This window comes from Paramormyrops kingsleyae, chromosome 13, assembly GCF_048594095.1.
Source record: "Paramormyrops kingsleyae isolate MSU_618 chromosome 13, PKINGS_0.4, whole genome shotgun sequence".
Taxonomy (NCBI): Eukaryota; Metazoa; Chordata; class Actinopteri; order Osteoglossiformes; family Mormyridae; genus Paramormyrops; species Paramormyrops kingsleyae.
Genome location: NC_132809.1, coordinates 12,927,484 through 12,999,572, shown reverse-complemented (window position 1 = coordinate 12,999,572; position 72,089 = coordinate 12,927,484). Strand labels below are relative to the sequence as shown.

Below are 72,089 nucleotides of genomic sequence, written 5' to 3'. Positions count from 1 at the left end.
TGGAGGGGGGGGGGGGGATGTTTTGTAAAATTTGGTGTTGAGGCTCCTGGTTCCCCATCCTCTCATTGCTTCTCCGTAACCCCCCTGTAAATATGATTCTACATGCACTGGAAATAGGAAACAGCTCCATTATAGGCAGTTCTAATTAGGAACCACCTGTCAATCCTCCGCCAATCCCCCCCCCCCCCCGCATGACTGAGTCCCTTTCCTGTAGAGCATTCCCCTCCCCCTGTGTCACGCAAACGTATGAGGTTGGGGCCTAAGGAGACAGCGAGTGTCTCTTTAAAATGGCTCAGAGTCTTTGTAGGCGCTGCAGCCAGGATGAAGCGTCCATCTCGCCCTTAAAATATCACCTGTCATAAGGTGAGTTAATGGATGAGGCCACTTAATCGAAATAGTTGCATGTGAGCTCAGATTCACTTTTAATGTCCAATTTTCGTCAGCGCCCCCATTCGTAATCCCCATTTCAGCAAATCACTGTGGTTTTTATCCCTCAGTTACAGCGCATTAAGCACTGGGATACAAGAGATACGGCTTTTTACTTAAGTGGCTGGGCAGCTTAGGCAGATTGATGGGCCGAGAGGCCGGACTGACACAGGGGCCTCTGAGGCGGTGAGGGCCCGACGTGGGTGGGTGGGGGGGCTCATTCTGCTGGGAACCAGCCAAGCTCAGGTGAAGCACGCAGTGAGTGACCACCCACCTGCTGCATAGCTTCTCCCCACCGCGCACCTCGAACACTTTTATAACATAATCACCTCAGACCCACAATCGTCGCTGAGACTTTCCCGTCAATGTTTGCGTGATTCTCTCAGGCCCCCTGCTGGCTGAATGGTGAAGTACATCTCACTGCTCGCTCTGCTTTAGCAATTAGCATTCAGGATTCTTGCTCTCTCCCTCATGCCGCCCTGATTTGAGACTATCTCGCGCCGCACAATTTCCCACTCCTAACTGGTGGATCAACCTCAAGGACACTGGCGGTGCCACTATCACATGCAATTATGTATTTTCCATTGTCTTTTTGAAGCACCCACGGGGTGAATCTCAGTTCGATGATGCTGACAGTCTGCTGTAATCAGTTTTGCCGTTTGAGCATTCCCGGCGAACACCGCAAAGGGGACAGTTTTAGATGACGGCCTGTCACCTTGTCACTGGGGCCTACCGCCTCAACGTTAGCCCTGCTGGCCGATGCCAGGAAAACGGCAGTGGCCCGCAGATCTGACATTAAAATAAACTTTTGGGTGAGGGCCGGCCGTGAAGGTGGACTGCGGCGAGGAGGCCTGCAGCCATTAGAGCCGCCACGGCGATTAGCATGTGAAATGAGGACCCGGAAAAAGTGAGGTAGCAGGAAGCAAAGGCATGTTGCGAGGCCACACTGAGGGATTCTGGGAGCCGTGTCGACGTACACAGTTGTCAGTGCGCATTATACACCCACTAATAATGCAGGAGACTCTTGCCAGGGCTGAAGCATCGTCCACCAAAACAATGGTGCGTGAGGTAGACGCCCCAAAACGACGCTGAATCGCTTGCCTTGAAGCCTCACTCTCTTGGTGCTCCGAATCCAGGACCTATAAATCTCAACACCCAAACCTGTCCTGACAGGAGCTGATGTGTTGACGGCATACTGATGAGACTCCCCGCCCCCCCCCCCCCAGCCACAGACCAGACACTAGAGCCGTTATCCACATTGTTAAAGGCCCTGTCTGCTCTCTCCACAATCCGGAAGAGCCGCCATGGATTGTTTACTGCTGGGGTCTTGGGGAGACTGAATCAGGATGGTGACTGGTGCACGGACGGCAATCACAAACACAATTACTCCATATCTCCCCCCACCATGGTAAAATTTTATATTGCTGTACAGTTCTCAGCCCACAACAACCGGGTTAACAAAAATCATCCAAGCCCCACGATGTATCAGCAAAATTTTGTGAGCGGACCGACCTAAAATCACATAACTCTGCAGGCTACGATGTGGCAAATTACATGTCGTGTCCCCTCCTCATCATCTAACAGCTTATCGGGTACAGGCCCACAATGCATCTGTAGCCTGTCACAGGAGGTGCAGAGCATGAGCCATGGAACATTCTGGATTGGGATGTCAGCCCATCGCACACACACTCACACACTATTGGACAAGTTAGAGACAACAATTCGCATTGGTAGGTGTTTTTAAACTGCTGGAGGAAACCCATGAAGACCAGTGAGAAGGTGCGATCTCCACAAACAGAGAGCGGAGGTGGGAATCAAACCAAAGTACGAGCAAAAAAAGTATATTATATATAGAGGTATATGTAGCATTTTTGTTATTGCTAAAAAAAAACCCACCTACCTAGTCATAAGCACATATGCTGTTCTCGCTATGAAACACCTGGTTATCCTACTATGGGTGATCTTGATATGCTAGAAGCAACTGTGATGTCACTAGTGCCATGGAATATTTTTCATACCAGGATTATTTTTAATCATCACACATCCTTTTCACAAGTGTTGAAACAACATTTCTGTCATCCATGATGACTTGACCTGAGATGGAAAGGTTTAAAGGATAGAACACTGCTTGATTCTTTTTTTTAACTGACGACAGTCTGGAGAGAGATAGCTGTCATGCAGTAGGTGCAGCCTAAAAATATCTTCCTTGCCTTTTTCTCCAAATGCAGGAGTTATTTTTGTGTTTCTCTTCTTCTATGTATCTTTTGTATTGGGGGCCTCAAAGGTGCCACAGCGGCATTGTGGGTAGGGCTGATGCCTCGCATTCAGAGTCGGGGGTTTGAAATGTGTTTTCCTTCAGTGTATGTGTAGTTTGCGTGTTCTCCCTGTATCACATGAGGTTTTTGGGGACGAACATCACCACAGTTAACATCATATTTTTAAATAAGAAGGGAGGTTGCCGGTCTGGTAGAATGGCATGGTTCATAACAACCTCAAGCTCAACACTATCGAGATGGCGGAGATGGTAGTGGACTTCCATAAATATCTCCTGCCTGTCTTACCTCCAAAATCAATGAGTCATTTAAATTTCCGCCAGCCTCCATTACCATCACTTTCACCTTGAGGTGAGACACTAACCTCTCCTCCATCATTAAGAAAGCCTAGCAGAGATTGTTATTCCAATGGCGACTCAACATCTCACAGCGCATGCTGAAGATCCTCTACTCGATCATCTGACCACCTCAGTTCCCGCCTGGCTCCCCTCCTCTTCCTTCGTCTCCAGGACCAGGCTGCAGCATGTGGTCCACTGCGCAGGGAGAACCAACCCACCCCAGCAGTCATATCTTCACCAACTCCTCCTCCTCAACAAAGTCACCTGTGCATTCCCCCTCCTCCCACTCAGAACCATTACCCATCACACGAGTCCACTTCTATCCTGTGTTATTTTTGTCTTTTTTGCACATCAATATTGTACTTATTGTGTTGCACTACATTGGATTTCATTACTTTTTGCACTGTGTTGTATAATAATTTGTCTGACAATTATTCTTGTATGTGCCTGTTCTGTGTGTTCAATACTATATTCATCTATATTGCTATATCTACAGAGTTAATGTCCTGCATCAAACCAAAACCAATTGCTGTATATTCCACATTCAGGCAGCAAAGAGTTCTGAGTTCTGAGTTAGTCTTGGCTAACATCACACTCCGCCACACCATTACAGCCGCATTTCCATCACAAGTGGACTCCTCTGCGATTTTAGTTCAGCTGAGGGAACTTCACCCAGTGAGAGGATCCAGACACAGATAATGAGGCCGTATGACGAGTATCCAGCCTGCGACTGCAGTCGAATGACCTGGCGACACCGAGACACTGGCACGGTCTGCTTTGGCCTCGAATCGGGAATTATCCTGCAGCCGATACTCTCTGACCTGCACCTCATAAACACACATAGACGCAGTATGTTTGCTTTAAAGTGCGATGGGCTATAAAGCAGGCAGTCCCAGCATAACATAACAGCATTACATTTTGCATAGCAGGGTCCGTGACTTCCAAGCCGCTCCCCCCCCCCCCCCCAGCTTCCACCTCACCCCTCCCTTTAGTGAAGAGAAGCGGCTGGCTGCAAACGGGCCCGGTCCCCACATTGGCAGGCAGCAGACCTTCCAACAGATTCACTCTGCTGCTACCTTTCATTCCACCCTGATCAGCACCAATAATACCCTTCAGTCAATTAAATCGCTAATAAGGAGGACGAGAGGAAACCAGTCGTGAAGGCGAGGTGTCGAGTCATCAGGGGAGGTGGAATGGGAGGGGGGGGGGGGCTGTAGCGCGGAGCCCAAGCTACGTCCCTCTGCGTGCCGTGGGTGAGATTTAGACACCGTCACACAGACGTGCTTGCGTGTGATTTATAGAAGATCTTTATATAAAACGGCTCCTTCCAAATGCGGCCCATCTATCAGCCAGGGACAACTTTTAAAGTTTTATGAGCATGTATTTTAAAAAGTGAATTATCCAGGTGTGATGGGTCTCCGGTGCCAGTGTGGGGGCTGCAGGGGGGGCGTGAGAGCTGTAGCTGCTGAGTGCTCATCAAACCCAGCCATGCAAGCCCCCCCCCACCTCGGGCTCCCCAGCCACTCCCTGGTTTGAATCCCTGGTTTCTTTCAGCTCTTAAGGCATGACTTGGGACCTCAGTGGTCAAACTTTTCTGCCACTAAAAGCATCTGTCAGGCAGCCTTGAAAGACCACCAGGCCTTCAACAGCTGGGAAGACTGTAAGCTAAGCAGGCACTCCGGCACCATTTTAAAGCCAGATGTTAAATAAATGTTTGATAAATTAGCCTCCTTAACTTAGTTGCCAGGTGACAGAGGAATTCACAGAAAGCTGTAACTGTGAAGACCTTTGTCAGAGATTTTCCTTTACTTCTCATGAATCCTGATCTTAGAAACTCACCACAGAGATTGGTTTCTGTTCTAAATGAGCTGTAAGGGTATTATTGTCAAATCCTGCTCCAAGATCCAGTCCACTAGTTACATGATGCAGATGAAATCGCTACCCATAGCCACACCCACCTCCAAATGAGTGTTTAATCACGCACATCTGTTTTTATGCCCAGTCTTGCCCATTTTGCCTTGCCTCCTAGTTTTGGTGGTATGCTCTCTTTGCTTGATTTCTGAATCTGTGTCTGATTGTGTGGTTTGGTTTGTAGTGATGGAAACAAATGATTTGAGAAAAAAAAAAAATCAATCTGTCAAATCGTTTTAAACCTCACACCATAGTGACATCTGGTGGCCCATATGGTGCCCAACAAGGGTATGTTTTGCAGGCAAAGTAAATCAAGACATTCATTATGGTACCATTATGATGCAGTGTCTTGGAGAAACATGCAATAAACATAATGCCTGAAATCTCAAATAAATGTTCAATAAATTATTTGTCTGATTACTTGAGTGAAACCGGTCTAAATTTGGTTCGAAAGATTTTTCTTATAAAATTATGATTTGTTGTGAGAGGCTCGGTGAATGATCAAACATTTTTACTAAGAAAGATGATCTGGGAACAGAGTAACAAGGTAGTTAACAATGTAGTTAAACTAGGCAGGTCTGGAGTCAAAACAGGAAGTAGTCCAGTGCCAGAAAGCAGGTTCATCCCTATGATATGACACTTGGGAGATTAAGGCAAGACTCCACAAAAAGCAGAAGCCCTAGCTTTTAAAAAAGCTTTTAAAGGTTCTCCACATTGTGGCAAATGAGGTCACGTCAGGTAGCACCTGATCACAGAGCAGGGAAAAATGAGAGGTATAATTTTGTATCTTTCACTGAGCTATATTTTGGGTCAAAATGTTCTCAGATCATAATCTTCCACTTCATTTCTTCTATGCCATATTGCAGCAAAACATCTGAGACATTTCAAACAGCATGAAGTAATGAAGTCCCATTTGCCACGGTCACATGACTTAGTCATGTTTGATACAGACTTCGGAAAAATGGTTCAGAATATGCTTCAAATAAATCGAAGCAGTATTGAAACAGTAGTCTAAGGGTGACCATTGGTTTTGTCCAGTTATTTGGATTGGTTAGATGATATCTGGTTCTGCCTTTTTGTTCGTTCTCTGGTTTCTGGTTTAGTTTTGCTCCTTGGAACTTGTCTGCTGATTGGCTGACCTTGTTTAGTTCCTCAGCTCTGTCTTTTGTGATCCCCGTGGTAACCGCCTCAGTTACATACCTTACAGTGAGGTGCCCAAGTACTGTCAGCGCTGAGTACTTGGAAGCCTGCCAGATGAAGAGGAAAGCAATGGTGGGCAGAAAACCTGGTCACACGGGTGTGTGTCATTTGGGGGTGTATCTGACATCGAGTACCATTCTCAGAACTCACATATTAAATTTTGATATTCTTTAACAAATCCTGTCCTAACAATTATCCTTCATTGAGCTGTTAGTCAAACAACATTCCATTTAGGGGAAAAATTATTGCTCACAATTTTGACAAACAAAAATGAAAAAAATAATAAACTAAATTAATTAATTAAAAAACAATGGCCCATTCAGTTTGCTAGCTCATTCACACATGGTCAGATAGAGAAAGAATATTTGGTAAAGCTTTATGCCTTTATAATACATTCATATAACATTCATAAGCAGCATGTAAGTACAGTGGTACCTCGGTTCTCAAACTTAATCCGTTCCGGACTCTGGATCGAATCTTAAAAATTTCGAGTTCTGATCGAATTTTCCCATAAGAAATAGTGGAAAACCAATTAATTGGTTCCCGGCCCCCCAAGATTTCACCTATATATGTTTTTTTTTTTTTTTAAGCATTTAAACACAAAATGAACTGGATAAAACAAGAAGAGCATTTTTTTCTTAATGGCTTCCAAAACGATAAAGATCTTATCCCAACATTACCCCTGTCCTGCCCCGATCGTCCGCTCCTACAGTGTGCCACGCCCCCTCGTTAACCTCGTGTGGGATCCCCATGTGATCAGCTGTTTCTGGTTGTTCTCATTAGTCCTCTGTATAAAGTCCGCGTTTCAGGTTGTTTCCCCAGTCTGGTCATTGGGTGCGTTCGACTTGCTTACAGCGCTGGCTTAAAGCAACGCATTCTGATCCTGACGCAATGCATTACGGTTAGATGCATTGCGACCTCTCACCCGGCTGCACAAACTGGAACCGCCTCCGTGACGACACACCTTTGCCCTTATTGGCTGAAGAGTTTAGTTGCACGATTGACGTTTGTATCCCAGGCAGTTCCGATGCGTAATCTGCTATTTCTCCCGAATATCACGTAAAGCAGTGGGAACTGGTTTTCAGTTAATTTACTTGGTAAAATAAAGTTTAAATAAATTACATAAATGCTGTAATAGTACTCGTAAGTTAGTGGTTTATTTATTGTTAGTTAGTGTAATGTTGCGCTGCTTTATTTGATTAATCGTCCAGTCTGTGAAGAAGGCATTCAAGTAAGAATTGTATTGTAGTATGACTCATTTTCTGGTGGGTACAATTTATATTAGGTCGACTTCTGATATTCAGATCGAGTTCTAGGTTAAACTGGTTTGTTCGAGTTCTAGTTCGAGAACCGAGGTACCACTGTATACCTAAACATCCTAACTTACATTAATAGCTTTTATATCGATTAATATCAAATACTACGATTATAATGTTTTATCATATGATGTTTATTATTAATGTATATTAAAACTGTCAAGGTTATGGTGTTAAGGCCACTTACAGGAATATTTATGACATCCCATTCTAAATCCATAGGCATCAATATGGAGTTTGTCCCCGTTTTGCAGCTAAAACAGCTGCCACTCTTCTGGGAAGACTTTCCACAAGATTTTGGAGCGTGTTTGTGAGAATTTCTGATCATTCATCCAGAAAAGCATTTGTGAGGTCAGGCACTGATGTTGGACGTGAAGGGACTGGAACTAAGAGAAGGGAGATGGTTCAAACCCAACTTCAGCACGTCTGTGGGTCCTTCAGCAAGCCCCACAACCCCCAGCTTCCTGGGCACCACAGCAGGTGGCTGATTTTAAATCTAAATATCTTTGTTCCATTCTTGATATTCATTGACCAAAACAAATTAAGCTGAACGCACACATTCCCTTAAATCTGATTTGGATCATGATGTTCTTTTAATGAACAGCTCAGTCAATGCAAATTAATTAAGATTTCAATCGGAACCAAAGCCAGCAAGCACACAGTAAGATGCCAGGCCTAAACTGAGAAGCGAAACATTACCCAGACGTATCTGGAGGGTCATAATGCATTTACACACCAAATAATCGCCATATTGTAATTCATCAGCTTGAAATTTCATCCAGTGATTCCCATTCTGCTTACATTCGAAGAAAAGATCCTGGAAAGTATAGTCATAGGAAGCTAATGATCATGTTTAATTCATAACGTCAACCGGTCTATGAAGCAAAACATATTTTCAGTTTTGAACATAAAGCAATAAAGAAAAACATTAACAAATTTATGTTCCGCAATTTAAATCAAGCTAAACTGTGGTTTCCCAATGTACGGGGGCCCAGAAGTATCATAAAAACAGGTGTTGATGTCTGAAAAAGCCATAACCTTTCTAACCCTAACCTTAGCTTCAGCTGGGTAACCTTAATTTGGGGACTTAGGAGGACACAGTAGGCTGATGGAAAGTATGAAATATGCTATTAAGTGTAGCTAGGAAGACACCCACAAACCAGTGCATTCTAGGGCATTCAAACACATCAGTATTCCGTTTCTCTGTTATGGTGCTCAAGATAGTTCAGGCATTTAGACAAGGATGGTCGCTCGTACTTACACCTCTGGGCGGTATTAAAACAACAAGAACAGCCAAGACTGAAACTCATTAAATTCCACATCAGCAGAGCCAAGTCAATGTGGAAATGACTTGCATCTAATACAAATGAATTCCTACTAACTTTGGGAACCCAGTGTCCCAAAAAACCACAATGCTGAAGATGGCATGACTGTGCGGGTATTAAAAAGCCTCTGGTAACGAAGCCGAATCAATGATTTAGCGACTCTTGGGAGCTCTAGATGCTAAACACACACACTATATGAACAAAAGTATTGGGGCACATGGCCATCACACCTACCGGAATGTTTATGACAACCCACTTTAAATCCATAGGCATCAATGACATGTTATTCTAAATCCATAGGCATCAGTGTGGAGCTGGTCCCCCCTTTTGCAGCTAAAACAGCTTCCACTCTTCTGGGAAGGCTTTACGCAAGACTTTGGAGGGTGTCTGTGGGAATTTCAGTTCATTCACACAGAAAAGCATTTGTGAGGTCAAGTACTGATGTTGGACTTGAAGGCGTGGCTCACAATCTCCACTCTAGTTCATCCCAAAGGTGTTCAGTGAGGTTGAGGTCAGGGCTCTGTGTTGGCCAGTCAAGTTCTTCCACACCAAACTCACTCAACCATGTCTTTATAGACCTTGCTTTGTGCACTGGGGCACCATCATGCTAGGACAGAAAAAGGCCTTCCCAAACTGTTCCCACAAAAGTTGGAAGCATAGAATTGTCCAAAATGTCTTGGCATTTCACTGAAACTATGGGGCCTAGCCCAGTTCCTGAGAAACAACCCCATACCATTATCGCTCCTCCACCAAATATTACAGTTGGCACAATGCAGTCAGGATGGGAAGAAATTTCTTATCGTAAAGATGGCATCCTATGACAGCACCACACTTCAATTCACTTAGATCTTCAGAATGACCCATTCTTTCACAAATGTTTGTAAACATGGCCAGGTGCTTGTTTTATACACTTATGGCAATGGGTCTGACTGAAACACCTGAATTCAATAATTAAGAGGTGCATCCCATTACTTCTGTCCACGTAGTGTATGACAGCACTCTCTGACTCATCACCCAGCAGTTTTCCTGTGACACATTTCACATCTCCTCCTCTCAAGTTTCCTCCCTCTCCTGCTGTCATGAGATCCTCGCATTGACGTGACCCTAAAATCAGCATGTGCCTTTAAGACGATTTTAAATACCACGGATCCCCAGGATCCAAACTGCAGTATTGTGTTTCTCAGATACCTTTCTTGTGGTAATGGGGGAATGACACAGCAGATGTTCCATTACTGTGCTGTGAAAAAGTGGCGAGATTGAGACAGCACCGCTTTCTCTTTTGAGGGGGACGCGGCGACGCCGGCTCCCTTTAGGACGGCGGGTTCTCGCTGTGATTCCTCATTCACGGCAGATTTCATAATTTACACCTGACTCCTGCTGCTGCCAAGGCGCTAAATCAAAACATTACAGTATGTAAATGTAAAAAGTTTACGCACAGTAACCGTCAGCGGGATTTATGCACCAGGCTGATGAGAAAGGTGATGATATGAGAAAAGCTGATGGTCATACAACTATGAAAAGTAAGATAGTGGTGTAGTGGTGGCTTTTCCTTTGACTAATACGCATTTAGGGAGGTAGGGGGGTAAATTCATTATTGCAGTGGTGGGTGTACGTCAAATACCTAAGCATACCCATCCATCCCTACCCCAGCTAGCAGGGAACGCTCCCAGAATGCTGTGTGAAGGTCTTCTCAAAGTTGACAGGGAACGTTCTTATTGTAAAGTTAATGGAACGTTGTTTCCATGTTTTACATTTTAACAAAGGTTCTGTCAACATCAGCACGATAACATCATTACCTGAACATCCTTTCAACGCAATTAATGTTGAAAATTGTTTTTAAATAAAACATTACTTCCTAAAAGTGCTATGCAGCAAATGTGCCATACAGCCTCGAACCCACGATCTTTGGGGTGTAAAGCCCCAGTATCACTCGCTGCTCTACCATGCCTTTCATTTGGTGAAATGTTATTAGTCTTAGATGTAGCCGTAGGTTTGAGTAGCAGTATAATATTCAGGGACACTTTAAATGTTTCAACAGCTTAATCACGACGGCTGGTAATACATTCTAGAATGAAAAAATCGCTGGTGAGGACACCTCTGCACAGATGTCTGTCCTACATGATACAGAACTGTCAAAGGACCCTCACACACAGGTTGTAACATGTGTCAAAGGACCCTCACACACAGGTTGTAACATGTGTCAAGTCAAAGGACCCTCACACACAGGTTGTAACATGTGTCAAAGGACCCTCACACACACACACACACACACACACAGGTTATAACATGTGTAACCAAACAAAATAACTTGTTTAACAATGGTTAAACTTTTGGCATGTTTACTTTTTTGATTGCATTCACAAATCTGGTGCTCGCATCTGGTCCCCAGAAAGTAATATAAACCTAATCCACACACACACACGACTACCATCCCCTCGCACGCAGATACAGTCCCCACCCCCCCAAGCATTTGGAGGGGCATACCTGCTCTGTCTCTTTAGAAACCCCCTGCTCTTCTTTGGTCGGGCCGATATCTTATTTGCGGTCTATGGAGATTTGACCACCCGGTGCGTACTGAATGACAGACTCCCGGTACATCAGCCCTCCTTAGCCAGTCTACTTATTTTCTTCCTTTGCCGATTGTTTTCTGCTATAACACGCACCACGTATCCTTATACGTCCCGTGCTGTTAGCGCTGGTTTTCCTTTCGCATTTATGAGCGCTACAGTACAGAAAACAAAAAAGCAAGCTAATAAATGAAGAATTCATGAGGAAACTACAATGTGTAAAATTATGCAGAATGTTTCTTATACAGAATGTTTCACGCCTGGGTTTTTGTTGTCCTGTTGTGTCAGGCTTTTATCTCTGACTGAGACACACTTGTACCTAACTCGGTTCTGTCTCACTGGTTCTGAAAAATAATGGATTCCCATCTTGAACTCTCAGCAGGGCCAGAGAAGAGCATAATCTTTGGAGAACTTGTAGGCGCATCCGCCGTTCAGACGCGCTGGCTGGGCGTCGGGCTCGGCAATGAGGAGCGCGCGGCGTGCAGGTGTGAATCGCGCAGGTTTAAGTGGCGCAGCTCCCGCGGGGTCAAGCGCCGGCGGCCGCTCGGTCCCACGCAGACACTGATAATCGCAATCGCTTTGCTCACTGCGGTCATGTCGTGAAGTAAAAACTGTGAATTTTCGATGGCATGCTCTGCTGAGTGCTAGGAAAGCACAGGTGGGGGCGTGGGGGGGGGCAATCTGCTGCAGACATGCCTATTCCTCCAACTAAACAACACTCCTCGCCGCCCACGTGAAGGGGGCGGAGCCCACACCTATTTAACACACAAACTGCTCATATAAGAATCTTTAAATTCAGCACTAGATGGCAGTGTGTTTATGTAATTACAAACCTCGCGTTACAGACACACCCACTGACAGACACATACATACACACCTGCATGATCCTTCCCCTACCTGAACATAGTGAAGAGCCCCCCTCCCCCCATTAAAAACTCCATTAACTCTATAAATCCAATATCAATTCACAAATAGGACGTAAGAATAAGACGCTTTAAAATACAAACGTTTGGGAACTAAGTATACAGCACATTTACAAGCCAAATGCATTTTTTTGGAGTATTTATTTCTCTAAAAGGATTCTTGTTCAGCCTAAGGTCGCCAGACTTTCCCTGTGTTTCACGGGACAACAGTGACACCTAGGGGCACAACGATTTACAACATCGTTCAAGCCATAATGCGAGAAATGCACGAGCTGCCAAAGCACAGCTTCCAGCCAGATACCCAAACGTCCGTGACGGTCCTGTTATTGCTGGGAAACCCTACCATTCGCCACCCCAACAGCTGCACCGTGTTTTTCTGAAATATACTATTTCATCGTCTTGGTATTGACCACTTAAAGATCCTCAATTCGGCGCATTTTTAAAAAGTCATTACTATAATTATCAGCCCATTGTTCGCTCTGCAAAAGACAAAACATTGTAATTATGCAGAGCAAGTGTAATTTAGTATAATAACTGGCTAGTAAAATGGCGCCTTTTCCAGCGAATCATGTGCTAATCAAAATTTGGAATATTAAGGACAGCACTAATAGGCATGATAAGCTGGTAATGAATTGATGGCATGAATGAGGAATTTCAAGGCTGAGATTGGCATAGACTGGAAAATGCACTCCTACTCATTAAGGGCCCTGTACTCACTACTGTCCTGTGCTTGTCATTGACATGAGATTGACGGCCATCTTGCCCCATGTCAAAATGTCAGCTGCAATTACCTACAATTACCAAGCAATACACTAATCCTGAGCTGGGGGAAGGTTGCTCAGCATTAAAGTACTTGAATTAGAGAAGAAAATCTGTTTGTGGGTGCATGTAGGAGGTTTTAAGTTATGCATTATAACTATACCAATAAAAATCATTTTAAGTACTAAAATAACCTGACTATATAAGGTAAAACCATTGTTAAAATGCCTTAATTCCCACAGAAAGGGACCACATGTCTTGGTTGGGAAATGAATGGAAAATATCTAAAATGTCTATAATGAGTTTTTCTGTGTTTCTCTTAATAATTTCTTTTTTACAATTTGTCTGCATTAATGGAGCCTCAAAAAACTCAAATATAATATTCCAATAATCTCCACTAACGCAATAAAAAGGAGCCAAAGACAAGCACAGGGTATTATACTGTTGTTTTTTTTCTCTAGCTATGTGCTACTGTAGCGTAGTTTTATAGACCAAATTAATCTTGAAGGAGTAAAAACAGACGGTGCGTTCACGGTGGGATTCTGCAATCTCCCGGAGACAAACTGGGACAAGTTTACCCTTTAAAAAGAGCACTGTGCTGCAAACCAAAACAGGCAATTGGGTTTGGGGGTTTGGGGGGGGGGGGGGGGGGGGGGGGGTGCTGACATGACACCCAGGATACATTGCAAGTTTGAAACAACACAGGGATTGTTTTTTTTGGACTGTTATACTACACATTTTCAGCTGAACTACTGTCAGAGAGAATTGCTGTAGTTTCCTTGACTGCAGATTACATCGCTGCGCACTTTGAAAAAGATTACAGAAATATGACTGTAATAGATGAATAAAATGCTTGCATTGCACTGAAAAAACTGTCAGGAGCTTATCAAACAATCACCATTCGCACATATGTAGAATGCAGTGCCAGCTAATCCCAAATAGAACCGATGGGTAACACAGTAGTTTATGCTACAACTAGGTACCTGCCATTGTGATTACAACCACAGGGCAAATATGATCCTATCTATTATGATGGCCATATTTCATATTGCCAGCAATCAGAAGCTCGCTGGTTCGAATCCTGTGAATGCCAGGAGTGATTCTACTCCATTGGGCCCTTGAGCAAGGCCCTTAACCTGCATTTGCTTCATCCTGGGTATGATCTACATCCAGCCCTATAAGGAGGTTCTCCAACTTACAGGGAATAACTTGGGGGTTGGTGGTAGGATTGGCACTCCAGCCACTGCAAAACTCATACTGGTCCATTCGGACTGGTGTGGTGCTGAGGCATCATCCACTGCACAGCTGCATTCAGGTTCTAATCCCTGAGATGGCTTGTCATGTGGTGCATGTGGCAAGGTGCTGTAATCAGCGAGCACCCCCTAACCTCTCTATTATGATGGAATAGGGTTTGCTGTTTGCTGTAACAGTTAACACTCTGAAATTTTGTTAATGCACAAGAAAGGACCTGATAAATTTTGGAGACTGAGACTAACCCAAACCCTAACCAGGCATGCAGATCATTTCAGGGCCCTACGAAGGATAGCCGCCCTACAGATCATCCATCCAACAAGCTCATTGTTTAACACTGGAGTCGCTTTGATCCTGAATCTTGCCAATCATCAGCTTACTTCACGGTTCATTGGAATTTTGTGACAGACCAGCATCAGGCCTGTGAGCCATTCATACTATCTGGTTTTTTGTTTGCCACGAACGTAAAACTAACATTGTGTAAAATGCCCCACAAAAATGTCGTTCTCCATTGCAACTCGAAACCAAGGTCTTAAAAATGAACTTTTAATACTGTTTACTATTTTAAAATAATTTCATTACAATACATATGAATTAATATTCATCTTGTATTTAACATAGAATACTTCAGCTAGTAGACTTAATAGCCTGACAGTGACAATGGCTAAAACATCAAAAGAATATTATTTGAGATTAAGATTATTTTTTTCACATTTCATCCTGTCCCTGTGGGATTTATAGATACAGATTTGCTTACTGATTATACCTACACTATATAATGAAAATGCGATATTGCCATTTATATGATCTTCTTATTGGTTTAAGACCACTTGGGATCACACCTGACTTCTTATATATAAGAGGTTTTAAAGCTTTCAAGGAGTTCGACTATAACAGGGGGCCTTTAGACAAAGCAGACTAGTAAAAAAAAGGTAACCTTGACACAAATGGGTATGCTATCACAACAGAGCCTGCGTTACACCCAAAGGTCATCATTTTAAATGACACTTGAATTGTGTTTTACATTTCCAATTGGATTTCCATTGATCCTGCCAAAATCCTAGTGAATCACACCGCAAGTGTGAATGGCAAAAGTCGGTAAACGACATTCCCTTACTGGCTGAAATGTAATAATGCCGGATGTGTGTGGAATGCATGGCAGTCATTCAATTAATCAAGTTCTATACATCATATTCAATTTCCATAACAACAAAATGTACCTTTAGCAACTGCTGGCCTGAAAACTATACATTTTGTGCCTCACAGTGGTGAGGAAGCGCTATGATATAAACATGTTAAAAGTCGTTAAAATTCTGCTGTGCAGAATGGGCTCCCATTTGTTTTGTTAACGCGCACTCCTCATATAAGATGATCTTTAATTTCCTTTAGTGCCTAATAAAGGAAATAAGCTTTTTGTATAGTGGATATTATCTTGGCAGCACAGGAGTATGCAAGGAGAACAAGGTGAAAGAGGATGAGTCAGTGTGGAGCACTGTAGCCTGCAGGACTCGGGGTTCTGACTCTCCGTGGGCTTTACGCTTCATCAGCATGTCAGTTGGATTTCCTCATGATACTCTGGTTTCCTCCTGTTGTCCAGCAGTTGGTGACTTTAGACAGGCATCCCAGCCAGTGTCCCCCACTCTCTGCTTCCTGGAATATTCACCACGCTCATCGCAACCCTGTCCTTGATAAACAGCGGGAAGATAGATGAGGAATAAGAGTCAAGTGCATTAAAACAGACTTTCATAGCATGAGGAAAAGCTATCTAAAATTGGTTTTAAGGGATACACTAGAAATGCTTTAGGTCCAGTGCATTCTTGTCCTTGGTCATGCATTCCAGGTCTGGGTTTAGGGAACATCACATTTGTCAAGGCAAATGTATGATTTTAATGCAAGGCACATTTTCACCTATGGCTTGTGCATTTATTATAATGGTGAGGAGCTGGAGCACCCATTCAGATAACAAGAAAAACAAGAATGGCTGCCAGTCTCCAAAAGAATGCAGGAAGTGCCAAGATTAAATTACTCATGGTTGCCCTAGAGATTGTCGTGCATTTGATTAAAGATTGATTAGACTCCACCGAAGCTCAAAATTCCCTTGAAGCTAAATAAGACACAGAGAAAAGAAGTGGAATGCGTGGGCTCCCTTACACAGGCAGTGCGATGTGATCAGAAACTGCCTTTGGAAGCAGCCAGTCGTGCCAGTGGTCGTTCATCGTTATGGTAGTGGGAATGACATAGAAACTTATGAAGCGGCCACACATACCTGCGCTCGATACATAAACACTCCCTTCACTTACGAGGTCATTGTGAAACTGAAACTTGGCTCAACATAATCAAGTCTATTGTGTCCAATTGTGTCTATGTGTGTAAGTCCCCCTCCCCCGACAAATGCCTCCCCAAATACCCACAAACACAGCATCAACATCTGGGGACTGACTCTAACTGTTATGCCAGGAACAATTCCTAAACCCACTTAAAAAAAAGCCAAAATTTTACCACTTTTAGTGTCTTGAAAAAGTAGCCAGCAAATTTTTTTTATTGCTCGTTATCTGGGGACACCCCTGCAAAACTGAAACAAAGGAAGACTCCCATGCTCCACCGCGGTAATACTACAGAGTGCCGGGATATCATGGTAAATGTGAACACCTCATGTGTGAAAAATGAACATGAAGCTGGTTTTCCGGAACACTGGAAAGACAGTGTCGAAGCCGGGAAAACTGGATCAGGGCAACGTGACGGGAGCCACCTTGTCAGACTAAACGATCAGAGACCAGAGTATTGTCTGCAAATCTTCCATTAAACACAAATATTTGCACCTGCTGGCTTTGATAACATTATATTACAGCAATGCGAGGGGCTAAGGCAGCATTTAGGTCTGACACTCACTCTGTTATTCGTTATGGCCTGGGGACTAACTTACATGCACCCAAAAGAGTTAGGAATGTTTATTACTGCAGCTCTATGTGTGTGTGACAAGCTGCAGGTAACATCTGTATCAGGTAAGTATTTTTTGCACTTTCATCCTTATGCAAATATCAAGCAGCCAATAGGAGAATAGTAGAGCGCAGAAGGAAACGGGAATGGAAAATCCTCATTGGTGGACTTGTACCATCTCGCCTGCCAGCCGACACCTTCTTTTAGAGTTGTTGAGGCGCGAGCGGGTTTACTGAGCTGAACTTCAGCAACGCTGCCTAGACAACCCCCCAGCTGGAGGAGCAGCAGCAGCAGGGGGAGCAGCTTGACCCATAGTCACCTGTACGTCTCCAGGCTGTGCCCCCCCCTTCCCATCCACGTCTCAGCAGATCGGACTCAAGCCGAAGCTCTGGTAAGCAGCCACGAATGACGCCTCTCTGCTCTACACCTGTCACGCGACCCCCACCCCCTAATCTTAACCCCTTACCCTGGGGGTGCAGCTGTGGGGGGGGGGGGGACCCTCCTGTGCATCTTACCGTAGGAATGCTCAGGATTAGACGAGTTGAGGGTGCGAGGGTTACGAACTGGAACGTAGACATGACAACTGCTGAAGGTTAGGGGAAGGGGGGAGTGTGTCTGATTTTTATTTAATTTTTTTGTGCGCCGCTTCTTCCCAGAAAACTCGTCTTTGGATCGAAAGTGACTTCTCTTTCTCAGATTCAGATGAGGGAACAAGTGCAGCGATGCATCTTTTTGACACAGAAAGATCATTTTCATTACTATTAATTATGGCAGCCCTGCTCGATATGATATCATAGTGGCGTTCTGCCGGACGTGTCCCCACAACAATCCTCAAAACAGATCAACTGATTTTAAATCATGTCTTACAACGCTCGCATTTCTGAAAATGAGAGCATTCAAACAGAAGCTTTGTATAACTGTGCTTGTGAAGCCTGTATTAGTGCAGATTTCCTTGTACGTAAAGTAACATGTCGATATAACATACGATGAACTTTTTCTGTTGCATCTGCATCAGTCTTATTTTCTATTGGTTACTTTGAGGATTACTTTTTATTTTACCTTCTTGTGATGGGCAGCTCACGCACCTGCTCTCTGTCACCGACCAGCATGACATTCAGCTCACCATGCATCCACTACAACAATGGCTCTGATTACAGAACTGAAAGTATAGCTGCCACTTCTTCTGTTGGTCCTCATCGCAGACCGGCTTAGTTGGTTTGTACTCAGACTCATTTTCCCCCACGATGGGTTTGCCAAGGCGTGGGTGAAACCCTCGTTCCTTCATGTCCCCTGGCCAGCATACAGCGGAGGTGAAAACAGTAGGTAAATAAAGACTGACAAGCACTGATTAGTAACTCAGAATTAGTGGGAATGTCTGGCTGTCGCCGTGGGAGAGCCCGGCTGGGATATGTGACAGTTACAACATGGCGTCTTCTCTGTCACTCGCTTACACAGCTGAACTGGTGCAAAGGATATGGGTTCTGATGAAGCAATGAGGAAGGCATGAGTAGGCCCTGCACTTTTATGGCTCTTGTGAAACAACGTAAAGGTGGTTTATGAGGGCCATTTGCTGGCCACACCATGAGTACACATTCTGTCTCACTGCTGTTGAGGTAGTAAACAACCTTGCTGCTTTGCATATTGCTTATGAAATGTGTGCGTCATGTGACCATTTGCCTGCCACCCCTGGTCATGGTTATGTTATTCATGTTTTCATATCAATGCACCATGGGCTTCACATGTGTGTATGATTGCATGCAAACAGGTGGTAGTTGGTAGTCGGTGTTGGAAGCTGTCTGTCATTGCAGTGTCGCCTGTTGCGCAGTGTATGGGCCGTTTGTGTTCTCTCTACATGACAGTACAGGTTACATGTGTTCCCTGTGTAATAGTGAAAGCCATATGTGTTCTCTGTATCTAGCTGTACGTCTCACGTGTTGTTTGTATGTAACACTACAGGTTATACGCATAGTACAGTTCAGACATGTTCTCAGTATCTCAGAGGAAAAGCCAGTGTTCTTTATAGCTCATTGTATAGGTCAGGGCTATGCAACTCATGGTCCTCAAGATCCGAGCCCTGCTGATTTTCCAGCCTTCATTTTCATGTGAGCCAGGTGTGAAGCTTCTGTGGCCAATCAGAATCAGTAATTATTAAACAAACTACCTGAGAGAACTGAAAACAATGACTGGATTTGGAATCAAGATCCAGAATTGAATAGCTCTTGTATTGGTCACATGTGTTCTCTGTATGGCTTCTGTGGCCTCTCTGTATCTCACAGTGCAGGTCACTCGTGTTCCCCGTACCTCACAGTGCAGGACATTCGTGTTCTCCGTACCTCACAGTAAAGGTAATTTGTGTTCTCCGTACCTCACAGTGTAGGTCACTCATGTTCTCCATACCTCACAGTGTAGGTCACTCGTGTTCTCCGTACCTCACACTGTAGGTCACTCGTGTTCGCCGTACCTCACAGTGTAGGTCACTCATGTTCTCCATACCTCACAGTGTAGGTCACTCGTGTTCTCCGTACCTCACACTGTAGGTCACTCGTGTTCTCCGTACCTCACAGTAAAGGTCACATGTGTTCTCCGTACATCGCAGTGCAGGTCACTCGTGTTCTCCGTACCTCACAGTAAAGGTCATAATGATCTTTATAGTTCATTGTATAGGTCATATGTGTTTTCTGCATGTAACAGTACAGGTCACTTGTGTTCTCTGTACCTCACAATACATGTCAAATATATTCTCTATATCTCACACTACTGGTCAAACATGGTCTCTCTACCTCACAATACATGTGAAATGTATTCATAATATCTCGTGCTACTGGTCAAACATGTTCTCTCTACCTCACAATACATGTGAAATAAATTATTTATATCTCGCAATACTGGTCAAACATGTTCTCCGCACCTCACAGTACAGGTCACACATGTTCTCTGTACCACAAAACACAGGACATGTGTGTTCTCTGTATCTCACAGTACAGGCTTTATGAGTACACTTTAACTCCTGCTTGCTTTACCTATCATTTATAACTCTGGAAGCATTAAATAACTAAATGTTACATTGTACGAATGACCCAGACTGACCATCACTGACCACCATGGTCATGAATGCGGTCATATTCATGGCCTTTACCAGTTCAAATGAAGAAAGATGGATGGACAGGACAACAGCTTTCAAACTCATTTCAGAAGAAGAGTTATTTTTTTGTTGACATTCTTCATTAGACAAGGAACTAAAACATGACACATCTGGCAGTTACCCAAATGTATTGCTTAATCTTGAGGCATACAGCTATGCAAACCTGGTCACGACCATTGACAAAATATACAAGTCATGTTTGGGTGAAAAATGATATATTTACAAAAAAAAAAAAAAAAAAAAAAAACTGAATCACTAGAGTCAAAGGAGCACAGAAGTCTATTGTGCCTCCCCACCTACAAAGAGTCTCAGTCATCAAAACACAGAGTATCATAACCACCGTTCTGCACACTTCCTTCTGCTGCAGATTTCAGATAATTTTTTGTGCATTTGCATATCACATGCAAATTATGTTGATGCGTAGGTAGCCTTTTATGAACAGGTCTTAACTAAACTTTTCACCAAGACCTCCCAAATTGTCCTAACCTTCTCTTTAAACTCCATTGAAAGAGACAAAAACAGACTGTTAGCAGTAGATGTGTAGATGTATATTTAAAAAGGAACAAGTAGGGAAATTAAGTGTTCAGCAGTTTTCTGGCTTAAAGCCAGTTGGCTGGAGCAAAAAGCTTCAGCAGATATTTTGAATATCTCTTTAAATTGCACACAGAGTTTTCTGTTTTCCCTCAAGCTTTTGGTGTTTCCCCTGCACACAGAAAACTTCCGTAAAATTGGAATAAACTCACATGAACTGCCTTGAGGTGATTACGCGGGGACACCACATATGAGGATGCGGAAATAATGGGATGCAACCTGGATCCACGCTAACGTGGGTGTTTGACAAGGTGTGACACTTAGCTTGGGGCGAAAACACGTTGGCTGTCCCTTGGAAATTCATAAAAAGCAAATATGATGAGTGTCAAGGAAAATAACGAAACACCAGTTCAGGTAACTGGTTATGGTTTCGTCATAGAGAATCTGACTGCCCATAGTAAATATCTGTACTGTAATGAAATCTGACTTGAATACATACGTTGGCCTGATTGCATCTGAAAAACATCAGCCTTAGGAACCCCCAGCAGGCTGACATGGCTAGGGGGCGCCCTAAGTGGGCCATTTCAGCTATTTTTTGGAGCCGAAAATAGAGGGAATTAAAAACGTTGGAACGTCAATAATGTGCCAATAAAACCACGAGATGCAAGCGGTAAAACTTACTGATCCCGGGGGGCTGATGGAAAAAAAATCACCGATCGGGAGAAGGGCACATCGATCACCCAGTTTTAAGGAGTTTAACTCCTTTGCTAAGGATAATCTTGAATTGTTGCCAACTCGATCACGCATCACGTGAGGAATCTTACGGCAAATCTGAATTATTCCATTTTAAACCTAAAATTAGCCACATAAAAAGCGTTGGGGTAGTTTGCAAACCCCATAGGCTATTTACAGGATAATAGACCTGTGACATACATGTAAATGTGTGTGCAGACTTGTGTCGAATTGACAACCTCACGCCAGCCAGCTGACCAAAGTTGGGAGCCCCAAGGGCGTAACTTTGGCTGGAACATTGGGGGGGTCGAGGTCTCCACCCATTACAGGGGAAACATGACCCCCCTAACCCCCCTGGATATTATGCCCATGGGCAGCCCTGCAGCGTGATGGTTAGTATCAGACACTGCAGATGTAACGTAAGTCTTGGATCTTTGCGCCGCTTCTTTCTTCTGTTAGGCTACTTGGTGCCAGTTCGCTTGGCAGTGAAACAACCGGTGGACTCGAATGTTAAAAGAAAGTTATTCTGAAAACTGCCACTAAAATGCAAATAACAGGCATGTTACTATAATATAAATTGCCTACCTTTTCCTACTGGTGAAATCTGCCCCATCCACCCCATTCACAAGTAATTAATGATCAACATCATATCTGACCTTCTATTCAACAAGAAGCATCAATGTCCAAAAAACATACGAAGAGTTTATCCTGTTTATCCGCCTGCAAATTTATGCGCGTGAGTAGGAGCCCACGGCCAATCGCAGATGCTGTTTTAATTTGTTTTACGCGCTGCCGGTTGAGAGACCTCCACCGATTGGATCCCGCTCTGGTTTCTGTTTTAGCCAGGATCGATTTGGCAGGAGGTCTCGTCCAGACTTCTGTCTGTGCCCGCCCCAACCCGCCGGCGATGGTGCGTCAGAACAGCTGCCTGATGAGCGTGCCCTCGGCCAGCGCAGAGAGCCAGCTGCCAGCCTCCTGGAGCCCCCATTACAGCTGCACCGACGGTACGGACCGGTACCCACCGTCACCATTCTTACTGTCATTGGATTTTCAACCTATGACCTTCTGGTGATGCCCAGTACCCTAGTAATGCCCAGTACCCTAGATCAGTATTACCAGTATAGGTTTCACGGTTAATAGGGCACTTGTGCTTGGGGAGCTAAGTGGACAGATTAGAATTGCTCTTGTCCCCCCCCCCACCAGCATCCACCATGGTTCCCGGCTACATGGGTCGCTTGTGGATGCAGGACACGCAGCCCCAGTTCTGGTCCAAGTTCCAGGTGTGGGAATGGCTCCAGCAGACACTGGACATGCACCAGATCGACGCCAGCAGCATCCCCTTCCAGAACTTTGACATGGATGGGAGGCAGCTGTGCAGCTTGAGCTTCCAGGATTTCACCCGGGCTGCTGGGACAGTGGGACCCCTGCTGTACCAGAGCCTCACGGACCTCAAGTGGGGCAGCACTGCAGGTCTGTCTGAGCGCAGCCCCATCGCCTCTGCTCAGGGCAGGTCTGCTTAATGAGACATTTAAACAGATTCCAGCAAGTTTATTCTGTTACAGAAATTAGGTTCCAGACTCTTTCATATGCTTTAGCTTATGTTAAATAAAACGTAGCATGACAAAAATATTCCTACAATCTCAGACAACAATATGATAAGATGACAGCAGGCTTGCAATCACTTCCATGTACATCAGCTCTGCAGGAATTGGACAGGTTCTCCTGCTTTTCCATTTTCCATTCCTTTTCCCCCTCAAGAATACCTGAGCGCAACTGAAAGTTAAGCCCTTCTTGTCGGCAGTTTATAAAAAAAACTTGACCAGCAGGGGGCATGAAACCAAGCATTACTGTGATATCACCACCTTAAACCATGTTATACAGACAGGAGTGAAAGAGGTGATGTTGAGCTGTCAGCTAGCGTGAAATGCTGCAAAAGCATGTGGCTTTAGCAATTACAATTTAGCAAATAGGTTTCATTGTAAAATACATCGCAAAGCCTACATTCAAGAGTGAAATAATTTAAGATTCAGAAATAAAACCTACCTGCCTAGTAATTTAGTTATTGACTCTAAATATACGATATTTAGTTCAGTTGAATAAAAGTGAATCTACCTTAGGTCAGTGTGCATACTTAGAGTAGTAGAATAGGAAGGTGCTTGGAATAGATTTTACAATAATGTAATCTAGATACCAGAGTAATCAGTGGAATAGCAATTAATCAATTATTAATTAATTGCTGTAAGGGGTATTAAGTAATTAAATTGACCTTTATTATTGGTGCAATAGTTTGCAATTTACATTCAGGCATCTGGGATTCTAATTAAATTTGTATTTTCTGAACTTTTCACAGGTCAGTATGGGACAGAGATGTTTACACCGCTGGACATTAAAACAGAAGTGGAAGGTAGGTATGCTTAAAGCCTCACTCACACCGCTGTGTCGTCCATACCCACTTATTCAATTCAGCTCAGTGTATTTTTATATAGCGCCTTTCACAACAGTCGCCCCAAGGCACATTACATTGGTCTTTTGTGATACAATAAAATACAAATACAGGGAAACGGAAAGGCAAAGAAATAAAAGAAAGCCAGATGACAATAGAGGAGAGGAATCAAAAACTCCTAAGTAGGAAGCAAATAAACCTCTGGGGCTGCAAGGTCAGCGGGCTGCCCAACCCCCCCCCCCCGGGCATGCTAACATTAAAGGAAAAAGGAAAGATTTACCTCCTGCGTGGGCACGGTGAGCCAGTCACAAGGAGCAGGGCCGTGGCAGGGCACATATTTGGGGTAATTTAGAGATGCCAGTTTCCCTGACTGCTGCAGCCCTGCCCACCACTCTCCTCACATTTGTGTTAAATGTCATTTAATCTTTGTTAGCATGATAAAAAAAAAATTCCCGAAAGTTATAGCAATCCAAAGCTCATTGTTATATCATATTTATTTTGTAAAATAAATTGTTTTTTATTATTCTTATAGAATTCTCCTGCTCCATGCTGCCATTCAAAGATGACAGCTATTTCTACAACAGTTTGCCTACAGGTACCAGGAAGTGTGATCCCAAAAAAAATGGCCGGAGAGTGGGGTGCAAATACTTAACCAGTCCGGGTGATTTTCATTCTAATTCTGGATCTTTATTTGTCTTTTTTTCAGATCTCCTCGACGGCAAGCCTTCATTTCCCACATCCGGTGCCAGTAGCTCCCCTAATCCGTCTGGTCCAGGTGAGAAGCTAATCGAAAGCACAGCCCTGCGCTGGCAGCCGTGCCCCGGCGACCTTCGGGACCTACCATCTTGTGAATAAACAGTGCGTTTCAACTCTTTCTTTTTCTACTGTATTTTTAGATTCAAAGAAGCAACACAGTCGGCCCCCCACTACACAAGTCAAAAGACACAGTGAGTCAGCATTTGCACTGAAATCCCTGCACTGGACACATACTGTACCAGTCAAAAGTTTGGATACATCCACCAACAGGAAGGTTTATTTGTACTATTCTCTACATTTTAGAATAATTCTAAAGATATCAAAGCTACAAAATAACATATATGGAATTATGCACTGACCAAAGCGATGTTAAACAAAAGCATTTATTTATTGATGGGGAGTGGAGCAGCTCTCTGGGTTGGGATTCAGAAGGTTGCAAGTTCAAATCCCTGGGTCGGCAGAGTGATCCCACCATTAGGCCATTGAGCAAGGCCCTTAACCCCAATTGCTCCAGGGACTGGCTGACCTTACTGTCTCATCTACAGCAGTTCCATGAGGTGGCCTCCTGGGATGCTCTTCCAGCTGTCCTGAAGGAGGTCCCACATATATATGCTGAGCTCTCATTGGCTGTTTTCCTTTACTCTCTGGTCAAACTCCTCCAAAACCATTTGTACTGTGTTTAGATCAGGTGGCCAGATCATGTGATGTGACACTATCACTCTCCTTTGTAGGCGGCGTGGCGTGTCCAAACTTTTACTGGTACTGTAAGTCTTCATGTAAATGTGGTCATGCTTAAAGCTGAAAAGTAATTTTACAGTTTTGGGTTTAGCTCTAATAATCGCTCATTAGTATGCCTTTATATCCTATAACTTCGGCCAGTTCATTGAGAAACATTCCTGCCATCTTCCGTTTCGCCTGAGAATGAACTGTGGCCGGGGAGAGTAACTGCTGAGTCGCTTGTCCCTCTCCCCGCCTCCTGTGGAGCAGACCCCCGTGGCACGCACCTTTGGGAGTTCATCCGCGACATCCTCCTGAACCCTGACCGCAACCCGGGACTGATTAAGTGGGAGGACCGGGCCGAGGGCGTCTTCCGCTTCCTCAAGTCAGAGGCGGTGGCCCAGCTGTGGGGGAAGAAGAAGAACAACAGCAGCATGACCTATGAGAAGCTGAGCCGCGCCATGAGGTACCGCCAGCTTACTGCAGGGCCAGCGCCGGCGATCCACACACACCAGAAGGGGGCGTGGCGGTTAAAGAAGTGCCCTAAACACTGAATGTTTACCTTCCATAGGAAGGGAAATCCAGCACAATCAACAAAGTTCTTAATAATGTAAAACAGCTTGAATTAATACACAATTATATAATACTACAAAGGATCATTAGTGACCATTCAATAATGATTTGTATACTTCTATACTTACTTGCTACTTTTGCGTGTTCTACAAATGCATGATGAATGCTTTATAAAGGTGCACTTAACATAAATTGTTACCATACTGACAGATCTGATCACAGACTAATTACCTGCACATATTTTCCTTCATTAGCCATTCATTAGCTATGTGGCTCTTGCCCCTCCCAACCTGTCCACCCTTAGATACTACTACAAGCGAGAAATACTGGAGCGAGTGGATGGCCGTAGGCTGGTCTACAAGTTTGGCAGAAACGCCAGGGGCTGGAAGGAGTCGGACAAGTGAGAGGAGAATCCCCACAGCTTTGCAGAACCACCCGGAGAAGACGAGCTATTTATCATGGGCCGGACAAAATTCCATGCTCTTTTTTTTAACTTCAGTTTTCGTATAAACCTTTGTTTTGCTTGTATCACTGTTTTTTTGTTTTTTGTTTTGAAAAGAAGGACTGCTCCTTTTACGTCTGCAAGGTATTTTTCTGTTTCCTCTTTTCCTGAGTGACTTTTTCCACAAGGAACGGAAGGCTCATATGGCAATCACGGAGAAGTTGGAAAGGGACACGTCGATTCTTCCAACTCAATGCCAGCTGACAATGTACATTTTTTAGCCTATCAATGTAGCACTTTTAAAAGGCCAAGACCATTCCTTCACAATCAGAAGTGTAATGCATTGTAATACAAAACACAAGACTACCCAGACTTAAAATTTAAAAAAGCCCCAAATCATGTGTATACATACATATCAAAGTTACATGTGCATTTAGCATATATTTCTTCCAGTAATAGCCTAAATAACCTAGATATTCTGGGTAAACGTGAACAGGAAATTATGGAATAAAGATGGCCACAGAAAAGATTAGAGATATCAGGGCCAAGGCATGAAATAAGGTTGCTTTAATGTGAAACAGCGTCTCCATGTTCACCTACGTGACTGTATCTTAAGGTGTAACGGCAGGACACAGAAATGTGTGACGTTCTTACCCGTGTCTGTTTACATTCAGTCCAAAATCTCAGACGAGTCCAGGCTGTTCCCCGGCCTCAGGTGACACCCTCTCGACAACCTCACAAGAACTCCAGTTACCCGTTAAAAAGTGTCAGAGTGTTCATCAGCGACGAAAGGACACCCCGAATAGAGAATTACCAAGAGAATTATTGTATATAAGTTAGTAACAAAGCCCAAAATGAAGCTAAGGAGAGGTTGCAGAAATAGGTCAAATGAGGACAACGTCCAGCGAGAAAACAACTGAGGATGACAGCGATGTCACCAGAGATACGTGACACCTTTATCTGTATGCTGTCATTTAAGATTATTTTTGAATTATGCAGAGAAGAATGACCTCTGTAACTGAAATACCCCTTTCGTGAAATAAAACATTTATATTTGAAACACTCCTGAAGCTGTTTTTTATAACATCAGAACCAAAGATAGTGGTGAAAGAAAAAAGGTTGTTGGTCTCAAGGCAGTTGGAATGAAGCTGGACTGCAGCACATACAAGGCACTGATTTATGTACTTTGTACATTCTGTCACTTAACTAACTTCCTGCTGTCACAGGAAGTTCTGAGAAGGGTTTAGCCTAGTAAACCTGAGCATGGTACTTCAATTTCAATTCAGTTTTATTGTAGAGCACATTTTCACAATATTACATTGTCCCTGCCCAAAGCCCCCAGTGAGTAAGCCAGAGGTGACAGTGGCAAGGAAAAACTCCTTAGAACGAAGAAACCTTGGGAGGAACCAGACTCAAAGGGGGAGCCCGTCCTCCGGGGGCCGGCAGAGGAAGCCCTAACCCTAACCAGACCCAAAGGATGAGCCCATCTTCCAGGGGGCAGCAGAGGAAGTCAAATGAATAAGATGGCAAAATGCTATTTTATATAGTCCTAATTTTAAGATTCGAGTCTAAATGTGGAGGGCAGGCAGGTGCTGGTGCTGCTTCTGATGGCAGGATGAACAGTGGTACAGAGGCAGGGCAGGCAGGAGAGACTTCAGAGGCAGAAGGGCGAGCGGGCCGGCAGTGGGGATGTCACAAGCAGCAGGGCAGGCAGGAGAGACGTCAGAGGCAGTGGGGATGTCACAAGCAGCATGGCAGGCAGGAGAGACGTCAGAGGCAGTGGGGATGTCACAAGCAGCAGGGCAGGCAGGAGAGACGTCAGAGGCAGAAGGGCGAGCGGGCCGACAGTGGGGATGCCACAAGCAGCAGGGCAGGCAGGAGAGACGTCAGAGGCAGTGGGGATGTCACAAGCAGCATGGCAGGCAGGAGAGACGTCAGAGGCAGTGGGGATGTCACAAGCAGCAGGGCAGGCAGGAGAGACGTCAGAGGCAGTGGGGATGTCACAAGCAGCATGGCAGGCAGGAGAGACGTCAGAGGCAGTGGGGATGTCACAAGCAGCAGGGCAGGCAGGAGAGACGTCAGAGGCAGTGGGGATGTCACAAGCAGCAGGGCAGGCAGGAGAGACGTCAGAGGCAGTGGGGATGCCACAAGCAGCAGGGCAGGCAGGAGAGACGTCAGAGGCAGTGGGGATGTCAGAAGCAGCAGGGCAGGCAGGAGAGACGTCAGAGGCAGTGGGGATGCCACAAGCAGCAGGGCAGGCAGGAGAGACGTCAGAGGCAGTGGGGATGCCACAAGCAGCAGGGCAGGCAGGAGAGACGTCAGAGGCAGTGGGGATGTCACAAGCAGCAGGGCAGGCAGGAGAGACGTCAGAGGCAGAAGGGCGAGCGGGCCGACAGTGGGGATGTCACAAGCAGCAGGGCAGGCAGGAGAGACGTCAGAGGCAGTGGGGATGTCACAAGCAGCATGGCAGGCAGGAGAGACGTCAGAGGCAGTGGGGATGTTACAAGCAGCAGGGCAGGCAGGGGAGACGTCAGAGGCAGTGGGGATGTCACAAGCAGCAGGGCAGGCAGGAGAGACGTCACAGGCAGTGGGGATGCCACAAGCAGCAGGGCAGGCAGGAGAGACGTCAGAGGCAGTGGGGATGCCACAAGCAGCAGGGCAGGCAGGAGAGACGTCAGAGGCAGTGGGGATGCCACAAGCAGCAGGGCAGGCAGGAGAGACGTCAGAGGCAGTGGGGATGCCACAAGCAGCAGGGCAGGCAGGAGAGACGTCAGAGGCAGTGGGGATGTCAGAAGCAGCAGTGCAGGCAGGAGAGACGTCAGAGGCAGTGGGGATGCCACAAGCAGCAGGGCAGGCAGGAGAGACGTCAGAGGCAGTGGGGATGTCACAAGCAGCAGGGCAGGCAGGAGAGTCGTCAGAGGCAGTGGGGATGTCAGAAGCAGAAGGGCAGGCAGGAGAGACGTCAGAGGCAGTGGGGATGTCACAAGCAGCAGGGCAGGCAGGAGAGACGTCAGAGGCAGTGGGGATGTCACAAGCAGCAGGGCAGGCAGGAGAGACGTCAGAGGCAGTGGGGATGCCACAAGCAGCAGGGCAGGCAGGAGAGACGTCAGAGGCAGTGGGGATGTCACAAGCAGCAGGGCAGGCAGGATATCCTGAACCTTTTGGGACTCCAGGCAGCACAGCCCAGGGGGGTAGGGGGACTTGCTAAAGTAGGGGAGACTAGAGGCAGTGCAAACAGTTAGTTGAGCACAATATGTAAGCTCCGGCAGATATGGCTATGGCTGCATAAGTAGGCGGGAGAAGCAAGTGGGCGAGGGCAGAACTTTGGGCTTAACATTGGGGGGGGGGGTCCAGGGGGTTGTGTTGGCTGGTTTTGATTTTCGGGGGGTTACAACCCCATCCCATCCATAATTTACACCCATGTACAGTCCCTGAACATCAGCACCTCAACAGGAGCTAAGCCTCTGTGTCTGTGTCTGTGACTGTTACTGGTTCAAGCCTGGCCTCGGCATATCTGCAGGTCCTTGAGCGAGGCCCTTAACCCCCAGCTCCCTCTCTGGGCACTCCTATGGGTCGCTGCCCTTCACACCCAGAGAGCAAGGTGGGGGAGGTTTAAAGATAATTTCCCCACAGGAATCAGTAAAGTATATTTTATTATTAATTCCACAAGGGAGTGTGAAGCTAGACTGACAGGCTGACAGTTCAGCTCATTCAAAGCCAGCTCTACACCTCACACTATAGGTCTGACTGGGAGTGAGCAGTTAGCTAGAACTAGAACTAGAGTCCCTATAAGCTAAACTAAACAGGTGTGTTTTTATTCTAGACTTGAATATTGAGAGTGAGCCTGAATCTCCCACATCGGGTGGGAGACCATTCCACAGCTGAGGAGCTCTATAAGAGAAAGCTCTGCAGCCTGCCGTAGCTCTTTCTACTCTAGGTACTAATGGATATCCTGCTCCTTGAGACTGAAGCAGACAAAGACTTAAACTTGAGCTGTATAAATGTATGCATATATATATATATATATATATATATATATATATATATATAAAAAAAATCTGACATTTGCTCAGAATTAGAGATTATCATCAGAATGACTATATATTCCTCCAGACACTAGTTGGCAGTATTCACATGATTAAAGTTTGATTTCTCAGTAGGTTTTTCACTGAAGTCCATGTCCATGGACCATAGACCGGATTAGTCTCCATTTTTTATTTTTGCTTGGACCTTAATCTATTTACTTTTATTTATTGTTTTTTTGGGGGGGGGGGATGCTCCTGTCAGCCTCAGATAAATTAAAAAGTCACCAGTCACTACACTTGTCTCGAAATGTCAGACAGCTTATTGCCCCCCCCCCCACCTCAGACACCTCAGAGCACGGTGTCCCTCTCTGGTTCATTCTCACGCCGGCGGATCACAGGCAAATGCGCTGCCTCCCTATACCATTCACACTTTTATCAACAGGACAGTGATTGTTGCAGGGCTTGTTATCGGTCCTAACGGCCGGCCCATTTGCTCATTAATGTCAGCCTTATCGACTCTCAGCCAGCTGTCACACCTGCCATTGTGTCACCACAACCTCAGAGAGGGATTATACATCCAGCTCTGATTGGATAAGAAGGTATGTAAAAGAGGTGGTTCCTCTACATGCATATGAATATACGATATACATTAATGCATACAGATGAGGTCTCAGGTTTCCGCTAAAGATCCAAATTACTACGAATAGGCATTGGCATCATGTTTTTAATGTAGTTGTTGGGAAGATCATATTGTAGAGCTCATGGTTTGATACCAGCTGTCCATTTCTCGCAGAAGAATATTGAGGAAACACCTACAGCTCTCTCCTGGCTGGCTCAGATGTAACCTTGTGTTGATTGCTGTGGCTACCATGTTGTGATAAATTTTATACTAAGTAGGAGAGCTGCTTTCCATTATATGACTTCATTTGAAGGTACAGGGATAGAAACAGCTTTGTCTGTATGTAAAGGGCGGGAGCTGGACAGTGAATGAAGAAGGCGCAATGTCTGTGGCTAAACATGAATGCTTCTTAAACGTTATCTTTCTACAAATGCCACCCATTAATCATAAAATCTCACTGGTGAGCTGTGGCTGATTATTTCTAATAAAAACAGACATAAATGTTATTCTCAATAAGAATTAAGGGATATGATTGTATTTTGCATAAATTAAAGGAAGGTGGTGCAGTGGTTACTGCTGTTACCTTTTACCTGTCGGTCCTGGGTTCGAGACTCCTTGGCTGTAGGTATGTGAAGTTTGCATGTTCTCCCCATGTTGTTGTGGGCTGCGCTCTGGTTTCCCCCCACAATACAAAAACTTGCTGAAGTGCAGTTACCAAATTGCCCATTGCAGTATGAGTGTGCCCTGTCATGCGTTGTGCCCATAGCTTCTGGAATAGAATCCAGACCCCCTCTGACCCTGAATGGGACAAGTGGGCACAGAAGATGGATGAAGGACAGAGATTGGCAGCAAACCACTTTGAACAGAACAGCACAAACCAGAAAGGTATAAAAGAATTAAATGGATGAAAGACCCACAGAGTCACTACAAGGTGCTCTAACTGCCTCCCATGAGATTTACAGCCGTAAATGTGACAAAATGTGAAAGGGTTCAGTAAAAGGGTTAAACAACAAAATTATTTACATTTATGTTTCTATAAATCACATCAAACTCTGTATTATAACCCTGTACAGGATTGGTATGGATGTATTGTTGATAGTATAAGTTATTAGAATATAATGGCTTCATAATTCAAACACAATACTTATATTCAATATAAAAATATCATAAAAGAAAGTTGGGAAAACGATCAAGATCTCTGTGAGAATGGCTCCTAAAATGTTATCTGATCTTCAGTTGGCATAAAATGACAAAAGCAAAAAAAAAAAAAAAAAAAGTTATTCCAGAAAGACGAGAAAGTGTAACTTTAAAATTGAAGCCTGGATCCACATGGATTCTCACATTCTTTTTCTGTTGCTGTTCTCTGCTGCCCAGAGGAAAATTACCTCTGATGAAAGCCTCCAACAGATCGCTGAGCTGTTAGGCAAATGGCCCCAACAGATACAAACTCAGGCACCCTCAGTACAAAAGTGATTTCCCTAACGGACCATCAGCACTGGGCCAAGTCAGGTATCTTCACACCTTGCGCTCCAAAGATAACCGTTCACGCATTATTTATTCATATATTACTTCAACACTCCTAGCTACATGTGCACCACTTGAGCATGAATACCGCATGTCTCTGAACTTTTGTTATTGTTACAAATAGAGTGAGATTCACAATACTGTTGGGTTATGAACATCAGACCAATTCAAATAATTTCTTATGTAATGAAGTACAAAAGGTGAATAATGAATCTTGAATTTTGAACTGTCAAAGTCTTTGTGTATGTGTGTGTGTGTGTGTGTGTGTGTGAGCCTTCAGGCTGAAAATGTGCTTATGCAATGTATGTAAAATTCCTGAGAAAAAGGCACGATAATTTCCTTGTTGGTTTGGATCCTTGCAACACTGCAGCCAATTGATACAAAGGTCACCTGCTAAATCACACCACACTCTCGCTTCCCGCCATGCATCTCTCAAGGTGGTCAGCAGGGGGTGTAGTGGTTAAGGGGCCAGTCTTGTGATGCCGAAGCTGCAGGTTCATAGCCTGAAAACCTTTTGGGTTGAGCTTGCCCTACTGAGCTGATCCAAAATGAGCCCCCAAAGCCGGCCCAGCGAGCACAGTTAACCCACTGGTTTGCCTGCCTTCTAAAACCTGTTGTAAAGGATCCCCCAGGCCGTGCCGTGCTCCCACGCATGGAAGGGTGGCAAGGGCCCGGTGTTGGAGCATCTGGTTTCAGCCAGAAGGAGAGGCGACCGGCGGCCCATTGTCAGTCGTCTCCAGAGTGGCCAGACCACATTCTGCACATCTATGGTTTCACTCCCTTCACTCCCCAAAGATGCCAGATCCCCCCCCCCCCCCGCCCCCCCACCAGACAGAGCCGTTAACATGACGGTCCTTTGGCACTGGCTGCCACAGACATGCCTGGGTCCACCCACAGCAGAGTAAAGCACTTAACATGTGTAATTACATGTTATATGTATTTCCAAAGTTAGATTTCACTCTACAGTGTTGACCAGAATCAAAGGTTTCTTACAGGACAGTCTAGAAATTCATCTTTTTCTTCATTGCAAGTCTACAGACGGCTTTGCAGCAGCTGCCAAGTACTGCATCGGAGACAGGCTCCCCCAGCAAAAAAAAAACATCCCCTCTTTCTGAAAACCTAACTAAATTATAATAATTATTATTACTATAATATTAAAAAACACATGCTCTGAGCTGTTCCACCACCCCATAGAACTTAAAAGACCCTTTTTGGTGTCCCTAGTATTATTTTTTTCTAAGTTATTGATTCTCTATCGCTACATATCAGTTAATTAATAAGTTCATTGTTATATGCATGGTAAAAGTCAGGTTACCCCACTTAATTAAAATCTTACTCTGCATGTTCCAACTGGGCAAAGTTGACACGGATCAAACATAAGACACTATTTCATATCTTTCACGTTGATAAGATAATCGCCAAATTTGCATGAAGGGTGCGTCTGGCACGATTAATTTGATTTTTTTTTCTTTTCTACGTGTTAAAGGAGAACACAGTGATAGAAGCTGCTGCTGCGTTACGAGGGAAACGATAACCAAAGCGATCGCGATAAATGGGAGCGTGAAGGCAGCGGTGCAGCGAGCCAGTGCTCCGGCGGATTGCTCCTCAGAAGAACCATTGTTCACAGGCCAGATACCCAATCACAAATTTAAAATAATAGCTCTTATCATGTCAACGTCGCACTCAAAGGTCCCATTGTGGTATCTGGTGACACACACTTTGCTCTCGCCTGTAACAGATCACGAGGCGAGACTCCATCATAGATGCGCTGAACAGCCCCGAAAGCACCCCCCCGTTCAGTTCCAAAGTGCTCCACCCTATTAGGGATATTTAGCATTTTTATAGTAAAATCATAACAACCCCAAAAGCCATCCACTGTTGCACCTTATACATTAATTAATCCATTAATTAATAAACTATTCCTCCGCCCGTTTCAGAATGAAAGGACAACAATATAAACAATATTAATCAAACAGAAAATAATTTTGCTCCGATTGTCATGTTTCGACAGCACCTACAAAGCCTTGCTTTTTGATTGGTGTTATCGTTTCAGTATCACAATCTCCAGAAGTTTCTGCTGCCACCTACCGTCCAATAACAACATCGATTTTTTCGTATTGACAAGCCGGTCCTTGTGTAGAAAATGGATGGATGGGTTGGTTAGTAAGATGAAACTTTATTGAAATCTGGGGCACATGACAACCAACCTAACGATTTGTTTTTGCAAACAATCAGAAGGTTAGGGAGGAAAATTAAAACACACAAGAATTATTTAAGTGTCACATATATATTTTTTCCACGTATACTGTAAATGCACGAGATGATTTAACCTTTCATTTCGAACCTTTTTCGAAATGGACCACAACCTGTGTGCTTCCCGGATTTTGGCATCATAAACTCTGCAAGCCTACAAACAACAATCTTAAAATGCTTGTGTAGGGCAATTCATTTAGACGCATTAAAAGCAATAAATGTGTTGCCCAAATTTGGTGAGTTTCCGTATTAGTGACTGTTGACGAAAAACGCGGAAGGACCCAGGAGGTCCTCAACTAAAATAGCGCAGTTCAAGCAGATTGCCTGAATAAAACACACTGCAATGTGCACAGAAACACGGGTGAACAAGCACTGTGTAAAATTTGACAAGTGTACAGTTATTAAATATATCATTGCGTTTTGGAAGTTGTATATAAGAATTATGAAATTGGCAATAAACTCGATTATGATAGAATATGAGGTAAAACTAGGCATTTTCTGGGGGCACGTGTCATCGACTAGGACACAAAGATGGCGGCCTCCTTGCGGCTCGGACGTCCGGGGATAATAATTGGGCTGAGATTACTTAAAGTACAAAATGCATCCAGGATACAGCAGTTGTGCCGAAGCAATTTAAGGCATTTTTTCTTGTCCCCATCATTCCTGGGTGAGTATTGTCACACAGCTAATCACACCTGCTTGTCTAAGGCGATTGGTGGTTTGCAATCTGCATAACCTGCTGTCATTCTAACACACAATATGAGATAAATCGGCCACTAAATGGTGTTGTCAATAAAAAATATATAGTTAGAATTATTGGCATCTTTAAATTGCACATAGAGCATGAATGTCTCCTGCGTCGAACTGACATCCCGTCCAGGGTGTACCGCAGCCTTGTGCCCTGTGTTGGTTGATTGGATGGATGGATGGATGGATGGGAGGGGTAAAATGCATAGTCGGGTTGCAAAGCTGAGCAGAGCATTGAAGAATTGAACCGACGAATGTCGACGGGTAGTGTAAAACTGGTCACATACGGTTTAGATGTAGTATACGTGCGTGTTGACAACGTTTGCATCTTCTGCATCAAGTTCAGCTGTAACCGATTAATAGTGCATTGGTCATGATCACCAATCTTTTAATAAAGGTTATCGGTATTCTAAGATAAAATTAAGACACCTTTCGAAATGCAGTTTATATGAATGCATCATCATCCGGTCGGTAAAATATTTTTAATACACTTGCGAGGGATACAGTGCCTGGAGGTAATAATTGCGTTATGATAATACAATGTAAGGTAAATTGGGCCTGCATTGTTTTTGCCCTAGGTGGGACTACTTTTCAGCGCAGCCCACTGAAAACGTGTTCTATTGTAAGATGACGGCTCTTCACAATTGACATCTGCTTGAAAATACTGAGCTGGCCTGACTGAAAATATTCTATATTTAATTTTCTCCAGGCAGTAATAAACTGATAGCCCATTCCCACTCGAGTTAAGACACAGTCATCCCCCCCCCATTGCACTGCACTTAGTGAATCGAGATAAATTCAGTTATATTTACATTATTTCGGGAATTCATTGAAGTAAGAATTACATAAGTCGTAAAGCAGTCTGCGTCTGCAGGCATTACTTCCATCTAAAGCGACATCGGGGTACATTTCGCTTACCTATCAGTTTTAAACTTTATATGTGTGCGGGACAATATAATAATGGCCTGTAGGGGGCAATCGCGTCTCAAAAACACCTGGACGCTCGCTCTATTAAACTGCGCAAGTGATACCGAGCTCATCACGTTGGGAGCATCACTTGTTTTCACTGCAGCGTGAATTCTACACCATGCAAGTTAAGCTTCATTTTATCTGACCAGTATTCATCAGGATTTATGTTCTTTGGCAAATGTTACTCTTGTAGTTTTGTGCCAGTTGTTGTTAATGTTTCTGAAATCTGGGGTGACAGGGGGGACCAGTGCCTATCGCAGGAACAACAGGAACCAACCCTGGGCAGTCGCCAACACAGTGCAGGGCACACACACTCACAAGGCCAATTTAGACTCGCCAATCAACCGAACCTGCACGCTTTTGGACCGAGGGAAGAAACTGGAGCACGAACACAGGGAGAGCGTGCAAACTCCACACAGAAAGGCCCCGGGACCGAACCCAGGACCTTCTTGCTGTGAGGCAGCAGCGCTAACCGCTGCGCCACCGTGCCACCTGGTTAATTTCATGAAGAGGCTAATTTCTGAAGCTGAATCTAGTGCTTAGCCAGAAGCACTGGCCTGTCTGTTGTTCAGTGCAACTTCAAGCTGTGTGTTTTGTCATCTTTCTTCCTAACAACTGCTGCAGCTGTGTTCAGTCATACGTTCAGGAGCTTCCTAGTGGTCTTGTAACTTTTTTTTTTTTACAGATTTTTACAGTTACTATCTGGAGTCTTAAATTTTCAGGCAGTTCCTTTCATGTGGAGCCCTAATGGATTTCAAAATTGTAAATATTCTTGCGTTAACAGCCTGTTTTGAAATCCTTCTTGACCAAAAGTCTCGCTGACAAACATGCAGGCACTCGGCCATATGTGGTTTCGTCAAAGAGACTAACAGCTTGCGCAATTCAGTCGAATAGAAAATCGCATCATGGTTACACTCATTTTTGTTTCACTGAGTGTCTGTAATTCCAATGTGGTCTGACTAAACTAATTCCTTTTAATTCTGTATAACAGCGTATATCCTGCTTAAATTAAAACACACACAGTTATTTTAATGTTAATTATACTGTTTGGAATCATTAATGTTTCTGTAAAATAGACCCAACTCCTCGTTAATGAGAATCATCAGAGGAGAATGGCCAGACTGATTAGGGTTAATAGAATGACCATGAGTGCAAAAATAATGGCACAATACAGCAGTGTTGTGTATAATGGCTTAGCTACACTTGAAGTGATTCTGGAGGTAAAAGTGGGTCCTAGCCGGTACTAACTAGGTGAACCTAATAGATTTGATGCACTTAGTCACTTTATCTATAAATGGCACTATAGGTGTGTGTGTGTGCGCGTGCACAAACATACACTCGTATACATAGACAATAGACATGCATACATATTCACACATACACACTCACAATGCCATAGTATAAACACAAAGTGAGTGTGTGAAAAGAAAAATCCAGGATGCACAAAGAACATACAAATGTAACTACATACATACTTCTGAATCATCTTCGTCCATCCCGGTTCTAGTTTTTTTTCCCCCAGTTCAGCACAGTATCACAGTTTCTCCCCTTTGTGACTGACCAGTTCCTGTTTCCCTCTGCTTCCTTCAGGGGCACCACCTATTAGGCTGCAAATGCCCGCGCTTTCCCCCACCATGGAAGAGGGTAATATCATCAAGTGGCTGAAAAAGGAAGGTATGACCTGAAGAGCACACCTCTTTGATGGCTATAAATAAAATGTATAATCATTTAGTTTTTTTCTTTGTCCAAATGCTCATTCATTGGCTTAAAGAATGATTTAAATTTTTATTAACATAGCATAGTGTCTGTTCTCCTAGCTCTTTATATCTTTACAGCAAAGATTTTGCTATGTTTATGAATGTTTGATGTATTCATTACATAGTTATTCTGCTAATTTCCAGAAATGTTTGAATACTCATCAGTGTCTAAAATGGGTGAACCTCGGACAGTAATTTTGCCGTTTGTTTTCGGAAGATGAGGTTGGTTGGGGGTGACGACAGTTAAACGACCACAACGCAGACAGGGTTCCGTCGGAAGGTCAGTGTGTCGCAATCATAGTCATGGTGACATGGGGATTCCAAAGACGCGACAGATGAGCCCTTTAAGGAATGCAGCCTGTAGTCAGGAGAGTGTTAATGGTTTCCAGGCCACGTTCTCCATTGACACAAAACGAGTGTGCGATACAGGGTGTAGAAAAGCTTAAGGCATCATTGAGGGAGGGAAACAGTCATTAATCCTTGGAACACGGCGGCCCTTAGAACAGGGTGACATGACCACCGTTTTGAGCACATAAATCAGCGTTAATAATGAAATTACCTCCAGGCCTCAAAAGTAATTAGTGTCACAAAAAGACCCCCATAAATGTAAAAAATTATTACCGTGATCCTACCCTCTGTCAAAGAAGTGTTTAATCAGATAAATAGATGGACTTCATCATAATACCTACTAACAAAGCTAATACATTCTTCTCACTAATAAGCTGGTGCTAAGATCACTGCACAGAACAGCATATGTGTTAATAATTGGTGCCAAAACTAACATTAAAGTAACTGAAGAGATGGCACTGAAAAAAATGGTGATGTAAATGGAATGAAATGTACCTAAATGGAACATTCTGGCAGAAGGCGCTAATGGGCTTTCATTTGTAACCTTTGTCACCCCTGACATCCCCCTGTGGGAAATTGCCTGCTGGCTATTTTGTTGGCTGTAGAATCGGCTGCCTTAAAAAGACCCTTTGGGGCCATCGATAGACTTATTGGTAGGTGTGTGTGTCTGTGTGTATATTACTTTGTTAGGACCAAATGGGACAAAAACCATGTATTTTGACGGTGCTGGGGCCACCTTTTCAGTCCCCACAAGGGGAAACTCAGTCTCATAAAAATCTGTGCAATCAAAAAACTAAAAATTCCAAAAGCCTGGTATTTGGTTTGGTTACTTATGGTTAAGGTTAGGGCTGGGTGGGTGTTAGGGTTATCATTGTTGGGATCAGGGCTATGCCCATAGAAATGAATGGACGGTCCTCACAAAAGTATGAATATGAATGTGTGCGATGATATACAGAATAAATAGTACTAACACTTTAAATTCACAGACTTTGAGCATTTGACCTCTGGGGTCAATTTCCACCAAAACACATTAATTTCCGAGCCACCCCTGGCCCTTGGAAATGCCCTGTAAGGGTAAGGTCAGACCCCAGGGTGCCCATTGCCCCTCTGGGGCTGAAGCTCGCCTTTCATCCCTGCATGACAGGAAGAGGCCTTCTAGCGTCGTGTAGCTTCCTCCTGCCGCAGAAACCGCTCCGCTCTGTCCTTTACTGCCATTCTTTATGCTGCTTTGAGTTTCTCCCTCACCTGGTTTATATTTTAAATGAAAGATTCCCTGTCTTGTGCTCTTAAATATTGAATTATAGCTCACTGGATACTCGGTGATTTAGCCACTTTTTAAAACTTGTGGGGTCACATTCCTGTATGTCTTTTTTCTTCTTCTTCAAACCAAACCGTCTGCTTGTGTACTTTCAGTCCCTAGATCTGTCTTAGATTAAGCATCACATATTTTCCCTTATGCTACAAGAAGCAGAGCGAATACACTAATGCAGCTTTTAGATCAATGCCCAGTCTTTCAGGCAGGCCCCCAGATGTTATTGAATAAGTAAATGTCTGTTTGCTTTGTCTTAGAAACAATATCTGCATCCAGTGCAGTTCCCCTGCATTACAGCAGGAGGTGCTATAGCATGCAGATGACATTATAGGCCTATTAGTGTTTAGCAGCAGATTGAAAAATCGATCTCAGATCTATAAATAAGCTGGCCTTGGCATTCCTGATTATTGAAACTACAGGTAGGCGACAAGGTGAAGATATTCAAGTCATGAGACATTCATTTCTGTCTTGCTCTGGCTTTCTGTCTGTCAGCCGCTAGTCTGTTGTGCTGCTTTTAGATGCTGGGCCTCATTGCACATTGGGTGTGCCGAGTTCCTTAATATCATTCACATAATGGGTGCAGGAGGGTTTGTTATGAAATGTTATCATGTTAGCCAAACTGTTGCACATTTCCTGCATTTCCCTTATCCAAAACCGCAGAGTGGTTAGTGATTTAGGTTAATCAGAAACATCTAGTATTTTATTTCTGCCATTACAGTTTAAAATAAAAGTTTGGTTCAATGAAATTATAATATTAGAGTGAGTTATGACATAATGTCCATCATTTAATCTGAATTTGACACACATATTCCAACAGTGATTGTCTGTCTGTCAGATTTGTGTAGTCTTTATATTACTGTTAAACTGAGTAAATACATTGTGAAGTGAAGTCGATTCAAGGCAAGATCAAATGCTCATTCCAGTGTTAAAGAACTTCACACATTCTCTTGTAAAATGCATTTAATTGTTGTGGGTCCGGATCCGTTCTAGTGCAGAGTCGCACTAAACAACACTGTATGTTATGCTGCTGGTATCTAAAGACCTGTGGTGACTAAGGTGGGTCATGCTTTGTTAATCCTGCATTTTCATCATCAAAATCTTAATTTTTCAATTTATTGCTTTTTATTTCAATTTGGATTAGTCAAAATTATACCAAAATGTGAACAGTGTCTGCCCAAAGGCCTACCAGAGATTTGGAAATTACATGTCTTGTAAATCCTGTGTACTTCTCTGCTAGGTGAACCTGTGACAGCAGGAGATGCGTTGTGTGAGATCGAGACCGACAAGGCGGTCATCACCATGGAATCCAACGACGATGGTGTGCTGGCCAAGATTTTGGTAAGCGATGCGTGTCCGCTCTAACCGTACTATCTCCTTGACGTTACCGGAATGGGCATCTCTTGCCACACCATGTCTGTAGCACCGTGTGACCAGGGAAAAATCAATGTTTTGATTATCAGTCACGAATTACTAACTATTGTCTTAGTCACCTGGTTATAGATTGGAAACATACTACACTGAGTTACTTGGCAAACCCATTTCATAAGATAACTTAACTTAAGATAAGATAACGTGGTTTATCCACGTTGCCCCTGATTTACGGCTGGGTTCATACATCAGAATGGTCGTATGTCAGAATAGATAATTGCGCTAACTTCTTGGTGTGAGAATGAGACTGGAAGATGAGTGTGAGGCTGGGATGGTCACACTGCCATACAGTACAGGCAGTTATGGTATGGTGTGCAGAGCACACTGGGTAGTGTAGTGATTCCAGGCACCACAGTTGCCTGAAATGTATTTTTTTAATGCATTTCCTTAATTTTTTTCTTCCTTTAAAAGCTTTGGCCCTATATGTGAGTCGTCGTACATCACACAGGTTCTAAGTTGAGGACAGTCTATATTAGCGAAGGTGGTGCATGGTTGTACAAAATGAGTAGCCATAATTTTTATATATTAGTATTTTCCCCTGCTGGTTTTGATCAACCATTTAAAAGTTTGAAAGTCTTGTGTGGGAGAACTCTCCTCCTGTCCGCTGGCCTTTCTCTATTACAGAAGCTCATTAAGCTCGTTGGCGCTGGAGACTGGTAACCAGGCATCGCGTCATGGTGTTTGCCGTGTCGAGATCAAAGGTTGCTCTTTTGTTCTTATTTAGGCAGTGAATGGTTTTCCCGCCCCCCAAAAAGAATACTGATAGCGAGCTTCACAATTGTCTGGTCACTATCTCCTCCGGTCTTCTGGCTTTGCAGACACCACAGCTGGAAATGGCTTACAAGTCCCCTTCTACAGGCAGTGTTTGTTTAGTCATTTATAGCCTAGTTGACTCTCAAACGATCTGCACCTGCTGTGTTTGCTCTATCACGTATTATCACTTTTACGCACCTAACACCTGTAAGAAGCATATATAATAAATTTACCGTATAATTCACCATGCCCGTTGTTCAGCCCCAGGTTGCCACATGCAGCCAAGCGTGGCCAAAGGATGTTTAAGGAGGACACCTCAAAGTTGGTTGTAGTACATTTGTGGGCTAGTAGGAAGGCCTGAATGCCAAGCAGCCCTCCGGATGGATAAGCTGTGAATCTGTGCCACAGAAGCATTACTGAGGATTCATACGCGACTCTATGTGGATAAAGGGCTCAGTCACTTTCCCTCAGGCCGAATGGCATCACACTTAACTAATAAAGACCTTCTAGTCTTGGCAGTATTATCTATTTGTCTGCCCCTCTTGTCTTCCCCATTCTCTCGTTGGAACGGTCTATGCCGACCAGACTGTTAACCGTGCTGCTAGAACAACAGACATTTGCGTTCTGCTGCCTGTTGTATCATTCATTAGTCAGGCGGATTTACAGCAGGATATACCCTGTGACGGCTCTCCCAATGCGCTCCCAGCAGAAGCAGTCTACAATGCATTGTTTGGACATGTAACACTTCCATCCTTCTAGTGAATTGAAGCAGTTTCCATGGAAACCTTGAGGGAAAGGTGGTCTGGGATTGATAACCCCCTTCCACTTCTCAAGACCTCCAACCCAGCAGAATGTTTGAGCAACAGTACATTCTTCTACAGCAATGAAAACAACAGGAAGGTTTACATTTATCAAGTCAAACCAGTGGTGGTTTGGCTGCTAATGTGTCTCACTATTTCAGTTTTTTAGAGAAAGTGAAATTAAGTGGCATGTGAAGCCATTCATTTCATTTTAAAAGGTGCTATTTTTATTCTGTTTGACTCTGTGGTGTTATGGTAACGAGATTTGTTGTTTTTATGTTTACTTCCACAAACTACTGTCATGATGTTAGGGTTAATTTTCCAGGAAAGCTGCCTGAAGCACAGTCACTGATAGACACCATGAAGCCATACTGCAGATGTGTAGGTCCGTGCAAAAGAAGTAAAAATTAATAGGACTCTGATCATTTGGACGGCCGCATGGGTCGCTTAAGTCGGCGTTCTGTGTTTCACCCACGGTGTAGAACTCCCGATATCCGCTCCATTGCCGCTAATCTCGCTGCACATTTACGGTTGTGCAACCATGCGTTGAAGCGCAGCTTCCTTATAGCTTCTCACGTCTTGGGTGAATACTCTGTGCGCTTCGTGGGCTTAGCAGTCAGGAGCTGGTCTGACATAAAACGCCGTCTAGCTCATTTTAGGTCTGGGTCCCTGAAGTCTCGTAAGCGGACTAGACATGCTGGCTGCCTTCTGCTAAGACCACCTCATTCATCTTCTTGGCCAAGAGCAGTCACTAAGTAGCTGGGAAAAGCCAAAATCTTCTTAGCGCCACGCTTCCCCCTGTCTTGCCAACACCAGCGTCATCCTGCTTTGGCTCGCGCCGAATCAGTGTCCGGTCTTTCCAGAATTTCTACACCAGGCCTGGCACGAGTCCATTTGAAGGGAGATGGCTGTTTCCAGAAAGCCGTAATCGCATCTCTGTGTGTGAGTGTGTGCGCGTGTCGTTCACTCGATAGATATTCGCACCATCGACGCTGCTGATTCTTCACACCTCTGTGATCGAGCAGGTAAAAGGATGGAAAGTTGTAGGACACAAACGTTCCCTCCTTAAGATGCACTAGTCTAATGTCCCTTTTTATAGAGGCAGAAATACAGTCAGTAAGACCAGCAGTGTTAACTCTGTTCAGTTTAGATCAGTCCAAGCTAAGGACTGAGAGTCCTGTTGTAATCGTAGAGGACTAAGGTAGATGCGCTATCATCATAAGACCATCCATGTTGTTTCTGCAAGGGATATACGACTGTAAGCATCCAGCAGCATTGGGTACTGCGTATCCTACAAATTCCCCAGGACTTGACACATCCCCCATTATATGTCATACTCTTTAGGTTGACAATGTTAGTTTTATGATTGTAGTTGGGAAAACATACCTGGATTCAGAGTTTGAAATGGGTATATCTGCCTTGTTCAGAGGTACATCCCTCCTCCAAATGCAGCTATTACATGCCACCGAACAGAAAACCTTTGACAGACTCCTGAAATTTCCCAGAATCCTGGTTTGTGTCCTGTATAGTTTTGCCAAGCTACCTACTAGTAGGAATCCGATCATGCATTTGGCAGGTAGCTGGCCGTGACCTGGAGGTGAGTTGTGGTTAGTCGGCCATGACTTGTGCCAAGAGGCATGCAGATCCCTTCATGTAGCTGCCCGTCACCAAACAGCCACACACAACACTGATCAACGAGGTCAGCCCCCTCCTTACCGCCACCTGCTTTTCCGCATCCATTTTTTCCCCCTCCTTTCCTGCTTTGCCCACAGACTTTCTGCAGAAGTAGTTCTGTTTTTCATGGTAAACCAAAGCACAAGTTTCTTAAGCGGTGCATGGGAATTCCCGTCACCCTGGGCAGCTGGAACACAACTGCAAGAGCAGCTTAGACATTTGGTTACGGCTTGCCGGGGAATTGGCCGGCACAGTTTGGACGGGTCTGCCATCTGGGGTGCATTTTCTCATTAGAAAATTCTACACTGTACAACAAATTTATGGCAAGTTTAATAGCGGGGATTGTGCATTTTCAGCATAAGTCCTATGCTTGATGTTTTAAAATGAAAATTTTAAAAATGTAACACTTGAAGAACCCCCGGTATGAGCCTTATCCAAGAATCTTTCTTCAAAGGCATAATGATGATTAGATTTTGTTTCCAAGATGTGTGTTTCCCCTCCGATGGTTATTATTATTATTTTTTAATAGTAGTGGTAGTTGTAGTGTTTTTGTTGCTTTGCCAGATTGTCCAGTTTTCTTTTTGCATGTTCTAAAGCCAATAATCATCGTGAAATACTGATAAAGCAGGAATCCGTGTCAGCTCTTCCCCTGGCTGAACCCACTTGAAGGTCCCTGTTTACACTGTCTGTGGCAGATGCTTTCCCATTAATGAAAACATCTTGTTATTACATTGAGCTTTGAAAGGAAATCTCCAGACTTTACATGCAATTTTGTTTAATTTTTTTGCTTTTGTATGATTTTCGGGAAAGAAGCAGCTCTCTGGTTAGACTAATATGCTTTAATTGTTGTATAAAACCCAAATCATCCTTGGACACTTCCTGTGTGATTAACTAATCGCTGTCCAGCACAATCTGCCTGGATACTGGATCTGCCAGGTTCAAATATAGATTTACCCTTTCTGCTGTCTGCTTTTCCCAGGGGAACAATTGGTGGAATTTTTACAGCTCTGAACGGAAGCCCCCCCCCCCAACCCCCAACAAGCTGTTGCCAGAGAGTTTGGGAACAATTACTCGTTTCTTAACATGTGACATTTTTTTTTGGGGGGGGGGCAGCTAATCATTGCTGCTTCCTTTTATGCTGAAATCATGTTAAAGCCCCTGTCTGCCATCTTCCCCAAAAGATGATGCGTGTGTCTGAATGTTATGTTATGAATTCGGATGCAGCCCCCACTCCCCCCCACCCCCCGCGATTGCCAGCTTCCTAAACAGTTTGACAGTAATTAATTAAGGAATAACAGGTTCACAGCCCTTCTGTCTAATGTGGTGATTGGGGGAAATGCCTTGAGAGCACAGTACCACATACATACCTGGTGATGGCAGCGTTGAGCTCCACAGACAGTGCTCAGGTGTCTCTGAAAAGGACCCAAAGAGCAGTCATGTATGCGACTGTTGTGCTCGAATGAGCAGCTCACGAGAGAGCAGTGTTAGATTCGCACTATAAATACCTCCTGTTCTAATTAGTGTTTATGAGTTTGAGGCCCTTTAGAAAGAGGGTGGGGCTTTGGATTGTAATCAGGTCTCCAGGGAAGTTGGGGATGGGCATGCTCATCTATAACCAGATTTATTTATTTTTTCTGCATTTTGCATAGCAATTCACTACATGACCACATTGCTTACTAACCCAGTGAGTCCTGGTGATGTCAGGCTTAAAGCCCTGCAGTGTGTGTCTGCCTGGGCTCTCTGCGCAGACGGCGCATAGCACCCAGCCGTCTGCGCGGACGGCGCATAGCACCCAGCCGTCTGCGCGGACGGCGCATAGCACCCAGTCATCTGCGCGGACGGCTATTAACACCCGCATGTCTACACGGACAGCCCACACTGCCAGCCTGCCTCGAGGGGAATCTTTGTGCGGAATTTGTCAGTCGACACCCTTCACCTCCACCATCCTAATGCCTAGTTGCTAGGAGACGTACCGTGTGGCAGCTGTCACCTCTTCCAGGTGATCTCGGCGCTGCTCGCCGACCTGACATCCGGGATTTTTGCTAATCCTTGCGATACCTTATACTGGTAGCAGCTGTTCATATAGTAGAAAATGAGGGGAGAAAATATACTGAGTTTTTCCCCCTCAGGTGAAAGCAAAAAAGCATCCCACGTAGTCAGACATCGTATGGCTAATATGCAGAGTAGGGTTTGGGGTCCTGGAGCCATTGAGCAATGGGTCCTGAAGCTCCTTAGACATTATTACACACTGCGAGGGTTATAATAGTATGGCCGTGTGTAGGGCTGGGTAACATCATACTGATATTATTGTGTGCATGGGCTTCAGGTGACAGGCGAAGCATTTGGTCGGACGGCAGCTTTTTGGCACTATGGACATTTATTTTTACTATACGAAAGTTTATCACTATGTTTTGATATACGTGCCATATACACTGTAGCGGGGCACACCACATAATACTGTTATGGTATACTATGGTTTGGTATACTCCAGTGTGATATGCACTATAGCGGGGCACACCACATAATACTGTTCTGCTATACTATGGTTTGGTATACTCCAGTGTGATATGCATTGTAGTGAGGCACACCACATAGTACACCGTAGTATACCAGAACAGTATTATCAGTATATCACCCAGCACTAGCTGTATCATTACCAAGAAGATGATAGTCGGGATCGTGACACAGCAATGATTTAAAATTAATAATAATAATAATAAAGAAGAATAGTGATGCAATATCCTTCAGAGCTTTTCCAGAATTTCGCAACCCCTGGAGTTCCCAGTTTGGCGAGGCGATGATCCCACCATAATCTCTCTCTAAAAATCCCTCTTCACTCCTGCGCCTTTCTCTCCCCCAGTAATGTCCTGCTGTTTTCAAAGTGACTCTAAACGAGTAGAGTGATCAGCATGGTGATTCACATAAGCTGAGCCTGACTTACGTCTGAATGCCCCCTTAGTGCCACACCTATCCTGTTATAATACTGATGTAAATGATTACATTTTGGTCAGTCCGGTTTTTTTTCTTTTCTTTTTCCTAACAGTGTGAGAATTACTTCCTTAAAAGGTAACTCCCTTTTAATGTGGCCAATGAAATATTACTGAAGGGCCACCTTTAATTCCAAAATCTAAATTCTGTCGAAACTTAGAAATTAAACGCTTCTTGTTCCAGTTAGAAAAGTAGAATTAGACTGAACTTTATTGATCCCAGAGGGAAATTCTAGCATATTTAGTACTATGCAGAACTCTGCTGGAACCAAAATGTGAGTCAGAGGATGGCTATACTCACCGAATGTAACATTGAAGGCAAAAGCAGGTCCTGGCTGCTGGGCCTTGGGTTAGGAGACACCTTGTCCTCAGTCACAACACTATATGGAGTCTACAGACCTTATTCTTAACACATCATCCCGGGAGCCTTGATCTTGCGTGAAATTTTTATGTTGGGCCATAGGTCAAGCTTTTGCTGTAATTAATGGCTGGTGTGAGATTGCATTTGCTGCTTTTGCTGATATGCCTGAACACTTAATTTGAATATTAAGCACCACACCCCTCCCGGCTACATTATAAGGTTCTCTCAACATTACAACGATGTTGTACCATCACCAACCACATATTTGAGGTGCTGTGAGTCAGTCGATCAATGAAATATGAATGGTTCAGGGAAATAAAGCCTAGTCTGTTTGCATGTTCAGCTGCTGCCGGGCCATTGGCAGGCCGTCGGGTCTCGTCTTCTCATCGAATCTGTTAACCCAAGCTGAGTTTCTACCGGAGAGTCTGACAGAGAGCCAAGCTTGCCCTGACTTCTGTGTGGTCCATCCAGCCACACCTGTAGTAACAGCCTGAAACACTGGTGCATACCTATTTTCTGAGTTCTCTATTTATCTGGGTCTTTTCTGGTAAAAATCTTTCCCAATAAAGGAAGTCTTAAGGAAGGAGGTTTTTTGTTTTATTTATTTGTAAGAAATAGATACCAAAAATCTAGTCACATCTAGTAGTTGACTGGGCATCTAAACGTGATCAGTATTGACTGTGGGAACTGTTGTCTTTTTTGAGGTTCCTTAAATGGATTAACTCTGTTAGAGGTCAGGTCAAGAGGAACAGAGCATTTAATAACGGCACAACCTTAGATCCCCTTCGTAGCCACAGAAGAGGAAATGAAATATTGCTGCTGAAGGGTTAAAGATACGCCGATGGTTTCCATTTCAGGAATTGCATGCAAGAGGCGTGTCGAGATGCCTCTGTCATTTCAGTGGCTTTTTTTCTCCTCGCTGGTAGACCTCACGGGGTTTATTTTATCTGAAAAGGCCCCTCCTGAATTAAGCTCAATTCAATGGGTCTCATAAAGCTGCCTTCCGATTCGCTCTTCATGCCGAGCCTCTTGCTAAACCCCAAACGCATTTCCCGTGCTTTTCTTCTCTATGGAACATCTCTGTAGGGATTAATAATAAGATTGATGCTGCCTTTGCCACCTCTGTGTGTTTTTCTATAGTCTCCAAACCCCTGCCTTTCATCCTTTTATATCAGCTGGCTATGGCGTTAGCATCTGTCTCTAACAGACTTTTGTGTATAATTAACCATAATTGCATAAGCTTCATCATTTACCCAGAGAGTCTTAATGCTGGTGTCGTATTAAAGGATCTCTTCCAAGGGTTAGACAGATGACTTTATGCATGTGTGCTCTGTTTTGCCAAACTGTATGGTTTTCTGGTTGTTTTCTTTTAACTGCGTCTGTGGGGTTTATAAAAAGGTTATATTGGCAGCTTGTATAAATGAGCCATTATAAGTAAAGTGTTCGATTCTCCTTCCTGCCCGCAGATAGGTGAGGGGAGCCGGGGGGTGCGACTGGGCACTCTGATCGCCCTGATGGTGGAGGAAGGCCAGGACTGGAAGCAGGTAGAGATCCCTGCTGCTGAGGCTGCCACCCCCTCGCCCCCGGCACCCGGCCCTGCCCCCGCCCCCGCTGCTCTGCCCCTACATCCAGCCCCGCGGCCACCCCCCGCTGCAAAGACTTCTGGACCGTGAGTGTCACTAGGAGTCCCCGAGAGTCCATCACACAGTGGGCAAGTGTAACAAGGTCTCGGCCTGAAACAGATTAGCACCCGTGCTTTGATTACATGGTACCTATGGCTGCCTGAGGTCATGGCTAAAACAGAGACTGCAAAGCTCTTCCTGTTTTGATGTAAACATCGCGTTGCTGAGCCCATATGCTCATACTTTTTTTCTTTTTTTTTTAAGGTACCTTTTCGTAGTTGTGAAGACTTCTTTTTTAGCTGCCCTTCCTGTTGCAAATGAGGAACATATGTGACCCCCTACTCCGCTTGTCTGTCTCGGTAGTTTCATTATGTGAGAGTTTTGATGTTTTTCTTGTCCTGGCGAATATCTACAAATGGGGCAGTTAGTCTTGGGTCTCATAATGGAAAATTTTAATGGAGTCCGTCCTCATATTCAGGGTTTTCCTAATGTCTTCTCACTATTTTAAGTCTGCATTTTGTAGTTTATTCAACCGTGGGGATTAATGAAGTTTAAGGTGCAAGCAGCAGCATCACACACCCCGGAGGATAGTTACGAGAGGGAAGATGAGCAGCGCAGGGTTGGAGGAGGAAGAGGCGAATGCAGAGAATTGTGAGAAAGTGAAGGAATGCAGAATTCCAATACCTTAAATACCAAACCAGCTGGGGTGCTTTTTTTTGGTACTTTGGTACTTTGGGGTGGGGCTTCCTTTCTTTGTTGATTATTGGTTATGCAAATAGCCCCCCTCTAAACACAATACAACCGCCATCTTGAAAAAATTACTCGGAAAACAACGATAAACAAAGTTTAAAAAAAAAAACATTAAAATTAGTAGACAGACCCAAGCTTTAATTGCAATCTGATTGGAAGAGAAAGATACAAGATCAGGATGACATGATAAGAAATACAGTTTTTTGTGTAATATACTGTACTAGGACAACATGGGATTGAAAATTTCCAAATATTGTCATGTGATTTTGTTGTAACAAATACTGGGGTATTTTTAAAGCAAAAAAAGGCATTAGCTTCTCACAGTCCCATCTAGGAGTGATTTAAACAGCAAGAATGAAAATAAACGTCTCGGAGAACATGTGCAGCGCTCATGCAAAAGCCGCGGAGTGACACTCAAACTGCTTTTCTTAAACGTACACTAGATAATCTTGAAAGGGAATAATCATTAAAACTGCCAAGTTTGTTTTTCTGTGACGGAGTAATAATGTTTTAGTGAAACGTATCTTTAGTGAAACCCCTGTGCTATATAATGTCTGTACGCTATGAAGGTATGAAATTGGCGAAGTAACAATTGGATGTCCATAACATGCAATGCTGGTATTAATACTGCACATCGACCAGCCCTATAATATACTACAGCCATTTTTCGAATTCAGTACAAATTACCCCGCCTTGTATTGTGATGTCAAATCAGCACCTTGAAATACCGTACTTTTGGTACTGTCTTGAAGTTGGTACTTTATTTTGCGTTACGGTTCGGTTCGGTTCCTGCATGCCAGGGGAAAAATGCCATATCTATATTATCCTGATGAGTAGGTTGACTGCATATGTGAGGATTTGATTGGATATGTGCGTGTTGCCATGGTTACGTGTTTGGTTGACTTTCTTCCTCCCTTCGTCTCAGGCCGCGTCTGAGCCCGGCTGCACGGCACATCTTGGACACGCATGGCCTGGACCCTCAGATGGCCACGCCCACCGGACCCCGGGGTCTTATCACCAAGGAGTAAGTGTGGGACGGAGTGTAGTATGTGATGGAATGTTAAACAATGAACAAAAAATGGATCTCCCAGTGAGGTGAAGAACACCATTGTGTAACAGTGATAACGTTGAGGTTGTCAATGACCAGTCGGCCTAAGAAAGGAAAGAAAAAAAGTATGGTTTTGTAAGGAAAACGGAGGATCCTTTGTCTCAAATTAGCATCAGACAACGATGTAGCTGTCCGACGAGAATAACCTCGTTCAGAGTGCATATGGCAGCCTCAAAGACCAGAAACCACATTTTAACGTGCCGGCTGGAGTCCTGGGTTTCTGAGGGGTCTTGGGAGGGGGTGGGGCGGGGGGGGGTTAGGGGGATGAGCCTGGGGAAGGAGGGAATTAGCGCCTGGTGAACACACATTCACCTGCTTCGCTCCTGGGGTTTCCGACGGCGACGGTGCTGTGAGCCGTCTGCAGAGAAGCCTTATTAAGAGCTGCTGTCCCCATGGCAACCCAGTCTCCGCCATCCCCTGTGTCCATAGAAACGGTCCATATATTTAGTTTTTGCAATCAGCGCCTTCGTGTATTTAGATTATTTAGAGTAAAGCATTCTGCCGTAACAGAGAAGCTGGGCTTTTTATAATTTTACTATTTTTAAAGTCCACATTAAATGTTAAGGTTTTTTTTACTCTCATTTCCCGTCTGGTGTGAGACGATGTGTGGATCATGGGTTTTACGGATGACTCACTTGCAGTTTTTGCTATGGTTACCAGTATCACAGGGAGTTAAGGTAGGGAAGCCTGTGATCATTCTTTAAAACACTGTAAAGGTGGTATGTGGGGGCAGATCATTATCAGCAGGTTTTAACCCCTCTCGCCTTCAAAGTAAATTCTGAAAAGTGAAATTATGGGCTTGTGGAGACTTTTTCACTTTCCCGATAACGTGACTCACCTGCGGTGTTAGAAGATCACTTTGATATAAAGCCAGCAGGAAGATGTTTTACAGGCCTGGACTCTACACAACGATTTTCAGCTTGCAGCCATTGAGAAACCAACCCTCCCCCCTCCAAAAAACAGCTTAAACAGTCGGCCTGTACCCTCCCCCTTCTCCCATCTCTCTGTCACCCTCGTGTCCCCTTCCTGTCTTCATATCCTTGCCGCTAGACGTACTGACACTTTGACACAGACATGAGTTTATAGCCTAAACCTGGTTAATAGAGTTGGGGTCCATGGCACTGGGAATCCTGGTGAAGAATGCGAATGGTTTATAGACTGGCAGGTTTGATAAACGCATCTGCTTCAGGGAACACACTGCCATTAAACAGATTTCAGCAGCGGAATGTGGTTGTAATGGACTTTCGGGCTGAATGTTTTAGTTGCTGTTATCCGAAGTCTTGGGCTCAAGCGAAGGTCTCTGTTTAGCTGTCTCTAATGTCATATGAAAAAGCAATAAGTGGCATATAATTTATTAACAGCTGGGGTGGACTGATCGCAGTAGAGGCCGATTTCACAGGCTGGTAAATCCAGTCGTGTCTCTGGACTCCGCTCCCAGCCTTCAGCTTTATTATTTTCTTTCATCACTCACCTGTCTAGCAGGAAAGGAAAAGGCAAAGATTTACAGACAGGACCCCAGACGACGCTAGGGGCTGTTTGAACTGGAGGAGCTCCAGTTATAGATGATGCCGTGGATCGCAGAGATGAGCTGTATCATATTTATAGACGTATTACATGGTTGCATTACCATTCTTAATAAAGTTCATCTTCAAAATACCCACTCAGGAAGCTTATTCAGTTTAGGTCTTTACACTTCAGTTTGACCTGATTTGTTTTCAGGAGAGATGTAAGGCTGTAGTAATTAAAGAGGCAAGATGCCACACATTGACTCTGAGATACGCCCCCTAGTGTACGGAGATAGGAGCACCTGGAAGCGGCGTCGGTTCAGGCGAGGCTTTGGGGTTGTGGATGTATGTGGAATTTATATTGGGAATATGGCAATTTAAATGTTCATCAAACATATCTTTAGAGTGGCGGCAGCTGTTGGATAGGATGCCGGCTGAAAAGGGATTAAAGCCGGTCTCTATTGGCTGAGAGATGCGGCTTCGGTTAAAACTCGCAGTGTTACCCTGACAGCGTCCCCACGTGACAGGGCTCGCCGCACAGCGCCCCCCCCCCCCCCCCCCCCCCGCCTCAATTTAACCCAGATACACTACCCTGCCTCCCAGTGCCTCTCTGTTATCCTAAAACAGCTGCTAATGATGCTTTTGAGGTTAGGGGGTGGGGGTGAGGCCGTGGGGGAGTGGGGGAGCACAGTTTTCCTCTAAGGAGGGGGCTCTGCCCTCTGTAAACAATGATGATGATGAAGAGTGATGAGCGAGAGGACAAGGTTTTAAGAGTGTGACTGCCAAGGGAGGGGAGGGGGGGTGAATGTGTAGAGAAAATGGCAGTGCGGGAATTCACGTCTGAGCGCAGCCAGAGGTGAAAATAAAAAAGAATTATAAAATAGAATACAGACATTTACAAGACAGCACATGTAACAGCAACAACAATCGACGACAACGTGTAAGAGTTTGCACATTGTGGAAAAAGATGCACACGTGTAGTTTAATAAGGGCAGTAATGATTACGCCCAAGCAGCTTCCATTCAGCCGGGTCACTTCACACGGGACACACCCGAACACTCCCGAACACTCCTGAACACTCTCCAGCAGCCTCCACTTAGGAGGGCATGGAACAGACTGTTACCTGCCCAGCCCGTATCCCCTCCTCTAACATCTGATGTAGCCTGTAGGTTTCTCCGTCTGTTTTTGGGGAATGTATATGACAGCAAACTTTCCCCTTTTGTTGACAGGAAACACAATGTATACCAAACTTGGCACCTTGATAAAACAGCAGCGCGGGAGAGAGAGAGAGAGAGAGAGAGAGAGAGAACAATGTATCTGTATGAGCCCATGGAAGCTTTGACTAAAAGCACCAGATTTTCTTTCTCCCCCGGGGAAAATTAGTAGGGTATTTGTCAGTCAGATGGCAGGAGACATGCCGAGAGACGAGGTAAGGCGTGACTCAATCGGTAGTTGTTGGCAAAGCTCCCCGTTTGACACCAACATGCCCCCCCTGTCCCAGCACTCCATATAAAAAGCGGGCAGCTGTTCACCGCCCTCATGTAACCACCTCTGATTAATGACACCCGACGCATGATTACAAAAATCACGTCATGGCAGGACCTCTCAGCACCGCTGCCGGCGGAGATCCCATGCCCTCTCTGTATGCGCTCGGGGGGGGGGGGCATATCTCCGTCATTTAGCCCAGCTGTCACCAATCTAGGATGTCCCTCGCACCCTTGATTATTCTCTTTATAAAAGTATATCAAACGGTAAAAACAGTTTGAGGCCGCCGCATTAGCCTGTGCATGATTATTATTTGGTGTTGGAGACTGAAGTCCTACAACGTTAAGGCAGCCATGTATTTAAGGGAGCCGACCCCAAATCAGAAGCCCAGTAGTTTGATTGACATTCTTGCAGCACAATCAATGCATCCACACGCAAGGCTTTGGCTTGTGGCAGGTCTGTGAAGGAACTGTGAACTAAGCCGCTTCTACATGCAAAGCTCCCACAAAAGCTAAGGTTTGAGTCTGTACAATCAAGGTGTGTCTATACTGCAATACTATAATTAAAAGGCTTCTTTACCCGGGGTGCCCAGGCTGAGCACTAGTCTTGCTCGCTCATGCCCCTAGTGTCTGGAGGAATGGATTTGCATTGTCCTTTAAGTAAGTAAGGCTGCCCAGTGTCAAATTTCAGCACTCCTTTCCCCACAATAGATGCTTGTCTGAGAAGCGGAAATGCCTCATTAATTCATCCTGGCAAATTATTGCTAGTGCAAAAATATGGTCCACGCTAGTGACACTTTTATGGGAGGCTGAGAAAGGGTGTAATTTTTTTTTTTGTGCTGTTCAAGGGGCTGATCAGCACATCTACTGAAGCAACACTTCATCGGTTCCACCCTCATAGTCTTGTGACAGACCTGCCTAAAAATAACCTCATGCCCAGTAGACAAACCCCAGACACTAGGTATTTTGTACAGTGAAACATTTTGCTTCAACACATGCATGCAGCTGGTGAAATGCGACTTTTCTTGAGTGCTTCAGCACAAACAGGCTTGTGTCCTATGTTGCGGGTTAGTATGACCCCAAGCTGAGGGCCACATTGTCACCGGTGGAGAGAGTCATCTTTTGGGTTAACCCTCATTCTGATTTTTTTACATTCCGGTATCTGTGGTGACCAAACCTTTGTCTCCTGCCCAGAGATGCTCTGAACCTGCTGAAAAAGGCAGATGCCAAGGGCCCTGAGGTGACCAGCACGGCCCCGGCAACAGCACCCCCCCCACACCTTCCCCCAGTTTCCGGAAGACCTGCATACCCTCCAGTCTCTGTACCCGGAAAGCCAGGAGCCCCGGTCAGTACTGAACTCACGTCCAGACGGCATAAACACACTTTGCAAGACAATTGTTAAAACCGTAGCAGATCGCCCTCTGTTGGGCCCTATAACCGTAATCCGATGCCATGATGTAGCAGACGCATGCTTTGCAGGAGGATACCTGTTAAACATTTGGAAATACAAATCGTGTACTAATGAACTGTGGTGTACATAGGGTCAGTTGACTTAATGCATTTTTCATGCTTGATCTTTCAGTCATCCTTGGGAACCTGATTTTAACAGCGTAAAAAAAATAGATACAAACAAGCGAAAGACTCCATGGTTTTAAACACTGAAATACTACATGCTGACATACAAACTACTCCTAATTGTGTTCTTTTTCTTTTTTTTTATTTACGGAAATTCACTGTGACAGATTATTGTAGATTTAAATTGAGATATGGTATCGTTTCCAGTTGAATTGGTATGTCAGTGTGGGAAGCCTGCAAGAACCTGTTACGGTCTGTGCGGTTCAGGTTCTCCGGTCCTGATTGCACTCTCAGTTGCACAGAGTAGCACAGCTAGTTCGTGTCATTCTATAGTAAAGACGGTCCTTAAGAGTTGTGGGTTATACACCAGTGACTACGTCACCACCACAGACGACACTGAGATCTAGCAAACCGAGCAGATCTTTACGCAAAGGGTATGTTGGTGCGTTGAAGAATCCTGGTGACTAATAAGCTGTGTTTGTTTGCCCAGATATTTTTGCACAACGGTGTTACAGGGACTAAGCATGTAGCTGGTGGCCAACTGACCCAGAGCATTAAGTAAAACTGGCATAGATATGGGGTGGCCAGTGACTCGGGAAATTGTATGAGCACGTCACTCTTGTATTAGCAGCGAGATGATATGCAAATTTATCCCACCTCACTGACTCTGTGTTCCCTTTTATTACCAAGTCAAGGCCTGTCATGGCAAAGAAAAACAAGTGAATGTTGCAAGAACTCTGAATGTTCTACATGCTGTTTTATGGCTGACATTAAAGGTAGTCATCCGTGCAGTTTGTCTGATGACCGTAAACTATGGCTTCAGTCTTGGCTTGTCCCAAAACTTCTGACAGGCTGTTGGCGCCATTCAGAATGCAAGTTATGGACTTTTCTGCCAGTAAAGAACTTAATAGTGTGCAGATGATGGTGTTTTGTGTTGGGATATGATCAAGCAAGGGGGGCAAGTGGGAAGTTTCCACCCGTCTTCATCCATCCTCTTTCCTAGTGTAAAATGAAGACTCCATTGTCTTGAACTAGAGGCTGTGGTTGATCGTTTTGGTTAAAAAGGCTTGTTCTTGAACATTCGTTGGTTCACTGGCAGGTTGGCCACCTCAGAGATGCCACTGAGAGATAGGGAGAGCTGACGATGGAATGGGTTGGGTCTTCACACTACCTACTTAATGTGATAGCCGGGATTCTGTCACGCTGCCCACTGCTGTGTTAAAAGCAAGCAAGCCAGCATTGTTCCAACACGCTTGGCATCTCTCATGCGTCTTTCCTGGCCCTGATAAGGAGCTCTGTTTATACAAGCACTAAGAGTGGCTGCCTGGCAGCTGCAAGATCAGATGCTGCACTGAGACTTAATGCCAACTTGAAGCAAATATGGCAAATTCTAGTTGTGGTTTTCAAGGGGGTCTTGTTTAACCATTCCCTCCACAGTGAGTTTTAATGATACCTTCCCCAACTTCAGGTGTGTGAGTATGAGGGAGGCAGATCCCTGGAAGTAAAAATCCAGACCAAGATTTTGTTTCAGAGTGTAGAGCAGGAGTGTCAATCTCCAGTCCTGGAGGGCTTGAGCCCTGTGTAGCTTAGTTCTTTCCCTGTTCTATCACAAATTATTCATTTCAAGAGCTGTAGGGTATTTAGCACAACAAGGTGCAAGGAGTTGAATCTGGTATGTTAAATGAGGGGAAACCCAAAAATGTGCAGAGTACTCAGCTGGTTGAAGCAAAATCTTGGTCTGCATTTTTCCTTTCTGGATCTGAACTATCCACCTCTGTTCATTTCCATCCTGTCAAGGGACATCAGATCTTTCAGGCTTACAAAGTGAACAGTTGTGTAGTTTTCTAAACAACTGGGCTTATAAGATTATAATATGGCCAGTTCAAACAATGCTGTATTTTTGCTTTGTAACTAGGAAGTTGGCATAAATGACAAAAGAATCATTCACAGATGATTCTTTAGTTCTGTACATTAACTGTTGTCAACAGCTGATCTTCCCCAATTTTCTGACCGCAAACCCCTTTCTAATGACAGGTTTTGAGGCATGCCCATAGTAGGTTGTTGCTTATGGACTTCAATGAGCCCAGCATGTGGCTTTTTGTGGAATTCCGGAATCTTTTCTTGGCTTAGGGTACCTTCACGGAGATCCCGGCCTCTAACGTGCGCCGTGTCATCGCCCAGAGGCTCACCCAATCAAAGACGACCATCCCTCACGCCTACGCCATGGTCGACTGCGACCTCGGCGCCGTCATGCAGCTGCGGAAAGACCTTGCCAAAGGTGAGGGCATCAGTGGGTGGTTTGGGGTTTGGAGCTGTCTGCTGCCATATGCAAATCCCTAGCTTTGCCTTGTAGAAAATATCGGGCAACATGGCTCTTAAGATAGAACGGCCTCATGAATTATTAGCGTTTCTCGTTTGTGTGGCACAGCGAGGGGGGGCTTCACACACTGATAACGGGGGATGTGGGTCTGTCGCAAGTCGCTTTTGAAGACAGATGAGAACAAGAATTCGCTGCACTATATAACGTTGCTAGAATTAACCTGTGTTAGGTCCCCAGAACTGCAGACAGACAATGTTTATACAGGCACACGAATGACCACCTGTAATGCCTGCTGTTAGCCTGAGGACATGTGCCCTTGGAGGACAGATAGCTGTGACCTTGACTGAAGGTCACTATGAGGCTAGCATGTAACAGTATAGGAGGGAAATGGTAGGAATCAGTGACTGAATAAAGGAATCGACAAATGAAGAAAAGTCAACGAACAAACCCTGAACACATCCACAGTTATACCATAAGAAAATAGAATTGTCTCTGACTGTTACTGGGAGGATCTGTTATCCGCCCGATAGTGTACGGGGGGGAATATGCGTTCAGGCCACAGGGCGGAAGGCATGCTAGTTACCATTTCCTCTCGCATCTTGATTAATTACCCTCCGTTAAGCTGTCAGCTGAATTAATTGCCAAATTGAAACATGATAAAACTGAGAACATTGATTCAGTCTCGTAGATGCCACAATATGCAGTTTGTCATGGGGTAAAGATGAATACAGTCTGCTTACCTTACATCGTGCCAATTCACTCAGGCAGAACGTAACCAAGGCTAATAAACTAAAACCAGCGTGCCCCCCCAGGCTGCATAGTTTTGAAATTCCCAAGTTCCACTAATTAATGCAAATTACCCTCAGTGCACAGAGGGGGAAAAAGTATAGCCTCTGAATTGATTCTGTCGCTTGCAAAAGGGCTGCCTGTATGCAGAGAGCAGGTGAGCACTTTGCGAATCTGTCCAAACGGTGTCTGCTGCGGGTTCTCTGTTAACCCCATCCCATCTGCTGAATCGCCCTTCCTGTCTCCGTGGAAACATTCTTCCACACAGGCACCGGGCTAGCTAGCTGCTTTAGATACTGCGATCATTCCTGTTTGTTTTTACTTTTGGCTAGCCATATAATTGTTTTAGTGAAATAGGTAGCCACTATTGAAGTCTTGAGCAAATCAAAAACACATACTGGTGCCAAAAATTATATTGATTCTTTAAGTCATGCTTGGATTAAGATTTCTTTTGTAGTGCTTCTGTGAAATTAGGGCAGCAAGCAAGGAGATGCATACCGTCCGGCTTGTGTTGATAACATGTTCACCAGTGCGTACATTCCAGTGTCACCTGCTGATCATACCTGCTGATCATACCTGCTGATCATACCTGCTGATCACACCTGCTGATCACAGCAGCTGCAACAACTGATCTAATCGCTCACAAGTCATGAATATCATCACGGTCCGATTATTATTCGCTGGGACAACCGTGTGTTTGACTTTTGATAGTAATTGAGAAGCTCGCATCAAACGCTGTGCAAAATTTTCCTGGATGAGATGGAAGGAGCGGACACTGGAATCAAATGGCTTTTTTTTTTTTTTTTTTGATAATTGACTTTTTTTGTCACTTGCTTTTATTGGAAGAGCATAAAGGAAGGGCGCGGCTCTGCGGGCGGGCCAGGGGTGTGGCCGGCAGCTTTCCATGGAGCAGAACCTACTTGCTGGAGACCTGTGGCTTCAGGCTTGGCCCTGTCCACAAACGGTGTCCTTAAATAGGCTCCCACGCCTAGCAAACTGATTCTTTGTCCCCAGATTATAAAAAGGACCTAGAAAGTGCCTGTTTATAGAGTTCAAATCCTCCACCTGCCTCATTTTGGCTGGAACAAAGAACAAAGGCGGTTTGCAGCTTCCAGCTGCATTTAAAGTGCTGCTTACGGGGCTTTCAGCTTGCAGGTTAAATCTGATGCAGCGTAGGCAGCGTCCCATTTCTGGCTCTTCCTCTCCTCCCCATAAATCGTTCATCGTCTTCTTTACAGGCAGCTGAATTACACATAGGCTGTTTCTTTGGTCATGGGTCTGTTGACCATTCAGGGGGCCCAGTTCAGTCCCCCTGCCCACCCATGCTGGTGCTTTTCTGTCTCGGGATTGGACGCTTTGCTCACCCGGGATTGGCTGTCTGAGTGGCGTGTCTGTTCAGTGATGTGTATCTTGCTTTTGTCTTTCAGCGGATGTCAAGGTTTCTGTGAATGATTTTATCATCAAGGCTGTAGCAGTTACTTTAAAGGTAAGTTTGTAAGTGTGCAAACGCACCTCCCTGATCCACAAATGCCAGGATAAAATTTCTACAGCTGAAACAACCAATGATTGAGCTGGATAGTATAATAAAAATAATTTAGGCTGTTGTATAAAAAGGGTTAGGTGTTCTCAGCATGATGGGAAGGGGGGGGGGTATCACTCAATGCTAATTATTGAGCTGATCGAGAGGCTTCCCCTCGTGTTCCGTGTGTCCTGGGGTCTGAAGACTGATGTCACCGTTGGGCCCCTCAGCATGGTCCTTAACCCCCAGTTGCCCCAGGGCTGCTGTCTGCGACCCCCAAGCTTGTTCTCACCTGTCTGTGTCTTACGGAGAGTGAGATGGGATAGGCGAAAAGACCGTTTCCCCATGAGGGTGACTAAGGTATCACTCCTATTGTATTGTGTTCTTTTCTATTCTTTTCTATTCTAATTATGTAACAGTGTCTGAGATTACCTTCTATCAGTCCTGGGGAGTAATCAAGCTTGGGGAGGGACTAATCATTTCCAGACTTAGGGGGCCAGCATAAGGTGTCCATCTAGATAACTAGGTAAGTAAAAGCATGAGGTGATACCCCAGTTCTGATGTCGCTCCCATCTGGACCCGGCCCGGGGTTTGAGGGGTGCTCCAGTGTGCTCCAGTGTGCTCCAGTGTGCCCCCGCTGCACTGGTTTCATTTTTGGTCAGATACAGATGCTGCTGTAGTCTTTCAGGTTCCTTGGCTGCTTAGTAACTTCTGTAGCTTTTCTTGCAGCTTAAAAAGGTGTGTCCCCTGTTAACTTTTGAAGTTCCATCGAAAACAGGAAGTGACCCTTTTTTTTTTTTTTTACACCATCTTTTACTTGCACTATTCTCATCACTACCTTTTTTTTCTCCTCGTTGAACTGGTTAAGGAAACCACAGCGGTTGGTGTCAGCCCGGGGTCGTTGAGGGAGTGGTTAGTGGCTTGAACGCTGGTTGACTGCAGTAAATGAAGCGTCAGGCTTCTCACCCTTCGGTGTAATTGGCGTAGTCGTGCCATGCGTCTGACCCTGACAGTCTGACAAGGATAACTGACGAGGCACTAGCCACAGTTGCACCTGTCTGTGTGGAGTTGGGGGTGGGGCTTCATTGACGAATAGGAAGGCAGAGCTCTGTCTTGTTAGCATTTGCAAGCTGGGTCTGTTATGGTAAAGATGGCTTACATAACATGGACTGTAATAATGGCTCGGGAGTGTGCCGTTATAAACCGCTACACCTAACGGCCAGTGCCTGTGAATTCTCCTCCTCTATCACCTGTCCCAGGAACTCCCAGAGGTCAACGTGACCTGGGCGGCTGACGGGCCTCAGCCACTGGACTCCATCCATATCTCCATTGCCGTGGCGACGGACCGAGGCCTCATCACGCCTATCATCAGGGATGCTGCCGACAAGGGAGTTCAGGAGATCGCAGCCGATGCCAAGGTAGGAGCTGGGGCTGAGCGGGGCATGAATTATCGTGCAATGATGATTTCATGGTAACGCATCACCATGGGTAACAGTTATTGGCTGTTTATTGGTGATGCAAAACCCAACAGTGCAAAAAAAATAAGCTGCACAGTCACACAAAAAGTATGTCCCATAAAACAAGACTTGGAGAACCCGACAGAACCATCTGAACTGGAAGATCCAAATCGGTTGGGACATGGTTAGGGCTAAGGGGATGTCACGCCTGTCACAGTGAGAGTCACCGGTGAAATTTTCATGTTTGTGGACACCACCAAAGTGAAAATGGACTATTGGAGGCCATGGTGTGTGCGTCAAGACGACCAGTGATGAGTGTTAGAGGGCTCCGTACCACCATACGGCACTGCACTGTGCTCACACTCAGAATGATGCCAGAACTCTGGGGGTGCTGTGATGTGAAAGCAGTCCGCACATGACGTGCCGTGTGTGTGTGTGTGTGTGTGTGTGTGTGTTTGTGAGAGATGGTGTAATACTATGGGTCATTTTCTCCATTTCCTCTTTTTTCCCTGAACATAAATGCTATGTTGCGTGTACGCACTTGGTTCTACAGGTGTGGTGTGTCAGTATGTATTACTGACTTTGAAATTCATGTTTGAAATAAGGGCATGAAAACATTTGTACGTGTGTGTGCGTGTGTGTGTGTGCGTGTGTGTGTGCGTGTGTGTGTGCGTGCGTGTGTGCGTGTGTGTGTGCGTGTGTGTGTGTGTGTGTGTGTGTGTGTGTGAGAGAGAGAGAGCTAGCCACGTCTCAGCAGTGCATAATTGCTTTATGAATAGTGTATTTTGTATGTTAAATGACCGTTAAGTGAGCGAATTATGTTCAAGGTGCTCTGAATGGCAAGCAGGCAAGCTTCCACATACAATAATCCATCTGTCTGTGATTGGATCAGCGGGGTGTGTATCGCAGCATATGCTGTTACTGCTGGGACGAACAGCCCCTCCGTGTCCCGCAAGCATCCACCAGCTCCGAGAGCCGCGTGTCGGAAGAGCCTCAGGTCTTTGGCTCGTTTCCATGGCAGCCGCCCCCCTTCCGTTAGACAACCGGAGACTTATTGCTGGCTCCTGAGTGGAGCAGGTGTGTGGTGGCAGACGTCCCGCCCCCACCTCAAACAGATCCTATTGGCCGGTTTTTGCGCCAGCTAAGCTAGCCGACCATAACGTTGACGACATTCTACATACACTTGTGGCCCATGTTTGTGTTACCGCTGTGGGAAATAAGCTGCTTTCTTTGGTTCTGTCTTACGCAAACATGAACCGCCTAAAATTACATGAAGTCCAAGGCCAGTATCTGTAAACCGCATCAGTACTGGTGGGAACTTCTCACAGATGACCTGATGGTCCAGTTCATCACAGCACAACCCCCCCTCGCACCCATGCCAGCCCCCAAATTGGGATGTTCTAGCTCACCTGGAGAGCACAGTGCTGTTGGTACCTTCGCTCATATAGCCCACGCAGACACACAGCAATATGGCTTGTCCCTGTCTCGCTCCAACACGTCTATCTGCTGTGCCTCCTTTGAAGATTAACACTTTGCATTGTGGGAAATCCTGCGTTTTATTTGCATGCTCCCGGCATCTGTTGTCTGATTTGTTAATGTTCTCGCGTTTCCGCTGGCATTGCTGATGCTGGAATGCCTGTTATTATTCTCTCTATCTCTCCCCCCCCCCCCCCCCACCCCCACCCCAGGAGAAATGTATTGTGTTCCACTCTGTATTTCCTCCTCTATACGTTCCGCTAGCTAACCCTCTCGTCCATCTGGTTGCTCAGAATTGCGCTTAACTTCCTCAGTGCCGACATCCTGCCTTGTCCACGAGGGTCCCCGCGATGCACACGGAGATCTCCTGTGACCATGGTCACGGTTCCTCCGCTCTTTAGGGACTCCGAGTCCCCTCCCCCACGTCGCTTGGGTCATATCAAGATCCGGCTGCCCGTTTTAGTTTTCAGTACAATCAGTCAAAATACCATTCTGATGTCGGTTCCTCCGTGCAGGACATTTAGAGACGGTGCTTCACCTAAGCACATATTTTTGGACTGTGAATGGAAACCCAGACAAAAGGAAACGATGCTCGGACCTGGTGGCAGGAATCGAACCCGCAGCCCTACTAGTGTGGGGCTATAAGGCTGCCACTTCTCAGCTTAATTAAAAGGGTTAACATATGTCTAGTATTTTCATATCTACTCAGTGCCCTGCTCTCTCAAATTGAACGTGTTCTTTTTTTTTTTAATGTATTTTCTATTTCTTGGTAACTTCCATGAATAAGAAATTAATTTTTTTAATAAACACTTCTTCCTGTAATGTGTATATAAATATTCACAAGTTCAACATTTATTCAGTTTTACAGCAGTGAGCAAAGTCTGGTCTTCACAGGGTTGGCAGGTAGCTCACTGTTGGTCATTCCCTACCCACCCCCCTCCAGATGGTCCTCGGGCCGGCACCGGGCCACTTGGCCAGTGGCCCCCGCGTGACCGTGACTGTGTGTTGGGTTGTCTTTCTCTAGGCGCTGGCCCAAAAGGCTCGGGAGGGAAAGCTGCTTCCTGAAGAATACCAGGGTGGTTCCTTCAGGTAAGCGTCTTAATAATGACCCTGCTGGCACACCATAGCTCCCAAGCCATCATGGCGGCTCCCTTTCCCCTTCACTGCTGAGGCAGCAGTGGTAAGCGTTGGGCAGCAGGCCACAGCAGAGCTGGCCCGTCCTTTGTGGGACTTCACAGTAAACCATGGCTCATCTCGGACTGAATCCGGTGCTCTTACCTCATGTTACCACAGTTCCTTCTTTGTTTCGGTTTTCAATGATCCTTTCCAAGCTGTTATGACAACTGTATCTACAACGATGGGTTAATCATTGTTTAGGCGGAGCAAAGCCATTTTTTCCCCGTTAGTGACATTATAAGTTGAGTTACATGGAAGAAAGGTGAGACCCCTCCCACTGCACCCAGTTTAGGCCTGTTAACTGGTGACTATTTTCTTTGGGAAAGTTCATACACTCTCTCACGTTTTTCTACCTAATGATGTTACAGTACTTTGGGGGTTCTGTATAACAGAAGTAACAGAATGCAAACATAGACTTCCTTCTCCAAAATAGGCGCACGTTTGGCTTGTATAATAAGTGACACATCTGCTGTAATAATCTCCTTTGTTACTGTGGAATATTTATATTAAACCAGCATTTTATTCGCCCTCAACACCGGTTTGAAAAGTGGAAGGCAAACAAAAGAGCGGTATGTGTAATCCATGATCCCCCGCCCCCCCCCCGTGTCCCTGTGCACATAGCATCTCCAACCTGGGCATGTTCGGCATCAGCGCCTTCAGCGCGGTCATCAACCCACCCCAGGCCTGCATCCTTGCCGTTGGCCAATCGCGGACTGAGCTGCGGCCAGCAGAGGCGGGACCCGGCGACAGGGGGACCAACGGCACGCCCGGACTCTGCAGGCAGCAGCTGATGACAGTGACGCTCTCCAGCGACGGGAGGCTGGTGGATGACGAGCTGGCCTCCCGATTCCTGGACAAGTTCCGGTCCAACCTGGAGAAGCCACAACGCATGGCCCTCGTGTAGGGAGGGGGCGAGGGAGGGGCCTTGGGGGGGGGGGTGAGGTGTTAATACGTAGAGCAAGGCAGTGGGGAGTCACTTCCAGAATGTTACACAAGATCACATGGAGAATCTGATTTGCTATTTAAGCTCAGCTCCATAACACCAGTTACCCTTTTGACTGAGCTTTGACCGTTCAGCTCCCGTCCTCTCTTTGCTGTTCTCTCTGGCTTATTTTGGCACTTTAAGTCTTCTCCCTAAATACCATATGATCATTTTTCAAGGTCAAGTTTTTTTTTGTTAAATACTGTAATCACCCCCACAAAGTATTATCTGGAAGACTTTAATAAGGTTACAGCATGAGAGGGAATTTGTGTGCTAGTATATTAAAAATATGATATGGCTCCATTCTGAGACACTGGCTTATTTATTGAAGTCCAAATGTGTGGCAGTTACAAGGCCCTGTCAACAATAAAGGGATAGAGAAATGGATACCACATGTGTTTTCCTTTTTGTCATTCATACTATACACTGCCATTGTCTAAGGATGCTTTTCCACTGCACCTGGTACTGTACCTTTAGTACTTCAGGAAAGTACCAAAATTATGGTACTTAAAAGTGTTGGGTTTCCACTGGCATAAAAACTGGTACTGGCACTGAATGACATCAGAACCCGAGGCAGAGTATTTTGTACTGAATTCAAAAAATGGTTGTAGTATGTTATAGGGCTGGACAATGTGCAATATTGATACCAAAATCACATGTTATGCAGATGCAATTCTTGCATCGCAAGGACCGTGATATTCAGCAGGGTTGAGACCAGGCTTTTACATGCCACCTTCCTACCACTTTGTCATAAGACATAAAACTTAGCAAGCATTGCAATTTTAATGATTGTTCCTTTTCAAGATTATCTGCTTAAAATTTACCGCTGCTTTTGCATGAGCGCTAGGAGACAATCATAATCATTTTCATCTTTGCTGTTTAAATCACTCCTAGATGATTTTGAGAAATTTACATTGAACTCCTTTCTTGTTTTGTAAATACCCCTGCATTTACTATCAATTTATTATCAAATTGTGATATCTTAACATTTTCCAATACCGTACTGCCCTAGTATATTATTTAGCAAAATACTTTATTTCTTGTCATGCCTTCCTAATTTTGTTGTATCTGTTCTTCCAAGCAGATGGTAATTAAAGCTTCATTTGTCCATGCATGCAACTTTTTGTTTATCATTGTTTTCTGAGTTCATAATCTTTTTCAAGATGGTGGTCGTATTTGTGTTTCAGACGAAGGCTATTTGCACAACCAATCAACAATGAAAAGGTTTGCACGTCCCACCCCCCGAAGTACCAAAGAAGTACCCCAGCTGGTTTAGCACTTTATTTACTGGAACTTGTGGTACTTGTTCTCACAGTCAATGGAAAATGAAAAGTACTGAAAATGCCTTGCCATGGTACCTGGTGTGGTGGAAAAGTGCCCTAACTACTTCTGTAATAAAAAAGTAACCTAGAATTTCACAGTTAAACTTTCCAACCAGCCCCGAGTTTAACTCTTCATGCACTAACTGTTAAATACCTCATACCGTAATGAGTAGAGTGCTGCAGCATGCAGAGGGGTGTTTAAATTTTCAGTCCCCTTCGTCCCACCCTCTTGGGTGATGCCCGCAGGCCCTCATTTATGCTGCGGTGGCTCTGGAGAATAACCGATGGGCCGAGGTGCAAGTCTGTTTTCCCTTGTTGCGACATTAGCAGTCAGCGATATTATTGCCTGTGTCACTGTGTCTGCATTGGGCTGTACGGCTAAATGTCGTCCAGGAGTCTCGCCGTGTGCTAAATATCAGCGGTCAGGGAGCGCTGTGTGCTTCTTTTCAGTCTGCAGCCGTACCTTTATATCAGAAGAAAGGAAAGTGCTGGCGTGACTTCAGTGGGGTCTGGGCTTTTGGGACAGTCTGTTCTGCCCCACTGCTGTTCTGTCACCATTGTCACCCTGGCAACCACTGGGCTCGGGCAGCACTGTGGTCAGAAAGCAAAAGGAACAGGCAAGAATACATCTCAGCCACAGGAACCTCCGTGCATTTCCACACCATTTCTACTGGGATTGAGAGTATAAGACATGGTAGTTTGGGGACTGACGATCCAGTTCATCATAGCACAATCCCCCCCATGCCAACCCTCAACATGGCGCGTTCCAATTCACGTGGAGAACACAATGCACTTGGTTACCTTCACTCATATAACCCATGCAGTATATATCAGACAGCAATATGGATTGTCCTCGTTGAGACTATATGTTAAAGTAGGTGTTTGACTGGACACTTTAGCCCACGGTATCAAACTCCAGTCCTGGAGGGCCAGAGCCCTGCACATTTTTGGGTCCTCCAGGCTGACCTCATCTGCTCCTGCTCGCTTGGACCACACGCCTCCCTCATATGCTGTTACTGAGTGCCAAAGAGATTTAGTGTTTCTTACCCGTTCTTCTAGGGTAACGCTGCAATCATCGCTCTGTCTGCTGAATTTGCTTTAAAGCAGCAGCATAGCTGGATAGGATGTCAGTGAATCTCCATTATCTATTTATCTTGGACTGCTGGAAATTTGGCGATTACTCGCGAAGTAAACAGTGGCAGCACAGTAGCTCAGCGGGACTCCATGTAATAGAAGGTCGACAGTTATGCACTCATTCGTTACCCAGCTTGTTATTCTGTTGAATTTGATTGTTCTTAGTAGAGTGTCTCTTCATAAATGGTGTGAATTGTTGGACTCTGTCTGCAGGGGTGACCAGGCTGTAAGTGATAGACCTCGGTACACTGGCCCGGGGGGCACATGCCACTGGGATGCCAGGCTGGGCAGAGTAGAGGAAGGAATGGGCTTTAGACAAAGTGGGGGGTGTCTGCAGTGCTTCTTAGACAGAGTCCTGGCAATATCCTGTGTGGAGTAGGAGACCCACACAGGGATAATCAGCAGCTTCGGGAATCACAGACAGAAAATACAGGAACAATGTTCTGTGCCTCGACACACCAGGAGACCCCCTACATATATATCAGCTGTTTGAATTGTGACACGATGACTAGGCCAAAAGGAGAGCCATGGCCGCGATGGATAACATGCCGAATGAGACGATAATCCTGTAAATTACCATTCATTCTTGGTGGAACATCCAAAGAAAGTGGAAAAAAAATGACCCCACTCATTTCTCAGGTGCAGGCTTTAGGTTCTTCTCTTTCCTCCCACTTGAGTCTGACATTTAACTCTCAGAGCAGAAGATGTACATCTAAAAAGAAATGGGGGGAGAACTTTCTGGAAACAACCTCAAATCTAATTTGGCATTCTCTGGGACTTTCCCCCTGTGGTGAGCTTTGCACAGCTGAAGTGATCTCGCACGAATCTATCCAACCGCAAGGAATGACTGTCCGTGACACATATGGGTCACCCCCGAACCTGCCTCGTCGGGTCTTGTGATGGCCGTTCGTGAGCTGCTCGTGGCAGAGCAGACCATGTCCGTCGTCATTAGCTTGTTGACGTGAACATCCACATTGTGCTAAGGAACCTTCTGAGGAACTGAATATACTGAACATTTTTACCTCAAGACAATCAGCCAAAAAAAGAATTTATAAAATCAATGATCTCATCTTCCTTTTTATGTTATTAGACAACAATCCAACGGCAGGATCATGAACCCCACCCCCTGACTGCACGTGGCGCCTGTCACACAGGGCTTGGTCATTTCCTGCTTATTTGTTCTCCTCGTGCCGAGCGCCATTGTAGATTCCCGATTAATCATGTCCGCAGAGCCGGGCCTGTCTGGGCATGTCTGTTACCATCTCTCATCCACTCGGAACCACACGCTCTCATACACGTTTGCTTGGGCCTTGGGCATAGGATCTCATATTGTTTCCAGTCTTCTCTCTCTCCTGCTTTTCTCCTGAATATGGAACCCGCGTTTATAAATGAATCAACCCTGCCTGATAACAATTTCCGATGATTTTATTAGTTTCTAAAGCTTCCTCAGAAATGCACTTTAATCTATTATGGTATAGTTTCCAAAGACAGGTTTTTATGTTCGCTATTAATACGGCTTAGTTGTTTATTTGTTGTTATGATTGAAGAGTACAAGAGAAGTCCGCTTTGTGGAACTCCAGCTAACTCAGTGTTTGACTGCTTTGTCATCACATTTGTCAATGTCTGGTGCTAATTCTGGAACCCTGGAGTGAGGTCTGGGACAGGAACATGACACAGACCCTTTCAACTGAGCGTTCAAAGGCTTTTGACATGTCTGTCTCCAAGCAACCCCCCCCCCCCCCCTAAAAAAAAAAAAAATAAAAATAAAATAAAACTGTTCTGGCTGCTTTTCTATGGTAGTTTGAGAAGTGAAGTAATCCAAAATGTGAAGCCATAGTTTGTGGGTAGTGAAAACAACTGGTAACCAACAGTGCACCCAACGCAGGTTTCAGAATCATCCTTAAATATCTCGTATCTTCACTAGCATCAACAGAATGGAGGCAGCAAATATCACGTAAGCTGAGTAACTGGGTTGCTATGTCTCTTGACATTTCTGTGAGCACTGAAGGTGCAAAAAGTCTTGGGACGCTTGCTTAATTCAGCAAAAATATTACAAATGTATTGGTTTATAATAATAGTCATTCTTTTATTGATTTGTTTACAAAAAAATATGCATCACATTACAGACAACCAGTAGTTTTAAGAAAAATATTAATTTCAAGTAATAATACAGTAAAACCCAAATTATAGTTCCAAATTCTGAGTTGTTGCACCTTTGCAATAACATGAAACACCAAACATTTGCCTTTAGTAACCCTTTTGGAGCCATTGACTACAATTGCAATTATATTTAATTAATCAAAATGGCAAGAGCTGAATGTGTCAATCAAAAAATAAGATGTCTGTGTGGACTACATGTGCAGATACGTCAAAAATCGCTTGCCAATGGACATTTGTTATGAAACCAATAACTCTGCAACATTTTTACAGAATTAAGCAAGATTCCCAGGACTTTCTGTGAGCACTGTAGCTCAGGTCCATGTTGTAAATCCAACCTCCAGATCAAGCTAAAACTTCACACGCTGACTGCAGTCTGAGCCACCGCTGTGGTGGAGAACCCAACCACCCTCCCTCACTTACCCTCAAAAACATTGCCAAAGCGCTTTTATTTTCCCACTTGGGTGTCTTGTCTTTCACCACAGGAAACAACAATACCACAAACATCTTGCCACCTAATCATCTTCTGGTGGCATTCGTTACTGAAAGGTTGTAGAGTAGGTTTTAGGTACTACATAAGCTGACAAGGTTTTTTCGTTTCTGAAGCTGGTGTTCGTGGTGGCACAGTGGTTAGTGCCCCACACCTGCCGCTCCCCCACTCCACCCACTCTCTAGCTAGCGGGATCCTGGCTTCTAGCGGAGTGAAACAGAGCATGGCTGTATGCCACACTGCACACGGCAGCTATGTCCCTGTAGGACTCGTCAATAGTGTCTCTGTATTTTTACCCAGATTAGTGATACACAGAATATATACAGTACCAGTCCAAAGTTTGAACACACCTACACATACAAGGATTTATTTGTACTTTTCTCTAAATTTAGAAAAATTGCAAACACATCAAAACTACAAATTCCATGTTAACAAACATGGAATTATGCACTGACCAAAAAAGGTTAACTCTTTTTTTTTGGCTGACCCAGCTGTCTCCTCTCTTCCACTTCCATGAGGTGACCTCCTGGGATTTGGGATGCTTTTCTCTCAATCTCTGGTCCAGCTCCTCCAGAATACATGGCAGCTCGGAACGCATCTGGTTCATAAGTAGAGGAGCATCTGTGTATAACATTTTTATTAAAGCCGTGTGGTCAAAACAGGGTTTCCTTACCTGTTTGCAAATATACAGTTGAGCTATAACTATTCAGTATAGACATTTTCATTACTGCCAAGATATAAAACCAAAAATATATTATGCCTATATCTGTGTTGCATGGCTTCAGTAAGGCAGCATCAACGTAAAAGCCTTCCTGACCGTTCATGACATGGCCCTAAAACAGCAGGGTGAATGTTTATGAACTCAAAAAAAAACTGGAAGGACCCTCATTTTAAATAATTACTCTTCAACAAAATTAAAAAAATATATTTTGCAAATTATGAAATTTTTAACCTGTAAGCCGTTTGTTAATGTCTTAGAATGTAACGAACTAAGCAAAGGCCTTTCCCCTCGCTCTCCTTCCCCAGGAGAATTCACTAACAGAATGGTTTGATATTGCTGTGGATTTTGGAATTCTGTGCAAAGTCACAACCAAAGTGACTGGTTAC

The 72,089-nt window shown here is 44.7% G+C and overlaps 2 protein-coding genes across 2 annotated transcripts; both read left to right on the top strand.

Moving 5' to 3' along the window:
* The first annotated feature begins 17,422 nt into the window (after positions 1 to 17,422).
* Positions 17,423 to 27,622, top strand: ehf (ets homologous factor). The gene is made up of 9 exons (XM_023842068.2): positions 17,423 to 17,617; positions 22,474 to 22,635; positions 22,835 to 23,101; positions 23,982 to 24,035; positions 24,607 to 24,669; positions 24,781 to 24,849; positions 24,971 to 25,021; positions 25,818 to 26,013; positions 26,425 to 27,622. Exons 2-9 carry the CDS (start codon positions 22,539 to 22,541, stop codon positions 26,522 to 26,524), a joined length of 897 nt encoding a protein of 298 aa, XP_023697836.1. The 5' UTR covers positions 17,423 to 17,617; positions 22,474 to 22,538; the 3' UTR covers positions 26,525 to 27,622.
* A 7,859-nt stretch (positions 27,623 to 35,481) lies between these two features.
* On the top strand, positions 35,482 to 66,266 carry pdhx (pyruvate dehydrogenase complex component X). The gene is made up of 11 exons (XM_023842212.2): positions 35,482 to 35,650; positions 38,290 to 38,373; positions 41,354 to 41,454; positions 49,586 to 49,788; positions 51,417 to 51,515; positions 55,783 to 55,933; positions 58,294 to 58,441; positions 60,697 to 60,755; positions 62,048 to 62,206; positions 64,746 to 64,810; positions 65,519 to 66,266. The coding sequence occupies exons 1-11, from the start codon at positions 35,515 to 35,517 to the stop codon at positions 65,799 to 65,801; spliced, it is 1,488 nt and encodes a 495-aa protein (XP_023697980.2). The 5' UTR covers positions 35,482 to 35,514; the 3' UTR covers positions 65,802 to 66,266.
* Positions 66,267 to 72,089: the final 5,823 nt, after the last annotated feature.

Excerpts from the sequence above, each read along its gene's own strand:
- pdhx (XM_023842212.2), top strand. The coding sequence starts at position 35,515 with ATGGCGGCCTCCTTGCGGCTCGGACGTCCGGGGATAATAATTGGGCTG. Across the intron at positions 58,442-60,696 it reads GCGGAAAGACCTTGCCAAAG|CGGATGTCAAGGTTTCTGTG; the intron begins GTGAGGGCATCA and ends TTTGTCTTTCAG. Across the intron at positions 62,207-64,745 it reads AGATCGCAGCCGATGCCAAG|GCGCTGGCCCAAAAGGCTCG; the intron begins GTAGGAGCTGGG and ends GTCTTTCTCTAG.
- ehf (XM_023842068.2), top strand. The coding sequence starts at position 22,539 with ATGGTGCGTCAGAACAGCTGCCTGATGAGCGTGCCCTCGGCCAGCGCA. Across the intron at positions 22,636-22,834 it reads CCATTACAGCTGCACCGACG|CATCCACCATGGTTCCCGGC; the intron begins GTACGGACCGGT and ends CCCCCCCACCAG. Across the intron at positions 23,102-23,981 it reads CAAGTGGGGCAGCACTGCAG|GTCAGTATGGGACAGAGATG; the intron begins GTCTGTCTGAGC and ends AACTTTTCACAG.